We start from the raw sequence: 72,089 nt of genomic DNA, 5'->3' as shown, positions 1-72,089 counted from the left end.
AACAATCCCATGAAAGAGAAATACATTTTTATATTGTTTCTACCACTGGTATTTCAGGTCTTTGTTACAGTAATTATACCCCTATCCCAACTATAGTCTAACTATGTCTTAGTTGCCATACAACATTGCACAAAGAAGGATCTGAATCTTTTCTCCAAAGTCCATTCTCTTCTTCATAAGGTATCTTCCTGGTGTGTTTCCGCCAAAATCATGAATAATTGCATTCTTCCAGCTAGATTCTTACATGTATGGTTAACGTCAACCACATGAACTTTCCTTTTAGACTCTGCCTCTACTGTCATTTTCTACCAGGTAGGCCTGAACCTTGCCGACAAAATGGCGGGATTCCATTCAAGCTTGATCTAAACAACGACGACAAAATCAACATGTGTCTCAAATAATTGGACCCAAAAAAACCATCCTATAATCCTGGATGTTTCCTGTGGTTAGCAGGCTTTTCTCACTTTTAAAACAATTTAAACACTTTTCTCTAAATATTTTTTTTCAGTATTTTGTTTAGTCTATTTATGAATGAATAAGACGAATGTATATACCTATACTGAACATACTCCTTAGTATACATGTGTTTCCAATTCCAAACACTGATCTTCATAGACAGTGTGGATATTTTAGTCTCTCAGAATGCCCTATGATTTAATTTAGTGAGACTAAATGGTACTTATTCATTTATACTTTCTTACCTAATGACCCCAATGACCACATCTTGACAACTTCAGACATCTATCTTAAAAAGTTTATTGATCCTAAAAGAGATAAAACCTATGTCCTTGGCTTCTCTGGATTGGAGCTGAGGAAAGGGGAAGGTATTGAGCTGCTTCTGCGAGTCTTACATTTTATCATATTCTTTGTATAAATTTTCCCATTTAAAAATCTAAACTACTTTGTGAAGTAAGTATAACAGGTAGGGAATTCAGACCACAAACTTGAGGGTGCAAAAAACATATTTTTTTTCTCTTTTTTCTTTTTAAAGATGTATTTATTGGGGTGTCTGGGTGGCTCAGTGTTAAGGTGACATAGTGCGGTAAGTGTTTTCCTTCAGCTCAGGTCATGATCCCAGAATCCTGGAATTGGCCCCGCACAGGGCTCCCTGCTCAGCAGGGAACCTGCTTCTCCTTTTCTTCCCCGATTATGCTCTCTGTCGCTATCTCTCTCTCTCAAATAAATAAATAAATAAAATATTTAAAACAATTTTTTAAAAAGATTTCTTTAATTTAAAGAGCAGCAGGAAGGGAAGAGGGAGAGGGAGAGAAAATCCTTAAGCAGACTCTGCTGAGTGCACAGCCCAACATGGGGCTTGATCTTATGAACCCAAGATCATGACCTGAGCCAAAATTAAGCTTAACCAACTGAGCCACTCAGGTACCCCAAGAAACAAAATTTCTAATTCATTCATAACTAATCTTAATTTGTAATTCAGGCTCTGTGAAATGAAAGCAACTTAATCTCACCCATATTAAGGATGCTAACCTTAATCTTTCCCTGGCATCAAAGTCTGGAAGACTTTATGAGTGTCAAGGTAAGGGACATAGTGGGGGGGCATCTGATTCTCGGTTTTCATCTTATAGCCACTCTGATATTATCTGAGGCAGCCACTTTCTTCAGGAGTTTGATCTGTGTTATCCAGTATGGTAGCCAGTAGCCAAAAGTGGCTACTACCACTTGAAATGTATCTAGTCAGATTTAAAATGGTCTGGAAGTGTGAAACACAGAATTTCAAAAATACAGTACCAAAAGAGTCTATCACTTATAATGTTTAATTGGCATGTTGATGACATTTTGAATATACCTGGCTAAAGAAAATACATTATTAATATTAATTTCACCTATTTGTTTTTACTTACTATCTCTTTAAGAATCTTATTTTAATTATTTTAAACAAATACCCAGAAGTGAGATTGCTGGATCATGTGGTATTTCTGTTTGTTTGTTTTGTTTTTTTAAAGATTTTATTTATTTGATAGAGATCACAAGTAGGCAGAGAAGCAGGCAGAGAGAGAGGAGGAAGCAGGCTTCCTGCTGAGCAGAGAGTCCGATGTGGGGCTCGATCCCAGGACCCTGAGATCATGACCTGAGCCAAAGGAAGAGGCTTTAACCCACTGAGCTACCTAGGTGCTCCATGTGATATTTCTGTTTTAAATTTTTCTAAGGCTCACAAAAATCAATTCAAAATGGACCTAAGACTAAAATTTAGGGCCTAAAATGGAAAGCTCCTTGGGATGCCTGGGTGGCTCAGTGGATTAAGCGTCTGCCTTCTGCTCAAGTCATAATTCCAGTGTCCTGGGACTGAGCCCCACAGAAATCTCCTTGCTAAGTGGGGAGCCTGCTTCTCCCTCTCCCTCTGCCTGCCATTCCCCTGCTTGTGCTTTCTCTCTGACAAATAAATAAATAAAATCTTAAAAAAAAAATTGAAAGCACCTGTTAGAAAGCAGAGGGGAAAGGCTTTATGACATCAGTCTCGGCAAGGTGTTCTCAATATGACACCAGGAGCACAGATAACATAAGCAAAAATAGACAAGTGAGACCACATCAGACTAAAAAATTTCTGGACAGCAAAAGAAAATAGTTTACAAAATGAAAAGACAGCCTTCATAAAATGGGAGAAAATAATCACAAACCATGTATCTGATAAAAGGTTAATATTGAAAATGCGTAAGGAATATAGAAGTCCTCCAATTCAATAGTGAAAAAAACAAACAAACCCCAAAACCCAAACAGAACATGACAAAAAAAAACCCCTACAATTCCAGATTAAAAAATGGGCAAAGGACCCAAAATAGACATTTCTCCAAAGAAGACATACAAATGGCCAGCAAGTCCATTGAAAGATGAACAAAATCACTCTTGGGGAGGGCAAAACATTCCCAGGGAACAGGAAGCAAAGACGAGAAACTAGACCCAAGGGAATAATTAAGTTGCTGTCTTTTTATGGAGGAAAACCTTGGAGGTTTCAAAAAGATTTTGGGAACATCTTCGTTTCTATGCTCTAAGTCAGAACTTGGAAATCGGAGAAGCAAGATGGAAGCTGTCGAGGAAGCAATTATGAAACGTTTCTCTCCGAGTCTTGTGAAGGCTTGAAGGCCCAGCGGAAGTTGCCCCGGAAGCTGCCGAGTACAGGCTTCCGGCTCACAGCCAATGGGCTACCGGAAGCAAAGGCAAGGTTCTTAGTAGAGCAAGTCACAGCCAGCCAGTAGGGAAAATGTGACTGATTGTGACGAATTCGGACGACAGTTATAGGCCCTAGCTGTCAGGAAGACAATCTCTTAAGTTTGCGAAGTGTTTCTGTAGTAAGAGGTAATCAAGAACCAAAGGTCCAATCCCATCCCCCCATCCTCCAGACAGACACAGGCGCAGAAGGGACATGGTCCGGATTGGCAGTGTTGGGCTGAGAGCAGTCATCAGAGAGAGGGCCGGAGGGCTGGTAATAAAACACATCCAAGAGAAAACAGCTGCCAAGATAAAAATAAGAGGAACCAAACCGGTTGTCCGATTCTGTGGGATAATCACAGGTGGCACATAGGAGAGAAGCCAAAATGCCCATGAGCCAATGAGATCTAAGGACAAAATCAGAAGCAAGGGATAGTGGGCACAAGGTAATTTCCAGCTGACAAATATAAAGCAAAATATAAAATACAAATACATAAAATATATTTAATATGTAAATATAAATATATAAACAGTATATAGTATATATAATAAATATATAAACAAAGATATAGAAATTTCTAAAAAATTATTTTAAAATTTTATATTGTATTTTTTATTAAAAATTCATTTAAAAATGCAAATATAAATAAGGAGCAACTCATGGTGCTTGCCTTCAAGAAACTTGGGGTCTAGTCAGGAAGAGTGATGTGTCTCCAGGGCATGTACAAGTATGGCGCCTCACTCAGTTTTGGGAGTCAGAGAAGATTTCCAGAGTGTATGACATCAAGGTTTATATCTAAATGATGAGTTCAGTTAAGCAGACAAGATGGATCCTCAGGGAGGAGGGAGGAAAGGCAATGGAGGAAGCAGTGGGAGACTAGAGTTCCAGGCCATATACAGAGGCTTAGGATCAAGAAACAATACAAAGACCTACCAAGAAGCTGGAAGCCTGCAAGTGAGAGCTGAAGGTCGAGAGGATAAAAATGACACCACATAGAGGAGTTTCCATTTTATCCCAGTGGCAAAAGTAAGCATCCCAAATATTTGGTTTCAGGCAATACAGAAATGCAGACAGTAGACTTCTGGGAGGTGAGACTGGAGGCCGAGGTAAGAAGAGTAGGGAGCTCCATCAGGGACACAGGCAAGAGGTGACAGTGACCAGAACTAGGGTGGTGGAAGTGGGTATGGGAAAAGTGGATGGGTTCTGAAATACAAAGGAAGAAATAGGAGGATGTGTTCAAGGATTATATGCAAGATTCAGGGAGCTCCTAGGATTTGGAGTTGGGTAAGGGACTGAGGTTCTAGAACTTTTTCTGTCAGTAGGGTCAGACTCATCTTAGCGCCATCTTCCAGGGACCTGTGCCGGCCAGCCTCTTGCATAAAGACAAGGTCTCTGAGGACTCCTGGTTCTTTGAACAAAGCTGCTCTGAGAGTGAGGGAACATCAAAGGAAAGTGAGGGCTTATCAGTTCTGACCTGTGACAATAACTAACCTCTGAGAGATGAGTGACAGAGAAGCAATCACAAATATAATCCTCTCAAAGGCAGACAAGATCCTGGCCCAGTTGCAGGGGAAGAAACATCAAAAGCTTGCCATTTAAAAGGAACTCTGTGGAACATGATTTTGTAAAATAAAGACTATTTTTGTATTTCAAGGACCATATATCAGATTAAGCTTCTAAAACCTAATAATGGCAAAGAGTATAGAACCTGAAGTAGAAGAGTCTAAGAGGAAAAGACTTCTTGTCAACTCCACTATCGATGTCTTCATAGGCCCCAGTATATTTTATGAATAGCAAACGTGAAGCAATCATCTTGGAAATTGCCAGTTTACTAGAAGCACACTTACTGTCAGCAATATCCAGTCAAGATATCCAATCTGAGGTTATGTTTTTCCATTATTTTGATGAAATAAAAATTTAAAGAGTTTTTCCTCATTATACCTGTAAATTGAATATTGTAGGCTGTGAAATATCTATAAAATATCTAAAATATCTAAATCTAGTATCCCCCATAATAAAATATTACATTCGATCTGCTATTCGATATCACATTTATATATGTTGACTTTATACTTTCCATATAAACATATCGTTAAGAATCTTGGAGTGGAATAACCTCATATATTTTGGAAAGCACAATTTAAGTGGAAAAGAAAAACTTGGTTTTAGGAGCCATTTGTAACAAGCCAAATAAAAATTCAGAAGCTAATGTTAATAGTGTTTTTTTAATTTGAAAATTACATTTTGATATTTGATACATTTGTAACAACTAAATTGATTCTCTCTGAGTACTTTTGGCTGCAATGCAATTTATCCTTCATGCAACCTAGCCTTCCGTGAAATATTGTTTTTCTTCCTTCCCGAATCTTACCTTTCTAAAATAGATGTTCACTTTCTACTCATTAAGATAAATACACAAAATTCATATTCAAGTAGTTTAATACATGTATTAAAATCCTAATTATTTTCTATATTTCTATTTCTATTTTCTATACTAAGTATCCATGGAACTGTTTATAGGATAGCATCTATAGGATGCATATACAAATTTACTATAAATTTTGGTGAAACTCTCCAACTTACCCATGTATGGATGTGGTCTAGTAAGTTAACTGTGTTTACCTATTTTCATAGATGAGGTCATTATTTTATAAATTATAATTTTTACAGCATCTTTAGGTCAAGTATAACCAATCGAAAGTGTAAAGAAAGACTCCATAAATTCTCTGTGAACAACAACAAAAAAAGCCTTGAAATGATGCTTAGAAACAACAGCACCTTCAGGAAAAGCCTGAGCACCCAGTAAGGGGCAAAAGGGGCTGATCATGAGTGGTATGGAGGAAGAGGAGCCCCTCCCCTGTATTCCTGAAGGCTAGAAATGGGAAGTGGGAAGGTTGCTGCTCTATGCTAAATGAGTTGTGTTTTTTTTTTAAGATTTTATTTATTTATTTGACAGAGAGATCACAAGCAGGCAGAGAAGCAGGCAGAGAGAGAGGGGGAAGAGAAGGGGAAGATGCGGGGCTTGATGGGGGATCATGACCGGAGCTGAAGGCAGAGGCTTTAACTCACTGAGCCACCCAGGTGCCATGTTAAATGAGTTTTAACAGCAATCACTGAGCCATCAGGATTAGTCCGGTAGAGAACCTTACAAGGCCAAACACTAAATTTTGGCTTTTCATGTTTAGAAGAAGCTATTTAACAAAAGAAACTATACCGATAAGGCAACATGAATTTATTTATTTATTTTTTTAATGATTTTTTTTTTTAAAGATTTTATTTATTTATTTGTCAGAGAGAGAGAGGGAGAGAGAGCGAGTACAGGCGGACAGAATGGTAGGCAGAGGGAGAAGTAGGCTCCCTGCCGAGCAAGGAGCCCGATGCGGGACTCGATCCCAGGACGCTGGGATCATGACCTGAGCCGAAGGCAGCTGCTTAACCAACTGAGCCACCCAGGCGTCCCGGCAACATGAATTTAAAGGTAATAAAAATTCCATTGCTTTTGAGAGAAGCGATATTTACTATGATGCAAAAACACTGAAAGAAATGCTGAGCCAACAAATTCAACAGGACCGAAGACCACCAGGAGGGTTGGTTGTCTAAACTAATCCTTCCTTTATCTAGCTGAGTTACAAAGTTCCACCACTAAGAAAAATTTGGGAAAAAAGACAGGCCCAGGTGTCAGAAGTAAAGGGCCATTGGGAGAAAGCCGGAAACGCGCTGGAAGCATTATCAGAGGAAACTGACTCAGCAGTAGGTTTGTTCTGATGGGAGCAGCCAGATAGTTGAGTGTCCAAATGGTTTAGCAAGGCCAGAGGGGAGGCAAGCAAATGCTAGGATCAAGAAATACAAATTTAATGTAAGCAGTGGGGATCCACACAGCAACAATTCCAGAAGAAAATTAGGCAGGGGATAATCAGATCACAGTAGGTTCTGAACTGGGATTGGCTGTTGAGGAGCAGAGACGCAACCTTCCAGCAGAGGTGACTGAGAAGGACTCCAGCTGGGGTATCAAGAACCAGGCAAGCAGACCAGGGTTTTGGAAAGAACTTTCATAGCAGGTACTATTAGGACAGAAAATAAAAAATAAGAGCCAGGAACATTGGGGTACAGTCTCAGTTCTGTAAAATCGAAAATAGGAAAATTCTGATATGCATAAAAATGCATGCCTTAACTAGCCATGCCACAGGCAACACAGGTGATGGAAGACAACACTAATCCAGAGTCTCACCTCATTCTCCCAGCTATCCCGAATCCCTTCCTCTCCATCAGACCTCCATGATCTTGCCATTATCTATAGATTCTTCCTCTGCAGTGTCTCTCAGTAAATCTCCTCCTTTCCATGCCTTGCTACTGCTCTCTTTTAGTTGTCTCTCACACTTTTTTATTTGCCTTAGATTTTCCCCCATTCAATCCATTTTCTACCCTGATCCTAAAGTTCCTTTTCTAAACCATGTATCTACATGTCCCACCCCCTTGATCAAAAACCTTCAACAATTCCCCATTGGTAATTTTCAACATTATTTTCCAGCCAACTGACACGATAGATAGAGTTGAAATGTGTGACATGATTCCATGGATATAACATGACTTTGAAAAAATCCAAAAATATTTTTTAGAGAAGTGAAACCAGTTTTATAGCATATCTGTGTTTGGATAGGTTTCGGGACTCTTAAGCATTCACAGGAACATTTTGCAAGCATTTGAGTAATAAATGTGGCCATCAGTCATCCATCCATGTATTCATCCAACAAATGTTTTTAAATGCCTACAGTGCCACGTACTACTCAGGCGGTACCATGGTGACCCAAGCAGACGAACCTCACACTTAGGGAGCTCAGAGTCGAGTGGAGGAAGTACATGCTGATACCTGGAACAAATAATTATATTTAATATAATTTACATTATAGTTGTTAAAGTTGCTGCTTAAGGAGAAGCATGGTATGTTAGGACATGACCTAAAAAGGAAACCTCCGCCTCTCTATCCCAGGAGGGAGGTTGGAAGAAAGTCACCTGATGAAGTGAGAGTTTAACTGTGATTTGAAGCATGTGTAGGAGTCAGTCCCAGAAGATGAAAGAAACTGGGTAAGAGTTTCCAGGAAGTCTGGCATTTAGACAAGCCTGGTTGCAGCCTTGTGAGCGGGAGAGAAAATGTGTTAAGATGTGAGCTGCAGAAGCAGGAAGGTTTCTGGAGTGAGCAATGGGTAAATTATAGTGTCTTAACGATTGACATAAGTAACTAGAGAAAAATCAGTACTGGAGCTCAGTTCAGGAGATGTTCTGTTTCAGGGAACACTGAGATATTCAACTAAAAAATGTCAAGCAGAGATGAAACTCAGAAGAGATAAAATTCAGTTTAGAGATAGATATTTAGGTTTCATTTGAATCAAGATGGTGTTAAAGTTATCTTAGGTTGATTTACATAGGAAATGCATACAAAAGAAGAAGAGAGTCAATAACGGAGCCATTAGGAATTCTAACATTAAAACTTGAGGAGAGAGAGGACTAAAAATCTAAAGAGCCAGAAACTATGATGTCACAGAAGCCAAAGGAAATGAATGACTCAAAGCGTTGAGAGCAGTTTATTGGGTTGGAAGTGATGAGTAGCCAATGGGGTGAGGACTATCATATGTCCACTGAATTGATCTCTTTCTTCTATAACCCTAATACTCAGAACAGTGCTGTCAAGGTAAAGGTGAACCAGAAGGAAATTCAACTGATCTCTGGCTCTCAGGGGACAAGGAAATACTTTAGGTCTGTGAAAGAGGGATAAGATGGTAATTCATGGGAGATCGCAGTACTAAGCTGCACACTATCTACCCCCACCATCCCCCTGAAATTTCTTCATATAGCTGGTTATAAAAGTTATTTATGTGATTCTGTGATACCTAATATAAAGGTGAATTCCTCTAGAAAAAGTTTGTATTTGCTTTAGACTAGGGCCTTGAACATTACAGTTTTAAAGCAAAAGTATGACTTGAGGTTTTTGGTTTCAGATTTTTGTGGGTTTTTTTTTTTTTTTGGATCAGCTAGGACTAAAAGTAGCTTGAAGGGATAGATAAAATAAATAAGATGACACTGTAAATCTAAAAAGAACAAAAGAGTTTTTAGGAATGGGAAACATAATACTTGGAGTCTTTTTTTTAAATGTTGGAAGAGATTAACAGTAGATGAGATACAGCTGAAGAAGGGTTTGGCAAGCTGGAAGGAGGTTCAGCATGCCACAGAGAAAGACAAAGAAATGACGAAAAAAAATTTAAAAATTAAAAATACGGAGCCATGTAGCGTAAATACAATGATAATTCTGGAAGGAGAGGACGGTGATAATTAAAAACTTGCAATATTTGAAGAGATCATGCCTGATTATTTCCCAAAATGGATAAAAGACGACAGCTCCCACATTTAAGTTTCTCAAGCAAAATAAGTAAAACAAAAGCCACATCTAGAGATGACGTAATGGACATTTAGAATATTAAAGCCAGACAGAGGATTTTAGAAGCCACCAGATTACTTTTAAAAGATAAACATGGCCAGAAATTTTCTACTGCAACAGTAGAAGCCCGAGGATCATGTAACAACATCATCAGTACACTGAGAGAACACAATTGCTAAAATAAATGTTTGTGCTCAGAGACTAAAATAAAATCAAGAAACTTCTAGAGACAGCTTGCCACTACAGGACCATTTTACTAGAGGAAATTCTAAAGCAAGAATTTCAGGAAGAAAGTGACCCCAGACAGAAAGCTGGGGTGCAAGAAGAAATGAAAAACACATAAAACTGTAAATTTATGAGTAAACCTAAATGAACAGCAATCATTTATAAGACAACACTCTTTTAAGGTTAAATCAAAAATTAAATGACACAAAAACAGTTATATATAACAATGTAGGGTAAGTTGAACTGTTCAAAGACTTTTAAAAATATTATTATCCCAGAGAAAGGTAAAGTTATTGATCAGACTTAGACTTCAGTTTTCTTCAGTTTCAAAGATAATCTCTAAATAAAAGAAAAGATATATAACTTCTAAACTAATTGAGGGGAGAATGTACTGGGGAAAAGTCTTAATTGTAAAGAAGGCAAACAATGAGAGAGGAAAAAAAAAAAGGAAAAGAAAAACTATGGGCAAATAGAATCTATGACAAGATAGTAGATGTAAAGCCAGATACAGCGCTAAACAACTGGACATAGAGTCAGTGCAATCGTTTCAATGATAGAGTTTAAAAAGACTGTTGGGTAGAAAGAGGACATCTCAACATATGGATGTAGAAAAGTTGAAAGTAAAGAAATAGTGAAATATACCAGGCAACCTTTTTTTTCAGAGTTGTTATTTATCAAAGAAAAGATAAAAGCAAAAAGCATCACAAGATACAAACAACTGCTTCATAATAACAAGTGATACAATTCAATAGGGAGAGAAGCTCTTTTTGTATTTGCATGCCATAGACTCATAATACATGATAAAAAATTGACAGAACAAAACAAAAGAATTGACAAAACATTAAAAAAATTAAATATGTGATTTTAAAACATTTAAAAATTTTAAAAAAAAATTTTAAATGTGATAAAAATCACATTTTTAAATTAAAAATATAAAACACGTGACAGTACATCAAAAATTAATGATGTACTGTATAATTACTAACATAACATAATTTAAAAAAAAGTGACAGTGGCATTTTCCAAAGATGAATGTGACAATTGAATTCTCCCACATCAAGAGGTAGAACCCATTTCTTCATGTGCTTAAGTCTAGGCAGGCCCTGTCACTGCTTTGATAAATAGAATATGTGGAAGTTGGGGCATTGCCCTTAACTGGCTGAACAGTTCTACATCTTTCTTCTGAGTACACACACACACACACACACACGTGTGTGTGCGTGTATACACATATGTATATATATATATATACATGGGAAAAAAATGGAGACAGAGTGAGAAGAAAGAGTGTACATAAGCAATCTTTCTAAAAGTCTGGCTATCATGGTGACAAAAGACAGAGCCATAGTCAGAGGGAGATGTGGAAATGCAGAGGAAGTTGAGATTTTTTCAGTTGAAGATGGCTGCTTTTGGACTTGCTTGAAATGTTTGAATACTGTCAGGAAAGATCCAGAAGTAACATAGAAGCTGAAGAGATAGGTATAGGCTTTACCTAAGAATTGACACTACTCAGTGATGCCAGAGGAGTTGGGAGTTAGCACTCAAGGAGAGAGAATTCTTCCCCTCTGACAAGAGGGCCTTAGAGTTCTCCCTAGCTTGAGCAAACGTTAGAGAAGTATGTTCCGAAATGTAAGCGCATGGCCTCCCTTTTCTGAGTATATTTAATTTAAAAAACTTGCAGCTGTAAATCATTCCTGTAACTCCTTGAAATGTCCATTTTCTACAACCCAGGCATGCCCAGGAGGCATCTTTCTGAAAAGTAATTATCAAGGAAGATAGGGCCCCTATCTCCCAGTCTCTGTGGGACGGTGGAGCCTTCAATAAGTTAGACAATCCGCAGACACAGATGGTCTAATTGTATTGACCATCCTCTTTCCTAATGACTCCCAGGACCTTTCCACCAGCTCAGCTCCATGCTTAAAAACTCTCCTACTTTTGTTTCAGGGGAGTTGAGTTCAATCTCTCCCCCATATTTCAATAACCTTGAATAAAGTCTTCCTTGCTGTTTTTAACAAGCGCAATTTCTCTTTGACACCTACAGTAAGAGAGGAAGAAGGATTGGTACAGAGGCTCTTGGATTTGCAGATATTGTGTCAGGAATTTGAAGGAGTTCCCTATGATGGCCTTGACTTGTGACATAAATACGAAGCAAGGTTACCCAAAGGAAAGGAAAAGAGAAGGAAGGAGTACAAAGGTGGTCAGTGGCTTGAGGAAATGGGAGATAGTCTGAAATTGTCAGGGAGTAAAATGTAGAAATGCAGTGAGAATGCTGGGAAATACTGAAGGCCCAGTTGAGGCCAGTAGTAGTGAATGTATGGTGATAGGTACCTTTATATCTGTCTTTTCGTAAGGGAAAAAAAAAGAAATGCAGCTGTTAACTTTGAATATTTAGACTTTATCACTAAATCTTATTCATAATTTTTTCCCTCATGCTTTGCCTCCTCATGCAATATTAGTGTAATTTAGGGAAGTAAAAATAAACCACATTTACCACAACACATGTTTTGAATCCCCTCTTGCTTTTTTAACAGGAAGTTCAATATCCTCAGGATCTCCCTTTTTGAGTATTCCACCAAATTCCTAAAGATGCTACATGTAACTTCCTTGTGAGTCAACTTTCCTGATAATTCTAGGGGATGAGACTTGGGTTTTCTTGTCACTGCCATCTTTCTGTTCAATTGACTGCAGTGGGTCTTCTTTCCATGAGTTACCATGCCAGCTGCTGACAACTTCCTCTAGACAAAAACACATGTCCTTCTTCCTCCCTTCCTAGAAGTAGGAAGGTTGTCACTTCACATGACTAATTTTTTCACAGAGGTTTGCCCCCAGCAGAGCCTGAGCCCCCGGGACTCGTTAATTTTCTTACCACGCCTCTTCTTCGTAGAACACAGGGAAACTCCAGGTATGAGGGGAGTAGCATGAAGGAGAATGTATCATGTGCCTCACAGTATACTCTGAAGCCCTGGGGCTCAGTCAGGTCTTCTATGACAGACTTCTTCTCTTGTGATTATTGTCTCTTAAAGACCTCAGAGTCTCTCTTCCTCTAGTCCAGCTTCTTTAAGAGATCTTTACCCTAACCCTTGAGACAAATGTATATATATATGAACTCAAAAGTGGGCTCAAACATTTGATTAATGGGCTCATGGACTCCATGCATAAGAGGGAATATAACTGAATTTCTCTTTTCATGTCATTGAACAATCTAAGATAGTAAGAAGCTTCTAGAATATCACTTGACGGAAGTCTGGTTGACTCAGAACATATGGATGACCTCTCAGGGACAGGTTTGCTTTGTTTCACAGCCTCCATTCTATCCCATCAGGCATAGTTTACTGATACTTGATCTATAGATGCTATGAAGTTTATATACCACCAACATTCTTATGTTAAAGTCTTAATCCCCACTGTGACTATATTTGGAAATAGGGCTCTTCAGGAGGTGAAAAGCTTAAGTAAGGCTCTAGGGTGGGACTCTAATCTGATAAGGCTGTTGCATTTATGAGAAGAGGAAGAGATATTAGAGCTCTTTCTCCCTACTAAGTGACGAAACAGAGAAAGCAGCCATCTCCAACCAAAGGAAATTGTTCTCACCAGACACCAACCCTGCTGATACCTTAATCTTGGACTTCCAGTCTCCAGAACTGTGAGAGAATACATTTCTATTGTTTGAGTCACCCTGTCTATGGCATCTTGTCATGGCAGTCTGAGCTGACTAAGACAATAGGATAAAATAAAAACTCTTTCATGTGATATTCAAGTCTGCCCCCAGCCAACTCCTCCCCAACTTTGATGTCTTTGTTATGCAAAATGTACTCTCCTGCTTGTTCCTCTACATGCCCGCCCATACTCCAACTTTTCTTCATCTTTTAAGACTTCACTCTCTGAGAGATAGATGACTACCATGACTGAATTGTGTTTCACCAGAGGATATGTTCAAGTCCTAATTCCCTGGGACCTGTAAACACCATCTTATCTTGGAAATAGGGCCTTTGTAGATATAATCAAATTAATATAAGATTATACTGGTTTAGGGTTAGCCATAATCAAATGACTGATGCCCTTGTAAGAAGAGGAAAATTTGGACAGAGACATACAGGAAGAATGCCAGGCAATGATGGAGGTACAAATTGGAATTATGTACCTACAAGCCAAGGAACAGTGAGTATTGCCAGCAAATACCAGAAGCTGGGAGAGAGGCATGAACAGATTTTTCCTCTCAGTTCCTAAGAAGAACCAATCTTACAGGCACCTTGATTTCAGACTCCCAGCTTCCAGGACGGTGAGAGAGTAAATTCCTTTCTTCCTTCCCTCCGTCCCCTTCTTTTTCTTTCTTTCTTTCTTTCTTTCTTTCTTTCTTTCTTTCTTTCTTTCTTTCTTTCAAGCAGGCTACATGTCCAACATGGGGCTTGAACTTATGACTCTGAGATCAAAAGTCTCATGCTCTACTGACTGAGCCAGCCTGGTACCCCAAGGGAATAAATTTCTATTGTTTTAAGCCACCCAGTTTATGGTACTTTATTTATGGCAGCCCTAGGAAACTAACACAATAACAGACCATCTTTCCCTTTTCTCTGCTCTTGACAGATTTCATTGCTCCCTGTATTTGTCCCATGACTCTCTCATTCTAAGAACAGTCTTAGAGGGACTCTTCAACCTACAAAGCACCCTGCTAGATACTGTGAGTACAAGAGACCAAGACAAAGATGCTGATTTCATGAAATTGAATGGAAAAGACAGACAAGAAATTCCAGGAAACTGACAAAAATAAGTGCACATGACAATAAAAATTAAAAGCAAGACAGATGAAGTTTAAAGTGGAGAATTTAAGGCAACCACTGTCCTTTGAAGGAGGTGACATTTAAGCTAGAGGAGAGGTTCTCTGTAGAGCAAAGAGTACACAACAGCGTTCTGAGTGAGGAAAGCATTTAGCTCCTCGTGGAGACTGATAGAGCCCACACTGGGAGGGCCAGTGTTATGAGAGGAGACAATGACCTACAGGGCTTTACGACTGTTTTCTAATTGCTCTGGTGGCTCTGAACTGGTTGGGGATGGTGGGGCCAGGATGGAAGTGCGGGGAGTAGGTTGGGGGTTGTGGCAGTAATCTAGTGTCTTAGACCCGGACAGTGGCATGGGAGAGATGTGGATAGATTCTAGATATACACTGGAGTAGAAGCAGCAGGCATGCTTGATGGAACAGGGCATACCATTACCCTAACCCGTAAAACCTTACATTTAGTTTGTCACTTATGTTTCTCTCTCCCCTCTGAGACTTTATGGTTTTGATGACAGATATTTTCAGAGTAATCTTTGAAATTCTAACACTGAGTGCAAAACTTAGTAGTCATTTTCTGACATAAAAAATATACAAATCCCTTACTTTGCCTCCTGTAGACAGGATTTATGCCTAAAAGATCCAGGTAAGCCGGAGGTATGGCCATAACATTCAGACGGTCCAGTTCACCGTGGGTTGATAGTGGTTGTACTCTGAAATAATGGTGTCCAGGTTCTAAAGGGATGGCTCTGGTACATGCTACAGAAACTCACTTGAAATGAGACTACTTTATTTGGGGGGAAGAGACCAATGTGGGTCTGAAATCACCGTGAACTTCATTTCTATTTATTTAGAAATCATTGTTAATTTTAGTCATCTCATAAGTACTTTGCATTTCCCACAAGCCGTGGTTTGTATTATGGAGACTTTAATTCGGTTGCTCTGTGGGTGGTCTCTTCTGGGAGTTCCTCCTGGTTGTTCATCAGCTGGTAGCGCCTCCTCCTTAAAGCAGGGTACAAGTTGCAAGGTCAATGTTAATAGCATCTGCAGTGAGTTCATGGCTAGAGAGCATAAAACCACGTTAATTGATCAAACTCTCTTTCAAACTCTTTCTCTCTCTTCTTGCCCACGGTGCGATGATCTCTAATCATCAAGAGTGGTCAAGAGCTCAAGACCATGGTGATCAATTACATACATTTGGCATGTAGCATTAGAATAGTCTCTAGGTGAACTGTTACGATGTCTCTTCCCGGTTTTGCTTCATTTAGTGCAGAAATTACACCAGACGGTTCCTAGGCCAGATCCATGCTGCCACTATATTGTTCCCATTTTCCAGAAAACTTTACTCATGACAATAAGATATTTTAAAAGTACAAAACTGCATCCAAAGGATATCCTATTTTTGTGTTTCTTGAGAAAAGACAAAATGGAACCTCTAACCCTGTGGGAGCTCCTTGTGGCCCGGTTGAGAGCTCAGGAGAAATGTGTCCTTTTCCTTGTTTACCAGCTGTGCCCCCCGGTACACTGTTGCCTGCTGGTCCACCTCCCTCATTTACATCTTTCACTTGGGACCTCTGCGCTTTTGTGCTCTGACCTTTTGGCCTAGGGACACTGAGTCACGTGGAGATTGAAAGCCTTGGTATGCAGCGTTGGGCAGAGAGGACACTGCAAATAGCCTGAGCCAGAACATGGGACACTGAGGTCCTCAGCTTCCCAAAGGTTAGGCTTTTCATTATTCCTGCTTGTTTTAAGGTGGGAAGCTGGGAATTATCTCTCCAGAGAGGCCACTGAAGGAGCTGAGGCCAGCCCAGCTGTCATACTGTGACTCTTCAAAATCACCTACCAACTTCTTGCTGACAGCGTGCTCAGAAAGGCAAAAAGATGGCCTCACCACCGTCCGCAGTATGATTCAGAGGACAAACATTCAGAAACACGAGAACAGATATATTTAATCACTTTCTACAGACACTGGTGTTTGATTTATTCATTTGTTTTCTGAATAGGTAAAATAGTCACATGAGTGAGCGTATCTGAAATAAGAATTCTAATGAGGAAATTTCCCATGGGAACCCTTCTAAAATGAAACTTTCAGAACCTTCTCTGACATGATAGCTCAATAAATTGAGCACAGGTGATTTAGGAAAATGTATTCTAGGGTCAATAGACAAGCAGATTTCATTTTAATATCGAGGATTAGCACCCTGCAATTCAACTGAAATCTCCCAAGGAACTCAAAGTGCTTTTACGGATTACATCACATTTTCACAGCATACAAACCAATCTCTAGTTGAAGTGGCCCACAAAGTGAAATTTAAGAATTGTCATCACTGGGGCACCTGGGTGGATCAGTGGGTTAAAGCCTCTGCCTTCAGCTCAGGTCATGGTCTCAGAGTCCTGGGATCGAGCCCCTCATCCGGCTCTCTGCGCAGCAGGGGACCTGCTTCCTCCTCTCTCTCTGCCTGACTCTCTGTCTACTTGTGATCTCTGTCTGTCAAATAGATAAATAAAATCTTAAAAAAAAAAAAAAAGAGTTGTCATCACTGCTATATGAAGACTTTACTTTTATAAGGGTGCAGATGGTATAAAAAATAATTTTAGTAATATTTCTAAATCTCACTAAAGGATAGCAAATGTCCATTTTTTTTTCTTTTCCCATCCTTTTAAATTAATCAATTAACTAGAGAACCAGAGGGGAGAGGCAGAGGATAAAGAGAAGAAGATCTCCACAGAGCAGGGAGCCTGACAGGGGATTCGATACCAGGACCCCGGGACCATGACCAGAGCTGAAGGGCTGAAGGCAGATGCTCAACCAACTGAGCCAAACAGGCGCCCCTCCCATCTTTGCTGAGTATGGGAAAAAAGCAGACAGATAAACTAACAGATACGCAGTCAGTCAAAGAAAGAATGACAATGAGGAATAGATGATTAGCTAGATAGAGAGAGATGGGGTGAAGAATGTAATGGAGGACAGGTAGGGGAGGGAGTGAGAGAGCTGTCGTCAGAAGAACCAGGAAAACTAATGTTCTCTGGACAGTCCAAAATCCACGACCAAAAGAAACAAGTGCAAGCCAAGAAACACCCATCCTTCTATGTTAGGGTTATCACAATAGGTTCTAAATATTAGTTCTCTAGGTTGCCAAGTCTTAATGCAACTCTACCGTTAGTAGAGTTAGGCAGAGTGATTACACGGATAAATTTAGAACATTAAACACCTCTCATCCTCCTCATGCATTCCATAGCAAGAACTATTAATGAGGAACAAAATTAACTAATTTTAGTTTTACTCCTACTCTGTCCTGATTTAGTCTTAACCTGGGCCAATTAGGTCAGTTATTTCAAAGCAGATGTGAAGGCATTCTAGCGGGAGATTTGTTCCTCAGAGAACAGATCTATCAGACCTGGCTTTCATGGAAAATTCCAACTTACCCAGGTAATCATTCTTCAGCGGCACAGGAGAACCATTCTTTGGTCAAGCATAAATACGTAAATGGATTCTCTTTCTAGGTCTCCAGGTGGTTAATACCTGAAACTAGCAAAGCCCAAATGTTTCTATTCTGCTACAGCTCCATGGAGGAACCTGAGCACAATCCATGTACTGATCATTCATTGGGTGTGATCATAGACATGACTTGACATCTCTGATGTCATAGTGACCCAGCTGACGCGTTGAGTGCTCCTGTAGGCTACATGTGGCTCTACGCTTTTCCATGCTAACCAAGCGCAGAGAGCACCTCCCATAGAACCAAGTCCCAGTGAGGGCTGTTGGCTGCTGGTGAGGCAGCGATTCATATCACAGATTGGGCAATTTAAGAGGAACAGAAAGGGTAGCATTCACCCTTCACCAGCGAAGTTGTTTCAAGTGGCGCATCAGAAAGGAGACGATGACTGACAAACAGGAAAAGAAACAGGAAGCATCCGAATAATTCACAGACTGTTTACAGGCTCACAGGCCCTTGTCCCAAACCTTGGCCTTAAAATGTTTTAGAACTCAGAATTGTGTATATTTTAGAAAGGTATTAAAGTTCATAAATTGTATATTACATGACCTCCCACCAGGGTAAGGAGCAAGACTCTAATCAAAAACACCAGCATTTCTGCAGCAAAATATGTGACTATTTATACCAAGTGGGATAAATAAACAACATAAATAGCCTCTGTCAGATTAGGTCTGGATTTACTGTCAAATGAATTAAGGAAAAGCCTTTTGGTTTGGGGCTTCATGGATTTGGGAAATGGACGTAAAAGATTGCGGGCATGTTTAAGGATAAGGATGCAGCAGATTCTCTACCCTTGGCACTTTTATTACTTGCTTCATTTCCACAATTTGCTTCCACACTACCTCTGCCACCCTAGGAGAGCCCCTGGGTGCGCTGTGTATTAATGCACTGGATTTAAGAATTCATTCATTCACTCGGTTAGCATGACTGACTTATTGAACACCTACTATGGGCTCGCAACGCATCATGCTAGAACGCACTAGTAACAGTGACTCAACTAGTCTGTTAACTGACTCTTTAGGACCTAACACCACGAATTCCTAAATTCTAGAATTCATAGTTTACAAAGGCTACTGAAGGTGGAAAAGGAAATATTTGTCTGTATTTCTTCTCCTTGATTTTGATGATGGCGTTGTCTTAAATTAGTATCTGTGAGTCATCTAAGAAAACAGCACTATTGAATGAGTTTATATGAAAATAATCTTGAGTAGCAAGTTAATATTTGACAAAAAGTGTGCTCTTGAATTATCCGGGTTTTTAAATTTGTTTAATTATTTTTATTGAGAGATTGAATCTCTCCTTATCACTCACTTTCTCTCCAGGAAAAATTGGTGTTATAGAACACCAACACATTAACCTAAATAACCCAAAAGTTATTCATTGTCCAAACAAATGAAAACTATAGCAAAATATTTATTATGCCACCCAAGTTAAAACTCAGTTTAATTAATTGAAAATGGAAAAATCACTACTTCATGAGGCACGGACTTAAATTGACACACTGGGACTAATGAATGCTATTTAAGAATCTGTTTGAATTATTTGGTTTTTATTCCCATGTGTTACTTCCAATATTCCACTCTTATAAAATGGCTGCATTTCACTTTCAAATATGAAAGTGGTCATCCAAAAGATTTTCAGCAGTCTTCCAGAGTTAGAATTCCTCTCGTTTGATAAAGACAAGCCAAAGAATAATTTGAATAGGAAATTTGAAAGATGGGACCATAACACAAGATTGTGTCAAGACAAAAATTATACTAGTGATATAATTTGGCATTAAGATAAAGGATATGAAAACCATGGCTCTGCACTTATGGAAAATACATCCAATATTTGTAGTTTTGTGCCAATACCATATCTGGGACAAAGCTTTCAGCCACGCCAGAGTATGATTTACACCTTCATAATTTTCTGTGTCGTATGCCAACAGCCTACAGGAAAATCTACCCCGTGAATTACAAGCAGACAATCTACCTCTTCCACTTAGCATAGCAAATTTAATATATAAAAGCACTGCTGATTTTTACCCTTTTTTTTTTTTTCAAAGATTTTATTCATTTGACAGAGACACAGCAAGAGAGGGAACAGAAGCAGGGGGAGTGGGAGAGGGAGAAGCAGCCTTCCTGCTGAACAGGGAACCCAATGTGGCAGGGGTGGCGGGGGGGGCTCTATCCCAGGACCCTGGGATCATGACCTGAGCAGAAGGCAGACGCTTAGCAACTGAGCCACCCAGGCGCACCCCACCCCACCGGTTTTTACCTTTTTTAAAAACATTGACCTAGTGAATAAATAATAGTGCAAAGTTTTAAACCAGTTGCTAAAGCATGTATATGATTATAACAATCTGACATGTTGTACATTGTGGAGAAATAGGCCCAAAATTATGCATGCTAGGACAGAATCTTATCACCATATGAAAACTGAAACCGAATGCAGTTAAATTCACCAGCGATTTACAACTGATTGCAAGAATCACACAATGTTAGTGGCACACATTTGTAGGGCAGCCCTTTAGCCACAAATCAAATGTTACATTTGTTGGATAGTTAGCTACACAGAGAAGTTAAGCTCCCAAAGGAAATAGATCATAATTAAAAAAACTCATAGTCCCTAGGAAAAAACTAAAAGCATTGGTCTGCTCTATCATTCACATCTGAATATAGAATATTAAATATTAAAATAGAACCTTACTTTAAGAGAGAATTCTGGTTGATTCAGACTATCCCCCATATCTTAAACCATATTTTGGCCATCTCTCCCAAAATGTTAGAAAATTTTTAAATTGTTCCCTCAAAAATTCTGTCTGTTTCAGATATGCCTATTTCTTTAAGTATTTTTAGTATTGCTAATCATATTAGCACAATGCTAGCCAGGTGATAAGTATAAGCTCACTTCTACGTTTTGTTAATGAATGTCTTGTTGAATATATTCATATGACACATTTAAGATATTTCATAAAATTTTCACTGGCATAATTCTTTCTAAAAGAATCTAATTAGTCTTGTAATCTTGTATCTCACCTGCAAGACATATACTCAAAATAGCATATGTTCTATTCTTCCTAAGTTTCAAAATAATTCAAAATTTTCTTATATAAAGAAAAGATTTATAAAAAATATAACACAATGATACAACATCTATATTGTATTGTATATTGTATATATTGTGTACCTGCTTCAGAATGAGATACTAAAAATAATATCTAGAATTCAATTCTTGAAGCATTTAAGCCTCCAAATGTATTTTTGAGACAGATTATTAGAAGGAAAAGCAATCTAAATCCAATTTTCTTGCTTCAGACCTTGAACAGACTAGAAAGCAAAACCTGCTCCCAAGTATGATCAAAGGTCACTGGACTCAATGGGTCCTGTTTTCTATTCCTTAGTGTTCTATATCCTCTGAACCCAAATGGCCCAGGACATTTTCTTAGCAAAGTCATCCCTTTCTATATGATCAGTGCTGAAATCTGTGCATGTTTAGGAAGTGAACAAAAGAAATCAAGTAAAGATTAAACCTCTAATTCGATTTCAGTAAAGTGCCTTGTGAGAATTAGGCTAATAATTAATTACAGCAGATATGTGGTTTTGGTTTTGCAGAAGTCAGCAACCAAAGAGCCAGAGTGGAAAACAGAATTTAGTTTTTCAAGTTTGAGGTTCAGTAGTGCTACAAATTCCAGCCCTGTGTTCCACCAGTCTGCCTGATGTTTATTACAGGACTGAAGGGGGGATATTCCTTTTTGTGGATTTCACTTTTTCTACCCTCTTTTAAAAAAACTATTCCACTGTAATTCTTCTTCAAAGCGTGGATTGTTTTTATGCACCCCAAATGCTGTCTGAACTGCTTTTCCTTGAGCAGTATTGACATCCAGTGGAGACTCAGAATAATTACAGGTGTGTCAAAAATCCCCAAGGACGATAGTCTGGAATGGATGTCTGTTTGGAGAAAGATATTGCACAATTGAATGACAAAAACAAGTTTTCCCATGCACACAATTGAAACAGAATGAAAGTAACAAGAGCTTTAAAAGTAGCAAATGCCTAGGAGAAAAGTTTTATGAGCTGGGGTTAGGAAAAGAGTTCTTTGAAATGACACCAAATTAAACACCAAAATTTTAAACTTTTTCTCTGCAAAAGAAAAAGCTAAGAGAATAAAGAGACAAACTATTGAGTGGGGAAAAAATATTTGCAAATCACATATTTGACAAAGGACTTGTGTCCAGAGTATATAAAGAATACCCCAAAATCATCAGTAGACATCTGCTTCCGTTTCCACCCAAGATGAACTAACGAGTTCTGGACTTACGTTCCTGGCTAAAACAACCCAGATGGAAAGAACAAAAGAAATGACACGTTAGTTTTGGAGATACTGGACATCAGGCATGAAAGGGCAGTGATCCTAAGAGAAAAGAGACAAGTAAGCGAGCCCACCCAGCTTACTGCCTTGGGAGAGTTTCCGGTTTGCAGTGCAGGGAGGAGAAACCCAGACGGAGCTCAGTGAACTCCGTGTGTGGAGGGGCTTATCCCTGTCTGGGGAGCCAAAGAGAGCTAGATGTCACAAATCAGGGTCAAGAATAGAGTCTGCCTTATTCTTATTTTTCGTTGACTTCCCAGCTGCCCACTTTGGATGGGTACATCGTAAGAACTCAAAAGATATTGGATGGATCACTGAATGAGGGCTAGGAAAGGAGTGCTAGCCTCCAAGGGACAGCAAGTTTTCAAGGTAAAATTTACAAATGAAATGAAGGAAGCCAAGACCAGTTAAACTGTATCTTAATGATGAAAGTCTTCATCTAATGTCTTACTGGCTTCACTTGTTTTTGGGTGTGTTCAGCAACTGCCCATCACATGTTGTGCACTCACAACGCTCATGTGTTTTTTTTCTCAAGGATTTATTTACTTATTTTAGAGAGAGAGAGGGAGAGAGAGAGGGCACAGATGGGAGAAGCAGAGGGAGAAGGAGAGGGAGAGAGAATCTCAAGCCAACTCCACGCTGAGTCGGGAGCTGGATGTGGGGCTCAATCTCACGACCCCCAGATTACAACCTGAACCGAAATCAAGAGTCAGAAGCTTAACTAACTACACCACCTAGGTGCCCCTCTGCCCATGTGTTTTGAAAATTCACCGTAAAATAGAACTTTAGTGGAACACTCTGGAAGGAAAACATGCACTGGCTTTAGAAGGTTTGTTTCTGTTGTGCAGGAGATGCTGTGGTTCAGGGTTCCTTTTGTGTGTCTCACAATTCCTGAGGTTGTCTCTGCTGATTCAGAGGAGGCTACAGAGCAATTTTTTTGGCCTAGTTAAGCACATTCTGTTGAAAGCTTCTTTGACTCTTATCTTAATACCACTATACAAGTGGTATCCCTGACAAGTTCTGCTTCATTTAAATGGCCAGTTTTCAAGTGGCATTGGTACTGGAAACCTAATATCAAAACTTTCCAGCCATCTCTCAAAAAGATGATCATGTTAAGGCCTTGGGAAGTCTAAAGTGACCTAATAATTTTATTCTACTTCCTCCTGGGCAGATTGCCATATCACATAAGCTTGGGCAACTAACACTTCTGTTTGCCATCTTATGCAAGCAGACTACATCCGTGAATGCTAGATATCTAAAATTAATTCTAGTCTGTTTTGGAAGTGGGTGTGGGGAAAGTGTATTTGTAGGATATTACACACAGCCATTGGAAGTTATTTTTTATATTCATATTTCTTCTGTGTCTTACAAAGATATACATCCTTGGATAAAATTTGGGAATTGACTGAAAATGGCAAAATGAATCAAAACTCCTGAGAACTCCTTCCTTCTTTTCACTAAAATACCTGTAGAATCAGCCAAGAGAGAAGCAACATTAGTAACTGCCAAAACAAATGGAAACGAGAACATTCCTCTCTGTGGTCCATGGGATCTCCGCGTCACTGGCAGCCAACCTGAGCTACAAATATTATCTCAGGAATGACTTGTGCCAGAAGCCACACCATCCCATTCCAGTCCTCTCCAGCATAAACTTCAACAACAGGTGTGAGACAAGATTTCTTACCTGCCATGACTTGGCTTTTGTCTAAAGTGCCATGTACACTTAGTAGCTCCCTATAGGGTCTCAGAGATTCAAGGCTCAACCCTCTTTCCTCCATTCTAAATCCACTTACCTTGCTTTCCACAAAAGTGTTTTATACCAGGTCTCTGACTTCCTTCTTCACACTGCTGCTCTGTTTGGATTTTGTCCTCGGATCTTGACTCAGGCTCTGTCACACAAGGCTGCCTTTCAGATTTTGCTTTTTTTCCCCTCAGTCTTTCACCCCCAGGTCAATCTTAACCCCCCTCCATGTTCTTCCCAGAACCTCTGCCCAAGGCCAGCATCCTAAATACATGAAATTATAAGTAATGCAAACATACTACAAAAATACCCCACGGTAAGAGTGTAGAAAGTGAACTCTCAAAGGAAATGCTTGAGTAAGAACTATTTAGATATTCTCAACAAGATGAAAAGAGCAATGCTAAGTGGAGACTAAATTCTAGAACTATTTAGGTTGAAAGCAGTGGCAGTAAAAAGTATAGGTATTCCTATGGAGATAGAAAACGATAGATTCCATGAACATACTCAGGACACATAACAAGAAACAATAATGTAAGAGAAGATGACAGATGTGGAAGGTGGTACAGCAATCTTACTAAAAATTGATACCATTTCTGAAGGAAAAGGTAGGATGAAACATCAAGACAGATATTCAAAGATATCATTGAAAAAACTTTTCAGAATTAAAAACACAAAACAAAACTGAAATTAGATATTGGAAAGGTTTACTATTTCCTCATCAAAGTCAATAATAGTAAAGTAACCAAAATCTGGTAAAATCTTTAAGTTTTAAGAAAAATGAAAAAAAATTTCAAGCTTCCAAGTATAACAGTAAGATTATTTTAGAAGTAGCCCCAGTCAGGAAATTTTCAGACTTCTCTGCTGTATCACACAATGCTAGAAGGTGATGGGGTGATTACTTCACAGTACTGACAGGGAAGGGTTTATGCAGGAATCCGTTATCAGTCAAACTGTCATTCAAATAGGAAGGTAAGTAGTTCAGTGCTCCTGTAAGCTCTGCCTTTGGGGATCACTGTGGGTATTATCCAGACCCCAGAGACCCTGAAAAAAAGAATTCTTGACTAAGAGACAAAATGATCATCAATAACATTAACTTTAGGGATAAGCAAATGAGAGAAATGGGACATGAATTCATTGAAGGGAGAAGGGTGACACTAATAATTCAACACAATCAAATCTTGTAACTGAATTAGGACGAACATGCACACGTGCAAATGAGTCAAACCCTCATATGGAGATTGACAAAGGGAGAAAGCAAAATGGTTATAATTCCTCTATAAGTTAAAGTAAGAAATTACTGTCTTTGATTAAGTATCTTTAAATTCATGATTTTAATGTTGATAGGATTTGTGAACTGTCAGCTCTATTAGGCGCAGGACTAACCAAAGTGGTTTTTGCCTCATATATCTTACCTAAATATTCATCTTTAATCCTTTCATTAATTTAGCAAGCATATATTGAATGTTGCCTGTGTCAAACCCTGCTGTAAATTTCAGGGCACACTGGAGCTGAGCTTTTACCTCTCCTCCTGACTCCAGACATGAGGAGGGGTACTAATTTGTTGGGTCGAGGTCAAGCACATCATTGCTTCCCAGAGTGAGTTAGGTGAAGCCTTTGGTGTAATGAGCGAAGATTTGGTGTAATCGGCCTTCTTGTATCTGTGTGATGTAGCTGTTTTTAAATTGAGCCTTTCTTTGAAATGTTTATTGAAATGAAATCCATTGGTAGGGAAGATGGGCCTGGGACAGACTATAATGGAGGAGGAAACTTCTGGCACAGGAAGGACCAGCAGGACCAGCGTGGAGTCAGGGAGCAGGAGAAGGAGGCTTTGGTGAGCCATTCTGAGCATGAAGGAGAAAGATTGCATTTGGGGTTTTGGATTCTTTAATTAGAAGTGTTTCCTTGCCATCAGAATGGTAAGTCTAGGGGATGATGAGTCTAGAGGAAAGAGGCCAAAGAGGTCACTTGCCTATTTGCTTGTAGGTCACCTAGGACTGAGTATTTATGTATTTATTTTTTTTAAACTGTATCAGATGGATCTTTCTTTATTCAAGTATAATTCACATGCAGTGTTATATTAGGTTCAGGTGTATAATATCATGATTCAGTAATTCTATACATTTCTCAGTGCTCATCATGGTAAGTGTACTCTCAATTTCCTTTATCTATTTCACCCATCCCCCCTGAGTACTTTTTAAAGAAGCATATTGTAGTTCCTCCGATCCAGTCCAGTTAAGAGGGCAAGGGATCTTTACATTAGGATTCAGGTCAAAATCCTCAGTGTGGCATTTCCATGAAAGTATTCTCAACAATTACAAAAGTGTGATGGTAAAAGTCATTTTTTTCAACTGACTTAAAAAAAAAATCTCAGTGTTTTATGAAATATGCTTGCTTATCAATGTATCTAGCAGAAAACTTTATCTTGGTTAGTTCCAAGCCAAAATTGAGCACAGAACCTCTTCATGTGGAATGCCCATCTACACTGGGAAAGAGTAGAATTGTTTACATAACACTGCTTTGGAATAATAGAGTGACTTTTATCTGGAGCTGTTCTCACATCTGCATCAGGTAACAGTAGTCGTTAGAGCTAACATACATAAATTGGTTACAATATATGTCAGGCACCATTCACATGCTTTATATGTATTAAGTCATTTTATCATTGTATCATCACCACATGGTAGGTTCTATTATTATTCCTATTTAACAAATGAGAAAACTCATTTAGTTTAAGAGGTTAAATAACTTACCCAAGAGAGGTTAATTAACTTACCCAAGAACACTTGGTTTGTAAGGAAGAGAACCAGGACCTAAACTCAAGCAGACTAACTCCAGAATCCAGGCTTTCAGCAGACTACTCTGGCCCAGGTATGAATGTCTTTCTATAGTACAGTTAATGGACAAATGACCAGTAATGTAGGTTCTAGCTCCTGGCCATCTCCCCACCTCTTTCCAGTTTGAAGACACTGAGAAAAAAATGACTAACACAACCTAGTTTTAATCCTGACGTAAGTGATGATCAGGAAAGAAAAACAGACAAATAAACCAATAAATGCAACTCATTATGATCCATACAGCAACAGAAGCATATGTTCGGGTCATTTGCATTATTTCACAACCAGATGGCAAAGCCACCAGCCAATCAGAATGGAAGCTAGCCACACAGTCTCTGCAAGTCCCAGAGGCTCCCTGCTGTACTGGCTTGCCCCCCTTTCCATGCTGAGTCCCAAGGCGAAGCCAACGTAAGCAGGCTGTTGGAACACTGTGGGCTCAGAGCAGTGGCTATTTTTTCCAGCTATCACAGAAGCATTTCGATGTTTAAATAATTGACATGGTGCATGGCAGCCTTATGAAGTCTATATATGTCATGGTGGTTCCTGTCTATTGCACTCATTGTAGCCCTCACTGAGGCTGACATTGGAAGGCAGCAGAGCTGCTCTCAAGCTGGCTAAACTCAAGACATGGAATGCAGAAGCAGATCTTCCTCTCTCCTCCTAACTGTTAGAATTCTAACAGTTGCGTATATAAAACTTGCAAATCAATCATGATTTTGTGGGCATTATTACTTAGAAAGAGGCTACATTTTTTTTTGAAGTTGTTGTTTTGTTTTGTTTTTTAAATGCCATAGATGTGGGGTGTCTGGGAGGCCCAGTAGGTAAAGCATCAGCCTTCGGCTCAGGTCATGATCCTAGGGTCCTGAGATTGAGCCCCACATCAGGCTCCCTGCTCAGCAGGGTGTCTGCTTCTTTTTTTCCCTCTGCTGCTGCTCCCTCTGCTTGTGCTCTCTCTGTCTGTCCATCAAATGAATAAATAAAATATATTTTTAAATACCATAGATGTACAAGAAAAAGGTAAAAATGATGAAGCTTTTAAATGATTAGGTCTGGGGAGTATTGTCCTATCTTTCCTGAGATGACTTTCTTCATTCATTGACATTTTTCTATACTATCTTTGCCTGACATGCATAAAAAACCTGTCTTTAAAACCTCATCCCAGATTTCTAGTTCTCTTTTCTCCCTTCTTCAGTCCAAGGCTTACTGTAATCCTTTATTTTCAGGAATGAACTATTTGATTTCTATATTCATAGCAGCTGACAGCTTTTGAAAACCAGTAATAAAAACTCAACTCAAACTATCTGAAGAAAATAAGAAAACTTATCAACCTAAGTATCCAAACCACAGAGATGTGGATCCAAATTCATTATGACTAGATGCAGTGACTAGGATGTTTTTAGAACTAACACTTTCTTTTGGAGTGTTTGCCTCTTTCTGTCCTACAGTGGACAGATTTTTTCATTTGACAGTCAACATGGCAACTTACAGCTTTAGGGTCACAACCTTACAAGGTTGAGACCCATTTAAACATGTCTAATATGTCCACTTAGAAAAATTTTAGAACCATATCATATATTCAGTACCAATACATGTTTAGCATGGGATAAAAAGCATTTCTCCAAAAGAAAGAAAACTTACCAGAAAAATGTGGGGTAAAATTTTAATATTTTCAACTATATGGAATAAAGAGTGTCCTATGTAATTTCATGCCAAAATTTGGGTGTTTGATAAACTTTTCTCATACTAAGGAACTTCATGTCCTTGAAGGGCAAGAAATCCTGTAAAGTCTCCATATAGGACTTATGGTTTCCTCATACAAATTGCTACCTTCTGACTGAGCAGTAATAACTTAGGCAGGAGGAAGAGTGTAGAAAATTCAAGGAGGGATAAAATAACAAAACCTGAGGGAAAACAATGTTTATCATTGGTTGGTTTGATATCAGCTTATCAGCTGGTTGGTTTATCCTTCTTTACCCTTCCAGACAGAACTTGTGGTGGCTAAGACAAAAACAGAACATTGTTACATTCATCAAGAGTAATAATAGAAAAAGGAACAAGAAGCAGTATTAGTCAGGATAGGCTAACTGCTGGAGAAAGCAACCAGAAATTCCAGGGCTTAATGCAACACAGAATTTGTTTTATAATACAGTCCAGTGAGGTGGGAAGGGGGACAGGAGAGGAGTCTCTGCTTCATGCAGTCACCCAGGGATCCAGGATTCTTTCAACCTGTCATCTGTTATAGTCTAGCACAGTTGTCCCCAAGTCTAGTGGGCATCAGAATCCCCTGGACTCTGGAGGGCTTCTTAAGCCCTCACACCTCGGCCCCACCTCCAGAGTTTCTGATTTAGTAAGTCTCGGGTGTGTCCCCACAAAGAACTTTGAACAAGTTCCCGAGTGATGTGCATGCTAGTGGTCCAAGGAGCCCATTTTGAGAAGCACTGTTGGAGAGCCTCCAGAGACTGCCTTCAACATTCAGCTAGTGGATGAGGAAGACGACACTTAGGGAAGGCACAACTGCTCTCAAATACCTCCACTCAGAGGTGGTAAACATCATTCTACTCACACTCTTTTGTTAAGAACTAGCCTCTTAGACCCATCTGGATACAGGAACTCTGAGAAATGTAGTCTAGCAATTCTGTCAGAGAAAGGAGGAAGACACCATTTTGTGAGCACTAAGAGTGTTGCAGAGCATAACTGAACTAAAACCTACAAATAGAACATGAACTGCCCTCCTAAGAGCAAAAAGTGGTGATTTGACCCCTGGACTATGACAGAGGGGGAAAAAAATAGTTTTGTAGAATCAGATTCAGAAAATATTTTGATATCGTTATTCAGTTCTTTTATTCTTTCATTAAGAAAGCCAAGATTTAGGGGGTACCCAGGTGGCTCAGTTGGTTAAGTGTCAACTCTTGATTCTTGACTTTGGCTCACATCATGATCTCAGGGTCTTGAGATCAAGCCCTGTGTCAGGCTCCACACTCAGCAAGGAGACAAGTGAGATTCTCTCTCCCTCTCCTTCTGCTCCTTCCTCTGCTCATGCTTGCTCTCTCTCTGTCTCAAATAAATAAATCTTTAAAAAAATTCTCTCCCTCTGCTCCCCCTATGAAGAATAACTACCTAAATGAAAAAACAAAGATTTAGGGTTCTTCTGGATACATTTTTACACGCACACACCAAACTTTAGTTTGCCTCACATTCTAATATGGTCTTTCTCTTTAGAGTGGAATTAGGTTGCTTCGAATCCTTTCTGGAAGTAGGCCGACTATAAGTTATGAACAAAATACACATACACTTAAATAAAATTTGTTTTCCATTGTGGGAGGGGTCAGCAAGTTTGTAAGCTTCATTTTAGTTTGGGGTTTACAATTCCGGTCACGTTTTTGCTAAAATCATCTTTGCCTTTCACTGGTATAATGATAATCTGAAGAGTGAAAATATCTTCTGCTGCTTATTACAGAAACGCACTGCTACGTATTATGTGTTCCAATATGCTCTTCATCTGGCTCCTTATTCACAATGGACTAGAACGCATGTGGCCGTGACCTCCCATGTTGCAAGTTGCCTTCACCTGTGGTTTAATCCTTCCAGCTGCCTGTTGCTTGCTGAATTTTCTTTCAAATACAAAAGAACAGTAATTATGTCCTATTTTTAATTATGCATCCACTCTCAAGGGAAGAAAGGAATCTGATTGTTTCCATACAGACCGAAATTCTTCATCCTCTCTCGGCACTTGCCCTCACTTGGGCTAACGTTGTGGTTGCATATGTGGTTTGTACTTGGCTCATTGGAACTTTGGATTTTTCTGGGATTGCAGTTTCTTAGAATAGCACAAATTACAAAGATTTGTGAGCAACAGGCTTCTCAGTGTCTCTAATTAATTCATTGTCCTTTGCAGAGAGACTTGGTCAGAAGTCACAATACAGGGCTTATAAAATTTTACAAACACGCAGTAAAATATCTTGGGAAGCTTTGGTTAAATTTCAGTCTCCTGAGATATAGTTAACCTCTATAACCAATATATCATATTAATCAGTATGAAATAATTACTAGGAAACGTATTTTTGAGGTGTAGTATTTACTCACAAACCAAACCCATACTGCGGTGTTCCAGAGGCCATTTCAGTAATGGATTCATAAAGTAGCAAAATCAAGGGATAGTGTAGAATCCACTACTCATGCACATACCCAATCCCACACTTCTGTTTCCTTTCCTATTCCAGTACACTGTACTCAGTAATTGCCTTTTGAGAGGCAGCCTCCCGACATGAAAAGAGCCCAGGGCACAGCCATTAAAAGACTCCAGGTTCAAGCACTGTCTTAGCAACTTACTCATGTGGTCCTGTGCTATGAATTTAATATTTCCAAATTTCAATTTCATCATCTGGAAAATGGAAATTAGGCAGTGGAAACGGAGTCATCCTCACCACACATGGAAGCACGTTGAAAAGGTATCTTTTACAGATGTAATTCTGGGTTGCTGTTTCCACAGACTCAACGCTGGGCTTAAGACAAACATTACAAAGTAGGTGAAGGGTGGTTACCTTTGACTGAGACCTGCTTCCTTTGGCCAACCATCTCCTAATGCCAGTGTCTGCCCAGACTTACTCATCTGTTCCCTTTATGTATTTCACTGGGTCAATGCTCAGATTAAAGTTTTGTCCCCAAAACTGCTATCTTCTGGAAACAGACTTCAAAGGTGGACACTTAGAGTCATGACCATCATCCACAGACTGCCTTTTGGACTGGCAGTGGCTTTCAAAACCTGGGATTTTGTGGACATGAAGACTTACTTTAGCTCCACCCGCAATAGGTGGAACCATCCTGGATAGTCAGTGTTTGTAAAGATTGTGCCATCTTAACCATGCAGCAGAGTGCAGAACAATCTTGGTATAAAGTAAACAAGCTTTCTTACTAGTTTCTTTTTCTTGATCTAAGGCAAGTCACCTCACTTTTCTTTCCAGTTTACTGATCTGTAAGTAAGAATTATTGAGAAGTTCTTGTGTGTTAGGAATTGTTCTAAGACTATTACATGTGGTCACTCAAGTCATGTTCACTATAACCTTATCGGGTAAGATGCTTAGCCCTCCCTGTAGATACAAACTGCTTCCTTTAGTTTTTGTGGATACAAAGGGGCTTAAGTAATTTGCCCCAAATTACATAATCAGTAAATTGCTGAAATTGAGACTTAACCCTAAACCACGTGGCTCCCGATTCCAAGAGCCTATCATACTTCTAAAGTGCCTGGTTAAATGAAGCTATAATCATCCACAACAGAGAATATCACAAATTCACTAATGGATGTCATGACTTAGGAAATACTAACTTCAGTAGAAGGAGCATAAAACTCAGAACAAAAGAATTTAGATTTGAGTCCTCGTTGCATCTTATCACTGCATGATCTTGGGAAGTCGCTTGCTCACTCCTGGGCTGTTTCCTGGTGTGGGCAGGAATACTCAACCCCTAATCACGGTATTGTTTGAGAAACAAATGAGATACTTTCTTAAAGAATGCCTGGTAGGTCATAGCTGAATAAATATGGGAGTTTTCTTTAGAAGAACATTATTTCTATTTCTCAGTCTCCTCTCACATTTCTTTATAGCAACTCTACCCTATATTCTTCCACAACAGGGCCCTAAAACACTCTTTGAGAAAAAATTCTTGCTATAAATACACCATTTCTACAGACATATTCTTTTAATCTTTTTTTGAAGTGTGTGAAGAGAGAGATTGGTTAATCTAAAAATAATGACTCTGGAATTTCAAGCACGGTTCCATTCACACAAGTGAGCTAGTTAAGGCCAAAGAACTTTTTCAGTGTTCTAGAAATCATAAATTATACCATGTAGATCACCCCCAAAGCACTGGGTACAAATTTGTCTAACTGGTATTGTTTGCCACTTGGTGATGTTTTTTTGGTTTTTGGTTTTTTGGTTTTTTAAGTGAATATAAATGACCAGAGGTAAAAGAGGGGCTCAAATGTGCTCCCATGAACTTAAATCATTTCAGTCTGGCCCCTTTCATAGCTTAATTTGCCACATCTATAGATTAGCGTTTTGCTAGAGCTTTGGGGAAAGTTCCAGTTGTTTGGATGAACCATAAAGAATTGAACGCCATCTGCTGTTTTGATTCATTCAATTCTATAGATAAAGAGAAAAGACCTTAGCATTGACTTTCAAGGGAAAAAAATAGCAAACCGTTCCAGATCTTAACATTCATTCAATTTTAGCACACCCCAAATCATTCCAAAGTGCTTAGACATGTTGTATAGCACTGATTTACAGGGTAACAGTATTTAAGCAGGCTATAACAAAAACACCTATACAACAGACCCACGCTCAAAGAGAACTATAGCAACTATAATCCAGATGACTTTTATCACCAGTAAAACCTGTCTTGGTGTTCAAATAGCCATGTAAAAAGAATCAAATGGATCCCCACAGTAATATTTGCTTGAGTAGCTACCTTGGAGTTGACAAGCATTAAGATGGAATTAATAGGCAGGAATTTGAGGATTGAAGCTAGGATGTGAACATTTACCATCCAGGTGAATCTCTGGAACACCAGAAAATTACTATTTTGAGAGACAGTGTGTCTAAGTAACCTCAGTGAAATTGACTCAGTGGGCATCAGCCATCACACATGTGAAAACTACTGTTGGTTGAAAACCATTAGCAGAGTATTTGACTCTAAGAAGCATAAAACACCAAAAAAGTGTTTTCAGCATAAATGAATTATACATATTATACATATTTGGTCTGAGTTTGCTGAAGGGAAGGAAAGAGCTTTAGTGCTCGGAAGGAAGTCAAGGTAAATGCTTTGGGGCAAAGATACTATCTAACTTTCTCTTGTGCATTTATGCAAATTTGGTCGCTGGGTTCCATTTACATTTGTAGATCCCAGAGCAAGAATCCAAAAGAAGATCCAGATCTCATGTTCAACTCTTGAACAACTAGGCACTAAACTAACAGTCCGTTAGTTAAAACATGTTCTTTTTTTGCTACCTGACAAATGAATCTTCAAAATGATTTGGAAGATAAGGTTTAAATTTTGAATTCTCAGATTCCCCAAAGTTCCATGCTAGAACCTGGTCTCCAGCCTGGAGTGGCTAACCCCATTCCTCTTACACCATGAGAGGTTATACCTACATGTCTTGGAGCCAAATCACAGTACTTGACTGATACTTTCACCTGTAGCCCAGGTTAATGCCATAATTCTTGGTTCATGCAGAGAACTCACAGAAGCCTGTGTGCTTTTAAGCCACTCCAGGGATTTTATCTGGTTCAAATCTGAACTACTTTGCAGAGAATCTAAGGCCTATGAACAATCCCAGGCTAGGTGACACTCCCAGGGACGTTCCAGGCAAGTAATGTCCCAATAGCTAGTTGTCCCAACCCAGCCCATCATCCTTTGTTCCACCTGGAGCCAACATTTGACTTGAATGTTGCAAGTTCTGGGTCAGAACCAACCTGGATTCTCAGGGTGTATGTTCTATGTCTTGCCAGAACCTCTCCTCTGCCTTTTTTAATTAAACCAGCCGAGATGCTAAATAGTTGTTGTATCAATTGTTTTAGTTTTCCATTTGTCATATACACTTTTCCAGAGCTAAGTAATGTTTATTATTTTCTTCCTCATAATTTTAAATGTACTGCCTTTCTTAAAATATGCTATCAGAAAGGGTTAGCTGAATTACTCTTAAAGCATGAATTAAAATACATTACATTTGTCTAGTCTTCTTTTAAAAGCATTTTTTAAATCTGTCAAGGAATTTGGAGGTTTTCGATCTCAACTTCTCACCTCATGTGGTGGAAACTGAGACACAGAGAGGTTAAGATACCTGTGTGTTAGGTCACACAGCACAACCTGTAGTAGAACTGAATCAATTCTAAAATCCCATACACTTTGATGACCCCAGTCAGTTATAACTTTTATGCATCACATGGCTTTACTTCAGAAGGAAAGGGAGAGAAAAATTAAGGAAATTGGTCAGGGGTGCTCTGGACAATTTGGGAGTAGTCCACAGATCTTGGGCTCTCACGGTTTACATTTTTTTGGTCTGTGACTCCTAAGATGGAGGTAAGGGGTGGGAAGGAAAGAGGAAACCATCAATAGTTTTGTTTAGACATTTGAAAAATCGAAGAAAATAGGATCATCAACAAATGGTTAAGAGATTAGTATAGACAATAATTCATTATGACCAAATGAGATTACTTACTGCTGAAATAAATAAATTTTCATATTTCCATGTTCTAACACAACAAAAGTTTATTTCTTGCTCATGTTCCAGTTCCATGAGAACGTTCCTTATTGTGGGTGATAGTTCGAAAACCAGCTTCTTCAATTATGTGGGGTGGTCATCTCTCAGCGTCCTTGAGAGCTCCTTAGGACTCTCTCCATGCTCCATTCCATTGGTGAGGATGTCCCAAAGCCACACCTGGAGGCTGGGAGATGTTGCCCAGGACAGGGCAGCTCTCTCCTGAGGTGACACCATGCAACGGAAAGGGAGCCTGTGTTTTTGGTAGACAAAGAGTCATCTCTGACCCAATTAACAAACGTCATCTCAAGAAAGCAAAAGATGGCAAGACTTCAAATAGAAAAACTTGTAATCAATGACTATGCTTTAGAGCTCTAAACTTTCTACTTATGGGCTCATCCAAAAAATCAATCAATTATTGTAGGACCTGCCATGTAGAAGGAGGTATCCTTGATCTTAGGCCCAATATTCTCCCACTGTAGAAGCTAAAGGGAGTGCTACTTTTGTTAAGGTTTTTTTTTTTTTTTTTTTTTAAAGCATAGATTCTAGAAAGCAATTAAGGCCAAAAAATAATAAAATAAAGATGAAGATAATTGCAGTGCCTTAAATGTTCTTCAGGACATTTAGAACAATGGGATTCGAGAATAATTAGCTTCGATTCTGGCAACGATTTATTTTTAGTTTTTTATCCCTGAGTTTTATAGATATAAAATGATAATATTAATCACCACTCAAAGAAAAGTTTTCTAATCTCTTAACCTTGTGATTTCAATATGACAGACCCTACATAGAAAGTTTCGAGAAGGCAATGGTCGTCGAAAGGATCAGATGATGCAGTAAATACAAACATGATACAGAGTGAGAAAAAAGCCATTGGCTTTCAATATTGAGGTACCACTGAATGCTTTGATAGATTAGTGTTTGTGGAGGAAAGAGATCGAGAAGGAGAATGCCATATGAAAATGAATTAATGTCTAGTCAGAAGGAAAATTTGAGTATCTACCTGCAGATCTCCAGCCCAGGTGCTCATCAAAGAGACCTAGAGGAGTGTCCCAAATACCATCTCCTGGTCCCACCCCCTTGGAAAACCCGATTAAACAGATCTGAGGAAAAAAACTAGGAATCTGCCTTTTTACCTAACACATCAGGCGATTCTATTGGCCTCTCTAAAAACGGCCTAGGGGGAACCCAAGACAAGGAAGAGCTATTTGCTGAGAATAGTGAGGTCAGTAGAATGTTTTCAATAGAGGGAAAGAAGCAGTGAGTAATGAGAAAAACAATAAAATTTGAAAGAAGCAGGCGGAAGATGACAGTCTAAGGCCAACTCTTGGAAGACATGCAAAAGGATGACATCTGAAGTACAGGTGTTAGAGTATGAAAGCCCATTTGGAAAGAAGGCCGCTGGATATCCCTCTAAAGGCACAAAATGAAGACCTTATGAGCAAAGTTTCAGCCACTGTTTTGAGGCAAAGAAGTAGTGTCTGGTAGATGGCATTGATCTTTGGAGGAGAGTCAGTGATCATCTACCAAGGGGAATAGTGGCTCCGTTGGCATCTGGAGCTTAACGACTGTGGAGAGATTGGGAACAGCCACTGGGAAAACTGCCCTAAGGACCAATTAAGCCAATATGAGTTGAATGAAAAACAGTATTTATAAGCTGTGAGTTTTATGGTAAGAAAATTCTTCTGTATTCAAAGGGCTTTAAATGTTGAACTTAGATTTAAAAGGAGTAAAACAGAAGAGAATCAAAGGTGACAGGTGACTTCGAGTCTAATAGTTGCCCTGACTTACTGTTGAGGAAGCCTTGATGAGCTTCCAACTGTAGGCTGTTTTGTTCTTCCACGCATTTTCCCACCAACATTTGCACTGAATGTTTCCTCTGCCCGAAACATTCTGCTCCCACCCCAGCCACCTGGGCTACATTTTCCTGTCCCCGACTTTAGCAAGGTTCTTGCTGACTGGTAACTTATCACAGAAACCTTTCCTAACAAGCCATTTAAATAGGGCCTAACTTCCTATCACCTAGTCTCTCTTAAGCAGCTTTTTGTTTACAGACGAGTAACTTCCTGATACATTGCACATGTATTTATTCTCTGTTCTTCCCCATTGCAACCAAAATATAAGCTGCATGAAAGTAAAACTTGATCTGTTTGGTTCTTCTGCAACTACTTCCAGTGCTTAGCCCAGACACTTTTCTACATTAGACGCTCAGGGAGATTTGATCAATGTACTAATCAGTGAATTAATAAGTCATTGTGGAAGTCAGCTTTTAAGAAGACTCCCAGTGTATTCACTTATCTAGTCCCCTCCCACAATAAATAGGGCTGACTAGAACAACCAGTAAGATATTGCAGAAATGGTGGTATGAGATTTTCAAGGTGGGCTCATAAAAGACATCATGGCTTCCGTCTTGACTTCTTGGATCATTTGCTGTGATGTCTGGGAGAAGTTGTTTGCCATATATTACAGACACTCAGACAGCCTTAGAGAAAGGTCCGAAGAGTGGAGACAAGGAACCTCCTCCCAGCAACCAGCACCAATATGCCTGCCATGTGAGTGAACCAACCTGGAAGTAGATCCACCAGCTTCAGTCAAATTTTCACATGACTGTAACCTGGCCAACATCTTGACTGGAGCATCAAGAGACATCCAGAGCCCAAACCACCCAGCTCCCAAAGTTCTGAATCACATAACATGTATAACATAATGTTATCATTGTTTTAGCCAGTGAGTGTTGGGATAATGTATTGCACAGCTACAGATAACTAATATAGTGTCTGAGAAACAATTTTCAAAATATTGTCCCTCTTTCCATTTATGCATAATGTCAGAGACAGTTCTAACACTTATGAAGTATACATTTTCCCCAAGAACCAAATACCCGGTGAATCAGCATGCTGATTTTCAGAACAATTATTTGAATAGATATGGAAATATATTTCATGCCCTTTTACCAAGACTTTTAGCCATGTGAAAACCTAGCATGTCTATTTAGAGGGAAGATTTCCCTATAGCGGGGTTTCACATGGGACATAAATGATTAGTCTCTGTCCCACTGCTTTACTCAGTCACGAGTTAGGGCTTGTCCCCAGAAAATCATGACCTCTACTACCATCAGGTTGCTCACTTCTTGGCTGGAGTTCCCCAAGAATAGCATGACCTCAGCTAGGAAAATGGAGGTAGATGCTGATAATCAAGATGACATCAGAAGATGGTCAGCTACCACATGCCTTGCAGATGGATATGAGTCTGTGTGACACATCTCTGTATCTGACAATAAATATTTTTTGTGAAATGGAATGAATGGTATGTTTGTTTAAAAATCATCATTATTACTTTATAGTCATATCTAAAGGAATCAGAGTAAGAAGAGAGGGATGGGTAAGCCTTTAATCTCAGTGTACAGTGACATAACAGCTAAGTTAACATAAATATAGTAAGCAAGAACATACCTGGCATTTTCAGAATAACTGAAATATAGCCAAGTAGAGCAGGAAAATAAGAAGCCTGGGGGAGAGTCGAAAAAACACCAAGGAAGTAGGCACTGTGAGGTTCTAAATAAGGCTATCACATGATCTGATTTACACTTTAAGAAAATCATTCCAGCTGCTTATGAAGAACAGGTAATAAAGTTGCGAGAGCCAAAGTAGGGAAACCACTTAGCAACCTAAGGTGACGGTATTGCCAAGAGATAATGGTGGCTGGGACTCTCTTGATATGGTGAAAATGGAGAGGGATGGACAGATTCAGGATATATTTTGGAAATAAAATCCCAAGACTTCTAATATGTTAGAGCTGGGAGATGAGGGAAAAGAGGACTCAAGGATGACATCTCGATGTTTGGCAGATGGTTGTGCCATTTCCAAGGAAGGGAAGAATAACTGAGGATCAAATTTGGGAAGGAAAATCTGCTTTGGATTTGTAATGTTTGAAATGCTTTACTATAGGTCCTAATGAGTATGTCAGACAGACAAATAGTTTTAGGACTCTACAGTTCACCAGAGTTATCAAGAGCTAGAGAGAAAACCAAGTGTAATCAGCAAATAGCCAGTAGTTAAAACATGGGAGTTTTCCAGAATTCATACATCTAAATGGGATGTATGGGACCACCTTCAGATGCTTTCTTTCCTTGAGAAGCTTCACAATATACTTTACTCTAGTGATTTGCCCATTTGCAAAATATTTCTGTACCTCAGATTCTTTATTAGTAAAAACAAAGAGGAAGAAAACAAGTCAGTGTCCTAAGAGTTGAATGAACTTAAAAACAAGTAAACAAAAAAGCAGACTGATTGAGTGTATCTTCCTGCCTTTCAGACAACTGAGCCTAATAAAAGCATTGAGTAAATTGAGAGACGATGCTGTATAATAAAAAGAGCCCAGATTTTGGTATCAGGAAAGCCTGGGTTCAAATCATGGCTCAGACACAAATGAGCTTCATGGATTTCATAAACTTTTAAATCTGAGTCTCACTTCCCTTTAGTAGAAAATGGAAATTATAGCATAAATCTTTTATGTTTTTAGTGCAGGTTCAACATGATATATCTAAGTATCTAGTAACAGTACAGGCTCAACACATTTTAAACTACTTAATGTATTAATAAATTGGAAAGAAACAAGCCATCATAAAGTCATCAGTATGGATGGGTGCTTGGCTACCAGACTGAAAATTGTCCACTCATTAGACTCATTAGAGAGATCACAGTGAGATTTACTCCTTCCACGGAAAGAAAAAGGGAATGAAATATGAAAAAGCCATGGGGTACTTCTGCCCACTGTGAGCCTCCCCTTAGCTCTGTAAAGTACGTAAATTATAGAGGAGGCACTGGATAAATAATTCTCTAGGGCTCTAGGTAGTTAATAAGGAAAATCGTTTTTGTCAAGTCTCCTTGTGCGTGGGTTTTTCTCCCCATTTCCAAAGGTCACTGAAACAATTCTTTTGTTCTCTATTCTATAATCCCAATAATTCATGGAAAAAATAAAAACACATATGCTCCATTGAGGAAATGTTCTAGTTTGACACTGATAGAAGTTCAATCTCCCAATCCTTTAAACTAAGAAACAACGTTCAATTTTGTCCTTGCTTTCTGTAATATAATTGACCAGTAATGGAATAAAAATAAAATAGATACATGGCATTTTAGAAATGCAGTTTCAGCTGGTCTTAGGTTAACCTGAAGACCTGCCGTGATTTTTTAATTTTGCTGAGAGACTAACATGAATCCCATGAGTTGTAAGACTGTGTGCTGTAACTGGGGAGTCTGACACAGCCAAGTTCTTGAAACTTCTATGATTGCTCGCACCTATTAATAGAACGTTTTGAGCTTGCTCTGTCCTGTCTCTCTCTCTCTCCCCATTCCTCCTTCTCTCTCCCTCTTTGGAGAACACTGGTCAAGAAAACTGCCTAGCATAGCCTTCAATAGGGCTTGATTATGCTGTACTCAGGAGTTTACAAATTGGCAGCTTCTGGAGTTAATCAGCCTGCTGACATATTTTGTTTGGTCTACACGGCATTTAAAAATCTAGCCAAGGATTAAAAACTGAGAGAAGTTATGTATTTTTTAAAAAGAAAGTAAAAGAAAAAATTATTTATAATTCCTCTTCTAAAAATGCCTGTGGGGCAAGAATTAGCCGGACATACAGTCTTCCATTCACAGGACTCCTTAGCACTCAATATTATTTCCCAGGTGAGACCAAGGTAAGGTGACTTTTCTGATCACACTTGAATCATTATGTTTCTTATCATACAAGAATAGTCATCTGAATCCACAAGGTTTTTTAAAACGTTTCTCTTTTTCTTTTTCATTTATGTCAACTACCTGGGTTTTACAAGCATTTAAATCTGTCTCTCCTGTACTACTAGTTATGATTTAGTTAGCCTTTCTTGAGAAGTAATGGTTTGTTTCTCGGTGGAAGGGGGTCTTGAAAAGAAAGCAAACTGCTAGAGCTGGTTTAAAAAAAAAAAAGGTGAATGATTCCTTGCCAAAAATTATATAGAAGTTTAGAATGGAATTGTTTAATTAAGTTCTGAAGAGATCACATTATAGTTTGCAATTATACTTTATTGCATATCTGAAAAATGAAGGAATCTAGTAATTTTTGCAAATTTGAATGTTTTTAAGTTCTGAGAACATGTCCCTAAATTTGCCTAAATCCTTTTCGCTTTCCTTATACCTGGATGTTTAAGTTCAGTGTTTGGTCACATTCAAAACAAAGTTTATCAGTAGTCACTGGGGTTGTATGACCTGTCAAATTATACTGTGTCTGGGAAAGCATTCATCAATATAAAATCGTAACATTAAAGTTTTTCCTCTTATCTCCCCAAGCTCATTGTCCCACTGTGCTCTTGTTCTGCTTGCCTGATTAAAGCACTTGATCAATTCATCAAAGGGAGTGAAATGAGGCATAGAGCATACCCTGCAGCCTTGGAGTTTTCTTAGAACAAAAACACGGTGAATTTTTCCTACGGGAAATGACCTGTGGAAATTCTTCACAAAGTAAGGAAGCTGTAATTTTCATCACACCTCCCAATTCACGAAAAGGACATCATCAATCAACAGTTCTCCCTAGTAAACTCTTGTTGAAATATGCTGTGGGAAACTATTTATTCCATATCACTTTATCAGCAGAAAGATTATTGAGAAAAAGCAGTACATTAAGCTCCCAGAATTACAGGACTATTCAATTCCTTTGAATAAAGCCCAATTTTCTTGATACAGTCTATCAGTTTCTTCATGCTATCGTGTCCTCTTACCTTCCCAGGCAAGTCATGGCTTCTAACTACGCTGTTCCCTCATGGCCACCACCATCCCCACTGGCACCACCAGAGAAAGGCCAAAGAAAGGACAGCACACACACACACACACACTCACTCTCTCACACACACTCACACACACACACACACACACACACACCTCTTTCACCAAAACACACCAAAAACTCCCCCTTGACCTGTTCTCAGGCTTTAGGTTAAAGCAATCTTTTTAACATTTTGTTAGTAACCCCTCTTGCCTAAATGGGAACTTCTTTTGAAGGATCGAAGCCCCTCCACTGTCAGGAACTGACTTTGACTTTTCTAATTCCTAAAGGAAATCAGTTGCTGACAACACTCTTGACAACGTTGCATGTGTAAACTTCTCTCTGTATCTTCTATGTTCACTTGCAGCCTATATTGATATGTTCTTAGCCCACAATGAGAGTAAGAGGGATTTTAAAGCTAGAAGAAGGGAAAAAAAAAAAAGGAGAAGAGAGAGAAGAAGGAGGAGGACGAGGAGGAGGTGGAAGAAGGGAAAAGATTTTAAGGTTTGTTTGGTAGAAGGTGTATTTTTCACTACAGAATCCATGCATAAAAGAAATCATGTGTTTGTCCACCACTCTTTCCTGGGAAACATCCTGAGCACCTCTGGGGAAGCTTGGACAACTCTGTTTCGTCATTTCATGCCTGTATCCAGGCCTGGTTACATAATTCGCTGGGCCTAGTGCAAAAGAAAAATGAGAGACCCGTTGTTAAAAAAGCAGGATCAGGGCGCCTGGGTGACTCAGTGGGTTAAGCCGCTGCCTTCGGCTCAGGTCATGATCTCAGGGTCCTGGGATCGAGTCCCGCATCGGGCTCTCTGCTCAGCGGGGAGTCTGCTTCCTCCTCTCTCTCTCTCTCTGCCTGCCTCTCTGCCTACTTGTGATCTCTCTCTGTCAAATAAATAAATAAAAATCTTTATTTAAAAAAAAGGCAGGATCAAAGTACAATTAAAAGAATAAAAATATAAAGTTCTTCCTCAAAAAAAATCTTAATCCTTAGAAACCTAGTAAGGATAATAGTGATATATGAGTCCCAGCATGAACTTAAAAATTGCAAAAAAATCATTTTGGTATCATAATTTTATATAATAAAATAAAAAATATTATTTTTACATCCTGATCAATCTTAGAAGTTTTCTGGCTTAGATGCAGCTGAAAATTCATTAGGTCATTAAAACTTCATTTTAATAATTTTATTTTCATTCATACAATTAAAAATGATGTCCATTATTCTTGGCAAATGGAATATCACAAATAATTAGGTAATTTTTAATTTTGAGAAAGGTCTTTCGGCTGATGCCATGGCTACTAGAGCTGTTAAGAATAATTCATTCACTGTGCAAAAGCTTTTGATCTTGATGGAATCCCAATAGTTCATTTTTGCCCTTGCTTCCCTTGCCTTTTGCGTTGTTCCTAGGAAGATGTTGCTGCGGCAGAGGTCGAAGAGGTTGCTGCCCGTGTTCTCCTCAAGGATTTTGATGGATTCCTTTCGCACATTGAGGTCCTTCATCCATTTTGAGTCTATTTTTGTGTGTGGTGTAAGGAAATGGTCCAATTTCATTTTTCTGCATGTGGCTGTCCAATTTTCCCAGCACCATTTATTGAAGAGGCTGTCTTTTTTCCATTGGACATTCTTTCCTGCTTTGTCGAAGATTAGTTGACCATAGATTTGAGGGTCTATTTCTGGGCTCTCTATTCTGTTCCATTGATCTATGTGTCTGTTTTTGTGCCAGTACCATGCTGTCTTGATGATGACAGCTTTGTAATAGAGCTTGAAGTCCGGAATTGTGATGCCACCAACGTTGGCTTTCTTTTTCAATATTCCTTTGGCTATTCGAGGTCTTTTCTGGTTCCATATAAATTTTAGCATTATTTGTTCCATTTCTTTGAAAAAGATGGATGGTACTTTGATAGGAATTGCATTAAATGTGTAGATTGCTTTAGGTAGCATAGACATTTTCACAATATTTATTCTTCCAATCCAGGAGCATGGAACATTTTTCCATTTCTTTGTGTCTTCCTCAATTTCTTTCATGAGTACTTTATAGTTTTCTGAGTATAGATTCTGTGTCTCTTTGGTTAGGTTTATTCCTAGGTATCTTATGGTTTTGGATGCAATTGTAAATGAGATGGACTCCTTAATATCTCTTTCTTCTGTCTTGCTGTTGGTGTAGAGAAATGCAACTGATTTCTGTGCATTGATTTTATATCCTGACACTTTACTGAATTCCTGTATAAGTTCTAGCAGTTTTGGAGTGGAGTCTTTTGGGTTTTCCACATATAGTATCATATCATCTGTGAAGAGTGATCATTTGACTTCTTCTTTGCCGATTTGGATGCCTTTAATTTCCTTTTGTTGTCTGATTGCTGAGGCTAGGACCTCTAGTACTATGTTGAATAGCAGTGGTGATAATGGACATCCCTGACGTGAAAGGAAACAGTTAACAAAATCAAAAGACAACTGACAGAATGGGAGAAGATATTTGCAAACAACATATCAGATAAAGGACTAGTGTCCAGAATCTATAAAGAACTTAGCAAACTCAACACCCAAAGAACACATATTCCAATCAAGAAATGGGCAGAACATGAACAGACATTTCTGCAAAGAAGACATCCAGATGGCCAATAGACACATGAAAAAGTGCTCCATATCACTCAGCATCAGGGAAATACAAATCAAAACCACAATGAGATATCACCTCACACCAGTCAGAATGGCTAAAATCAACAAGTCAGGAAATGACAGATGCTGGCGAGGATGCGGAGAAAGGGGAGCCCTCCTACACTGTTGGTGGGAATGCAAGCTGGTGCAGCCACTCTGGAAAACAGCATGGAGGTTCCTCAAAATGTTGAAAATAGAACTGCCCTATGACCCAGCAATTGCACTATTGGGTATTTACCCTAAAGATACAAATGTAGTGATCCAAAGGGGCACATGCACCCGAATGTTTATAGCAGCAATGTCCACAATAGCCAAACTATGGAAAGAACCTAGATGTCCATCAACAGATGAATGGATCAAGAAGATGTGGTATATATACACAATGGAATACTATGCAGCCATCAAAAGAAATGAAATCTTGCCATTTGCGACAACATGGATGGAACTGGAGCATATCATACTTAGCGAAATAAGTCAAGCAGAAAAAGACAACTATCATATGATCTCCCTGATATGAGGAAGTGGTGATGCAACATGGAGGCTTAAGTGGGTAGGAGAAGAATAAATGAAACAAGATGGGATTGGGAGGGAGACAAACCATAAGTGACTCTTAATCTCACAAAACAAACTGAGGGTTGCTGGGGGGAGGGGGTTTGGGAGAAGGGGGTGGGATTATGGACATTGGGGAGGGTATGTGCTTTGGTGAGTGCTGTGAAGTGTGTAAACCTGGTGATTCACAGACCTGTACCCCTGGGGATAAAAATATATGTTTATAAAAAATAAAAAATTAAAAAAAAAAAAAAGAATAATTCATTCACTATGACAACTTGGGGATGCATTTCGAAGACATTATTCCAAACTGAATTTTATTACATCTAGAGCTAATGATTCTGGTGGAGTGCTTTTCCAAAAAGATAGAATTTGTCTCACAAATCAGTTTCGTTTAAGTCTGAATTTAACTGTAGATGTAAATTTATACAATGGCATGTTAATGGTTCATGTGACGTTTCTCATAACTGGAGGGAGGGGTTGTATAAGAAACCAAAAGTGGCATCATGACTTTTACATAGTTCAAAATGCCTCTTTATGTGTTCTATCAACGCATGTTCAATTACGAAGATTCTTTTTTATGTCTTCCTCTTAATAACTGGTTCCTCTGAAGTTTTACCTGAGAAGTGTTGTTTCCCAACAACTATGATAATCTTTAATTTCTACTTCTAAGTCTGTGGCCACGTTATTTGCTTTGCAACACTGCAGAAATTTTCAAAACCAGAGAATCTAAAATCTGACCCTCTGTTGGTCAACTCGTGTGAATGATTTCTGGGGTATTAGGGAAGAGTTCATTTCTATGAGCATCAGCAAGGCCTATCTCAGCCTTCAGGGCTGCAAATTAGTATCTATCCACACACCCCAGGAAGGACACTGGTCAAGAGAATGACAGGCACGCCAGCTTTCCACCTGGGTCTGTTCCCAGGCACAGCCCTGCTCTCTCCTGGGAGCTGTGGCCACTGCTGCTAATGCATTGAAGGAAGCTATCAATGTGAACCCAAGTCCCAGCCCTCGATTTCCCTGTGGAACCCTCGCTGCCCGGGACGACCCCGGTGAGCGTGGCCGCCAGGGAGCGCCATCTAGTGGTCAGTGCGCAAACTGCTGCTCAGTGTACCAACGCTGGGCGCGTGTCGCACACTCTCCAATGTCTCTGGCTCTCACCTACAAAATCCAAGTCTGAAGACAGAAAGCACTTATATAAAATTTCAAGACGGTACCAGCAGAGCATTTAACCAGCCTCAAGGCTCCGTTTGAGAGCTGAGCCCTGCAAAGACGCACAGGTCGCATACCCATGAAGCTGGCCCTGCTCTATAAGTTATACCAACATCTCTCATGCCTCAGTCCATCCGCGATTCCCAAACCACGTTCAGCAGGAAAGAGGGGAATGGGAAAGGTGTTCCGTGGAAAGGGGGAATGGGAAATGCTGTATTCTGTGTCCTGGCCCAGGGGATTCAGTGCACATTAGCAGATACAGGCTCTGGAAATCTTGAATTAAAGACACATAATTTCAGGGGCGCCTGGGTGGCTCCATTGGTTAAGTCTCTGCCTTCACCTCAGGTCATGATCCTAGGGTCCTGGAACTGAGCTGCATAGGGCTCCCTGCTCAGCCAGAAGCCTGCTACTCCCTCTCTCACTGATGATCCCCCTGCTTGTGTGCTCTTTCTCTCTCTGTCAAATAAATAAATAAAATTTTTAAAAAACAAAAAAGGACACATGATATCATTTAGTCCATCCTTTCTGAAACTTAACAGGCACCTGAATTCCATTTACATAAAACACCTTTGAATGTTTTAGGAAACACTAGTAGTCCATAGAAGAAAATTTTAAAATGCTATGTGAGGCTGCAATCCAGACTCCATTCAAAAACCCCTAATAGCTTTGTGTTTAAGCTCTAACTCAGAATAGGCATTCTACTTCAGTTACCAGCTGTTATAAGGGCAAAAGGAAACTCAGTCTATCGAGGCTTAACATAACATATTCAAGAATAAAAAATATAATTTCTTTGGTAATAATGAAATTTTAATTATTTTTAGGTAATGTTTTATTCTAAAAGGCATAGAGCCTTTTAGAAAATAAATATAATAAATAAGTAAATAAATAAAATAATTTATTTTAGAAAATAAATATAAATAAAATAAATAAATAAAGTATGTTTGATAAACACACTTTACAAAACAACTAAAAAGGCATTCACATGTAGCAGGTCCATTGAACCTATTCCCGAGGTCAAGAAAACATTCAAGCTCACAGTTTCATTAGGAAACTTTTAAAATGTAGGTCAGCTAGTATCACCGTCTACTTAAAATCTTCAATGGCTTCTTAGTTCTTCTAGGAAAAAGTCCAAACTTCCTAAGACAGCCTACGAGGCTCTGGGAGCTTCGGCCTCTGCTGCTGATGCATTGAAGGATGCTATCAATGTGAATCCAAGTCCCTACATATTTAAAAAACCCCTCTTTCCCCATGTCATTTTGTACCAGTGCTCTCTTCACTTACGTGTGTACCAGCCATGCTTATTCTCATTGATCCTTCCTACAGGTAGAAAAATAAGTGAAAGAGAGCAGGACCATCCTCTCAATAAAACAAAGGAATATGGATCTAGGATACCAGGTCAAGTACAAGTAAGCGCTACAAAGACAAGTAGCACAGGCAAAGGGTGAGAGCGGCAGAGGGACAGTTTTAGTTGCAGTGCTCAAGCCTGGCCTCTGAGAGAAGGACGCTTTAGAACAAATACCTAAGTGAAGAGGAGAAAAGCAAGCTGTGCATGGACCCAGGGAACAGCCTGCAGAGAAGAGCTTGCCGTGTGCACTACACCTTGAGAGGAACAAGATGGCAGCTGGGGCCAGGTGAGGAAAGGGGAGGGTGGCAGGGGCCAGATAATGGAGGACGGTGTGAGGCGGCTGGAATTCAAACGTCATAGGAAGCCCCTGTCGGGTTCTGAACAGGGGAGTCCCGGGATCGGACAGAGTCTGGGAAGCTACCCTTGGGCGCCTGCTAGCAGAGGCGATGGAAGCAGTGCAGGGTGGAGGCTGAGAGAGAAGTTGTAATGTAGGTGCCATCACCCGAGTGAGAGACGGGGGTAACTCAGACTGCGGCAGCCATGAAAGACCTATGGAGGATCAGCACCATTCAGGGCTATTCAGGAATGAATGTGGATTGAAGAACGATAGAAGAGCCAATCACCCAGGGTCTTGGGGTCTGTGCAAGCAAGAAAATGGCAATGCTGGGATGCCTGCATGGCTCAGTCCGTTAAACGTGGGACTCTTGTGGGCTCAGGTTGTGGTCTCAGGGTCCCAAGATCAAGCCCCACCTGGGGCTCCTGACTCCATAGGGCGTCTGCTTTAGGCTCTCTCTCTCCCCCTTCACCACTTCCCCTACCTCTCTCAATAAAATAAATAAATCTTTAAAAAGAAAAGAAAATGGCAATGCTAACATGGCCAAACTGGGGGAAGAGCAGGATTTAGGAGAAAAGTAGAGAGCTCTGTTTCTCCTGGGTGATGTTGAGTTGGGTGAGGTGAGTCAGATACCTACACGAAGACCAGAAATCGACTAGAGGAGGGGAGAATAGATGTCATGGGAAATCTTAAATCTAGAATCCTAGATCTGAGAGTTATCTGCTCAGAAAGATTAGGCTCCTCTGTTAGGTGATCTACCATGTTGAGAATTCTCATCATATTGTGGATCGCAATTATTGCCAAATCAGTATTTGTGAGATTAATAATGGTTTTGCTCGAGTCTCAGTTCAGTTCAGTGGAGAGATCTATCTTACTCCGTTTAAAAATGCCAGCACCTAGGGAAGTGTTTGTTATGAGCAAGCACCAACAAATGTTTGTGGAATTGATTGATTGATTCCAGATACACTTAATCTCATTACTATTTAATTGTCCCTCTACCTTCTCTTGGTTCTCCAACATAGGAAGACATACGTGCCGACTGCCAACCACACATGAAGATTACCCTCAAATATTAAAAAATAATAATAAAATAAACTCTTAGGAAGATGTAACTCATTGGGAGAAGGGAAGCCAGATGTGCAGAACTGCGTTTAGGTCCAGAACTGGATTTAGGGCCAAATTTTTTTAAATGACTGATAGGATTGTTTTTGAGAAAACAAAAGTCTCTGCTGATGCCAAGAAATAATCAGGGAGACAGATTATCATGGTGTGTCTTTTGTACCATAAAAGTAAATTATGAAATTGGACCAATAACCTACAAAAGCTTTCTGACCAATGAAGTACAGATTTGTACTTTTCTGCTTCATCACAGTAAATTACAGCTAGAAAGTTCAAAGACCTATCAAGTAATGTATAATTTACTACCTTGCCTTAGCTCATGTTGGAGGAGAAATATTCAACTGGAAAATTAAAGCATTTTGAAGTCAAATTGGCTCTTTAAAATCTGCTTTAAAAATCTACCTTTTCCTAGCATCAAATTAGGAATGGATCCAGAAAAAACTAACCTTTTCCACCCAACTCAAATATAAGCCTATTTCGGGTGAGAGTGTTTGAGTAAATTCCCCTGTCATTCCACTTCACTTTCTCCATCCTTTCCCTGAATAAGCCTTTTATTTTCTTGAAATTTCAAATAAAACTCTGGGGAAATTTGTATCTCACAAAGTCACGGACCATGAAAAAGTTTAAGTTGATATCTCTCCCACAGTGTTTGTTTCATTATAATAAATAGTTGAAACACCCCAAAGGGGGATGACAGAAGACATTTGTCTCTTGAGGAGAACATCTCCATAAGGACTTAAACTTGGAAATCCCAAGCCTCTTGTTTCCCTTTTTCTAATATAGGGTCAGAACGGGATTAGTCACCCAACATGACTGAAAGGAGAGTAATTGAAGGGAAGGTAATTGTTGCTATATGGGATCTTGCAACCATCTCAAGTAGAAATAGCTTTACATATCCCATTGCTTCAGAAAGATTGAAACAACAGCAGCAAGTCTAGTTTACCCAGGAAACTAGAATTGTATGGCTTAAGATTGAACTTCTCACAATCATGAACCTGAAAACACAGATAGTACACGTACTGTTTACATTGCCTTCAATAGTTGACATACACTTTTGAATGACTTAGACCTAGGCTGAAACCAGGATCCCACAAATGCCATGCTTATTGCTATGTAATTTGAGGCCTAGTACAGTGCCAGGTATTCAGTATGAGCTCAGTAAATAGCAATTTTTCACACAAAGAAAAGCTGGAGAAAATATGAGCAATGGTTGGGGCGATTATAAAACCTCATACATTCTTTTTAACCAAGTAACTTGGATTCTGACCCCAGTATTTGTTTGTTTTGAATAAAATTTAAGAAAGTTGCTTTCCTTCTCTCAGTTCCTACAAATGACCAAGTTCTCTTATGGATCTAAAATACTATTAGATGCTACTTAATGCAAATATCTTTATTGTATGGGGCTAAACTACTACAAAGATAATGCAAGTTGATTGCATCAAGTTAAAGGATATTGTTGCATAGAGAAAAAATTGACCATCTTTCTCTTTTCTCCTTCCTGTCCTAACCTTTTTTAGTATATGTGCTGCCGAAGCGAGCACCTGTCCTAACCTTTGATGTGACAGTGTTAACTCATGGGTGTAAATCTTTCCACAACTGCCTGTATTTACATACAGAAATATCTCTGAATCACTGCCTCACCAGCCCAAAGCTGAAACACAAGACAACTTACCACCCATCTCCTGGTTTAATTCCTACTCTTCCTCCAGATATCCCTGAATCATCACCTCCCCTGTGCATCCCTTTGAAACTTATGTAACTAAATTTCTCCTTGTACAGGGAGCTGACAGCTGTTGTAAAATCTATTCCTTCCTCCTAGGGTGGTATTACAATGGCATAGCTAGGAAAAGGCCTGCTCAGTCATGCCCATGTGACTCAACCTTTTCATATACAAATGGAAGTATTGTTGAGAAGATGTTCACTCCACCTCCAGTCTTCATCTCCACCCTTCATACCTACCCAGCTTTGGGGGTCACAATTGTTCCTTCATAGATTGCCACCAACACTTTAGAGCACCATTGCTTTTATGTACCCAGCATTCCTTCTGTCTTCTTCTGATAACCATGGTATTCATCTGGAAAAATGTCGCTCTCTAACCGAGAGTTCTGGAATTTGGAAGGACCTGAATCCTCCTTTTGGGCTCCAAGAAAGCAGTACATGACATAAACCTCACCAATACATCTATTCCATCTGTCTGGCAACAATACCATGGATACCATGAACATGGATAGGCAATTTACCAATGATCCTCAAATAAGTTGAAGCCCCAGGAGTTTTGCTGGAATTTCTGGGGAGATGTATTCTTTTGCTGCTACTGTTATTCAGGTGGCTTAGCCTAAAAATGGAGCTACCAACAGTTGTCTTTGCTACAACATGGAGAGAGCCTCTTATGATTATCCCAACTCACATATGATAGTGTCAAACATAGGAGAAAGATAGACTCTTGGTAGGTCATTTGAGTATTTTCTCAGCCTAGATCTAGTAATATCTTTTACTTTGCAATTGATGGAGCCAATAAATTCCTGCTTGTGTTTTAGGCCAGTTTGAGTGGGACGTCTCTCACTTGGTACTGGGAACCCTGAATCATATATATATTCCCCCTACCAATCAGCCCCATGTCTCTTTAATTTTAGCTTATTGAAGTCAGATATCACATTCTATCTTGTTTTACCCTCTTCCCCAAAATTTTAGCCTTCATTAGGGCAAGGAAGCCTGATTTTTCTTTGGTATCTCCCAATGCCTTTGCACAATACTTAGTACTTAATAAATTTTGAAAGACTGGATGGACAAAACAGATTCTATGGCACCCAGAGGACAGGCTGAGGAAGGTGAAGACATAGTTCCTTTCCTTAAGGAGTTTATAAATTACTACTAATTATTCCCAGATGGAGGTGTGTTCATCCTAATTCATCAGCTCCAGCTATGAATTTGAGAAGCTATTAATTATGTGTTTCTATTGGATGTTTCTTCTATACATGATACTAACTCCATTCGCCTTTAGAGTTTTCCATCACTTTATCTTTTAGGGGCTGGCTTGCCAGCCTAGCTGAATTCTCTCCAAGTATCCTTCCAGTCACCTGATATTAATCTGTCAGTATCAGAGAAGGGCTTCAGGGGAAGGGAGGGGAGAGGGGAGGGAGGAGAGAAGACAGGGGAAAGTGAAACCACATGAAATGGGCACGGTACCAAACACATTTTTGAAGTCTCTGGTGAAACTTTTTCTGGCATCACCATGTAACGATAGCACATCATTTTCATTAACTTGAACAAACAAAACCAAACAGAGATTAAAAACCAGTACAGATGTCATATAGCTTTCCAGTCTTGCCTGGTCTAGGCAGCCGAATGGAGCCGCTTCCCTTAATAAGGCAGACATGTCCTTTCAGCCTGACCCGGGACAAACAGCCCATGGCACCAGGAAACAGCCACAAATACCCAACTCCGACCACGTTATTGCTCTTGCTCTGCTCCTCTGCACTCTATCCCTTTCTGAGGACTGATCACTGATGTGATCCTGGTTTTCTCTCTACTTCCCACCTTTTTATTCCTTTCGCTGCTGACCTTCATGATGCTTTTATACCTGGAAATAGGTCTTGCTGCTTTAGTGCCAAGCAACTTTTCCCCCTTCCTCTCCTATCAAACACTTCCTTGAGCTGCGCCTTCCAAGGCTGATCTCATTGCAAACCGTGTTTGCACACCCTGAGTAGCTGTATTGTTATCTCATCAATCATGACCATCTGAATTCCATTTCCATTTCCTCGGGGGAAGGCCCTGTCTGGTGTGTGTTCCACACAGCCCCGCATCAAGGGATGGCACTCAATAAATAATATATTGTGATGATAACAATACCATGAGCATACACTTCAGAAGTAATTCGCAAAGAACGAATGACTGGCGGACCCAGCCTTCGGTCCTGGGACTGAACTCACCGGGTCCCCCCCGGGCTGAGGTCTGACAGCACCTCTCAGCCTGCCCCACTGTGGCTTCCCAGTTGTCAAAAGTAGCACTTGGGTCTTTGGGATCCCAGGAACTCACAGGTGAATACAGTACCAAACAGCTGCAAGGAACCTTAGAGATATGACTTTCCTGGTGAGGACAGGGAGATCCAAAGAGGCTGTGTTGCTCTTAAATGCCAGAAGGTCCCATGGACGCTCTACCCCAATATATGGGTTTCAGTCCTGGTTCTGACGTTCGCCAGGCAGGACCAGTGGACTTGGGGAGTGCTGTTGACTCTTTAAAACCTGTTTTATTCCTGTGAAATGTGAATAACCTGTTCTTCCTTGTGTAGAGGGTTGGGTGAGAATCAAGTAAGATCACAGACACGGAAAAGCCTCAACGGAGGCTGGATAATCCCAGTTCATTGCAGAGCCCACATGGGCCATGTGTTCTTGGTGAAAGGCTTATGAACTATCTAACTGAATCTTCTTTTTTTTTTTTTAAGACTTTTTAAAAAAAGGCTTATTTATTTATCTCATTGAGAAAGAGTGAGGGTGAGAGAGCACAAGTAGGGGAGCTGCAGAGGGAGAAGGAGAGGCAGACTCCCCGCTGAGCAGGGAGCCCCATGTGAGCCTTAATCCCAGAACTCTGGGATCATGACCTGAGCTGAAGGCAGACGCTTAACCCACTGAGCCACCCAGGTGCCCCTAACTTAAGCTTTATAACAACCTGAGAGAGACATTAGTGTTTTATTCCCACTTGAGAGATGATTTTAAAAAAACACAAAACCTGAAGCACAGAAAAGACAATGTTTCCAGTGTTTCACAGCCGGGAGATGGTAGACTGGTTACCGAGGTTGGGTGTCTTGAATGGCTTCCAGATTCAAGACATATTACCTAATCTAAGAACATGGGACAGGAAAGCAATAGAGCGATATAAGCATAATTTTTAAGGAGCTGGGAAATATGAAGGATTATTATTAGAAATAATGGGTGGTATTATAAAGATAAAGAATTAATAATAGCAGAAATAAGAATCAATTCTTTCTTCATCTTGTAAAAGAACCTCCTACCAGGATGTATCCAAAGTAAGGTGAGCCATGATCTGCCACCGTGCCCTTAGGACATTCTCTACTTTCACCACCTGCAAGAGAAGGACAAGGAAAAGGAAAAAACATCCTTGCATTCATAGAGCACACACCCTTGTAATGGGACACTGGGATCCATGGCTTCTCCATCGGCCTCCATGCCTGCCTTCTACCCACTCCTGATGAGAGCATCTCACCACGCTGTGTGAGATCAAGATTTAGAGATTTATTATTTTCCTTTATTTTAAAGGTTTTATTATTTATGAGAAAGAGAGAGAGACCGAGCAGGGAGGAGGGGCCGAAGTGGGGGGAGAGAGAGAGAAAGACAGAAGCAGATTCCCTGCTGAACAGGGATCCTGATGTGGGGCTCGATCTCAAGACCTGGAGATCATGACCTGAGTGAAGGCAGACGTTTAACTGACTGAGCCATCCAGGCACCCCGAGATTCATCATTTTCATATGCATGGCCCTTAAATATATGCCAATTCTTTTATCTGGTACCCATCAAAAGAAACCATGACCTGCTCCTACTCTAACGGACGTTGGTAATTGCTTAAATTCCTGAGGGATGTTGTTACTCTGCAATGTGGCACCTGCCTAGGGAATTGTCAGGGCATTCGGGTTATGCCCAATGATCACATTGCCAGGCATCAAACAGCATTCCCTGTTGTGTGCATGCACTGTCCCAAGTAAGAACAGTAGTTAACATGGCAGACAAGGCGCCTACCTTCATTTGAGGAGTTAAATTCCACAGGAGGGGCCCCTGCGTGGCTCAGTCATTAAGTGTCTGCCTTCAGCTCAGGTCATGATCCCAGGGTCCTGGGATCGAGCCTGGCATCAGGCTCCCTGCTCAGCGGGAAGTCTGTTTCTCCCTTTTCCACTTTCCCTGCTTGTGTTCCCTCTCTCACAGTGTCACTCTCTGTCAAATAAATAAATTAATTAATTTTAAAAAAATTCTATAGGAAAGAGACAGAAATGAGATGCAAGAAGTAAATAAGATCAAAATAAAATACTGTATTCTACAAATTTTGAAATGCAGTTTCTTCCTCCCTCCCTCTCTTTCTCTCTCTTTCTTTCTTTCTTTCTTTGTATTTCACCATTTCTAAGATCTTGAAACACCGTTCAATCCGCTACTATGTCAGACTTTAAATTGGCAGCATTTCTCTTTTCTCTCTCTGTGGTACATGGAATAATGACGTGTCCTACAACTAACGACAATTTAAGAGTCACTGCAAATGACAGGAACCACGGCAGCCATGAACACCTTTGCACAATCCATAGCTTGACTGTTTCCAACACTAAACAGCTAAGGTGTTTCAAATGACCTTGACAGTGAAGAAGCATCGAATGAGTAGAATAAAAGGGAAACATTTCAAATTTTTACAGAAATTTTCACCTCTTTTTTGCCTAACTTCTTTCAGCTGCTGATGTGCTTCTTTCTAGCCTGTGCTAAATTTCCCTTAATTTAATTTTTCCTTGAAATGTCTACATTTATCTCTTCCACATATGTCAAAACAGCTGCTCCAGCCAGAAGATTGTCTCTCCTTAAGTTGCTGCTTTTCATCCTTAAAGGGTTCCCCTTTCATCTTCTGGTTTGCTTTTTTAAACCTAATCTCTGCCCCACTATCCTCTTTTCCCTCACTTCTGGGGGTGGTGGTCGTTCTGTCTAAACTTTCCTGAGTCCCTGGCTTGTGTACAGATCTCCCCTGTCTGTCTTCTCAGTCTGCATTTAATTCTTCCCCGCTCTCTGCTCTCCCTCCCTGCTACCTGTGTGCTCGGAGGCCTGACACCGACCGGGCACCGCGGAGGGCCTCTGTGTACTCCCTGACAGCGTCAGGTTTCTCTTGATGCCTTATGGTAAGACGTGTCAGCACATGCCGGGCCTTCCCACCGCCCCTCAATGTTTCAGTCACATTTTATTTTTGGCAGCTGAAGTTACGATGAGGGAAAATCTTTTTGCTCTCTCCTGATGTGTCCATGTGGAGAGTTCTCCTCCCAGGCGTGAATGGGGAAGTACTGGGTCGGCGGTCCTCCCGTCTCCTCGCCCCCTCCCTTCTTACCAAGAGAGAAGAAATGATTTATTCCACAGACGAGTCTAGGACAGAGAACTGAGCATCTCAGCTCTGCCCTCATGTCTTCTCTCTGGATCTCTCTGCAGAGGGGCTACCGCTGGTCTGTTTCTTGGGCAGCCTCTGCCCTCCCCAACCTGTGTGGGGAAAGGGTTCCTGCTACACACATGACCCAGGTAGGTAGGCCCAAAGGAACACGGGTGCTAGCCACGTCGGTGCTCTCTCAAGTCATTTTTGCCAATCCAGCTTCACCAGTGTAGCTGATGTTTTGATGCCTATGTAATACGTGTACTTCATTTTTCAACTGGGTGAGAAGTAGCATGGATAAGAGAGGGTTTTTTTGTTTTTCGTTTGTTTGTTTGTTTGTTTTTTATCACCAAATACTCCTTCCCAGGAGATATTTAGAATGCAAATGATATAATCAGGAGAAGGGATTAGAAAAAACTCAGAGGTGTTCCAACCAGTACCTCAGAGTGTAGTGGGTCCTCATTTCTGGAGACGTCCAACCATAGGGAAGGGAAGGATGAGATAGCATTTGTTACGCTGATGTTATATATAAACAACTTTTATATGAATTTTTTTTTTCCATTTAATCCTTAAGCTTCCCTTGGAATTGAAAGTCATTAAACTATTTTCACAGTTGACAAAACTGTGGCTCAAAGACCTTGAGTCTTTGGACCTCACAATGGTGAAAGAAACCAAGATTGTACTAGTTAGCTTGGGTTGTCATAACAAAATCACCAAAGACTGAGTGGCTTAAATAATGGGAATTTATTTTCTTACAGTGTGGAGACTAGAAGTCCAAGATGAAGGTTCTAGCCAATAGGCTTTCTGGTGAGAGCTCTCTTCCTGGCTTCAGATGGCTGCCTTCTTGCTGTGCCCTCACATGGCCTTTTCTCACACAGGATTTTGGGTATCTCCTCTTATACGGACATGAATCCTATTGAATCAGGCCCCATTCTTAGGACCTAGTTTAACCTTAATTTCTTCCTTGAAAGTTCTCATCTCCAAATATAGCCACACTGGGGATTGGATTAGAACTTTAACATATGAATTTGGAGCAGGGGCGACACAGCATTCAATCCATAAAGATCAATCTATCAGATTCTGAAACTGAAGGAGAGGAGATGATTTGAGGAAAAAGCTCAGTAGGAATTCTAGAAATTGAAAAAAAACAAAACACACTGGATGAGAATTTTAAGGTGGGAAAAGAAAGAGAAGTGGAATGGGTCTGATCAGCTTGAAGGTTCTGTTTTATAATAAGGAAATCCAATGTCCACTATGTCTCACTAGGTGAATTCACACATTTCCTTGTTCTAGGAGCCCAAGGTGTTTGTGTCAAATGAACTGATCTTGCGTAATATGACTGTTAGTTGACATGACGTCCCACCCACATTTAATTCAATCTTGTCTCATTCTCTTGACTAGCTCCTTTCTCTCTTCAGGCAAACCCTTAGAATTTGAAAACTGATCATGTCTCTGTGTGTGCAGTGGTCCTTTTCCAGAAAAGCTCTGTTCCCCCCTGCAAGAGAGAGTGCAAAGCTTTCCCTGGTGAGAATATTTTCCAACATTCATTTACCATCCAGGATAACTGGTGTCAGACTCCAAGGAGTTGAGCTCAGGTGCTTTCTGTTTGTGGCTCCTTTCAGTTCCCTTTCCCCATTTTTGAAGCTGTATTTGCTGCTAAGCTCTTGAGTCCTGTCTTTCTTATACCCCATGAATGAAAGGTCTCACTCCAGGGATTTTACTTGTAAATTTCCTCATCCCAGCGGTTTTGTATTTGCATTTTCACAATGAAGCACCAGTAAAGTAAAGCTATTAAGGAAGCACACTGAAAAGAACCAGTTGAAAGAAATTTAAAAAGACTTTGGGAAAGGTCTTCTCCTCTGAGATGGGGAGTAAGCCAGCAGATGATACAGATAACAGCGCAGAACCGTACATTCATTAACAAAAAGCTGTTGTGGGAGTAAATACAATGAGTTAGAAACTTGGGACAAAGGAGTTTCCCACAGCCTAAACCCATTGCTGACTAAGTCTCAGTGCCCGCACCCCTTCCTGAACAGATACATATGTTCTTGTTAATTGTTAGTCGTTGCTTGCTGGTATTGGACCTCTTGAGAGGGTCTACAATACTTCCCCCTCCTCTCTTGTACTTTCAGTAGTCTAGGCAAATCTGGAAGCATTTGAGGAGAGTCTGAATTCTACCTATCTCTCCCCTAGACCAGATACTTGCCCAAATCTGTAAATCTATACAAACGCACGAACAATGAAATATACTCAGGTGGAGAGGTAGGAGAAATAGGTCCAGAGGTAAAAATGCAAAAGGGAGATGTGCCCTCGAAAATCTGGAAGACCAATGTTTTCTATAGTATTTATTAATATACTAACCTTCTGCGAAAATTTTATTTAAAAAGTCCTCATTTGGGGACACCTGGGTGACTCAGTTGGTTAAGTGTCTGCCTTCCACTTAAGTCATGAACCCAGGTTTCTCCTGAGCAGAGAGTCTGCTTCTACCTCTCCCTCTGCCTCTCCACCCTGCTTGTGCTCTCTCGCTCTCTCCTCTGTCAAATAAATTTTTTTTTTAAGTCCCCATTTGTTGTATCTGGCAAAAAATAAGGCATTCGCTTATTGTCTTCAAGTCCAAATGTCTGGAGCTTCTCTGGCTGGAGTTAAATGGATGGGAAGGGTATCATTCACGATTTCAATCATTCAACACATTTGTGTTTCCGGGAGGGACAGCATGCAAAAGCACAGATTTCTTCAAAACCACCCAACTAGACCCTGACCTCCTATCGCATGGGTAGTACCATCTCCAACTTCCATAGGACTTGGGTTTTAGCTGTAGTAATAGCATTATCTCACAATAATCCCTTTAGTTTTCTTTTATGATTATTTACTTTTATGAATGAGAAGAAAAAGGGCTCAAAAGAAACCACCAGGGATGGTTTCATGGAGGAGGTTAGAACAGAGTTTAGTCTTGACTGATGAAAAACAGAAAAAACATGCCAAGAGTGTTGTTATGAGCCACCACCCAAATAGAAAATCCAAAAAAGCATGTTGGAGACATCAAATCGTGTTTGTTGGTGCAGAGAGCTCATGTCGAATATGGGATCTCAGCATCTAATGTGTATATGCGTTAACAAAGGGCTTGAGTTTTAATTTTAATAAACATTTGGTTTTATTTTGGTATAGATGATCCAAGGACCATACTTTACGAAGAACAACAACAAAAAGTAATAATGGGAAATAAGAATGGAGGCACAGATTACGGAGGCTCTTAAATGTCAGTCAGGCTAAGGAGTTTGGGCTTAATTGTGAAGAGAAAGAGAAATCAAGTAAGTATTTTTGGGTAGGAGAATGATATGAACCAGGCATTCATTTTCACACGGGATGACTCTAGTGTGGCACCGCTCTGCTTCAGAGATAATACTGCCAAAAGCCTTCTGAGCACAAAGAGAAGATCTGAAGTTATTATTTTCCCCCATTTATGGTCAAATCTAGCTTCTCTAATTCCGTGGTTACCTTAAAGCTTACATATATAAAGTGCTAAAACCTGATTAAAAATTGAATAGATCCCATGCTGTGAGCACAGCAGACAGGAGACATGATTAAAACAGTAAGTTCCAAGTAAACTATTCCCTCATTATTTTGCTTTTTTTTTTTTTTTAACTTTTATTTTCTTTGGAAGAGTTTTGAAGAGTTCTTTTTCAAGTAGAGTCAATAATGGTCTTTTGATCCTTCTTGTTCATATAGCTGTTATGTACAGACATTGAAATTCATGCCCAAGAAAAACATGAGGCATGATGAGAAGTCATGATATTGTTTCCATAAGCCACTTAGGAACACCAGTCTCGTGACTTAAAGTATTGTCTTATAAAGTGTAATGAAAAAATATATCTGGAAAATATGTTTACTGGCACTCACAAAAAAAGAAGATGTAATACTGTAATATTTCACTTCGTTGTTTATAGAACTTAAAGATGATGGTACTTCAGTTCTGACACAGAGCCTAAAATAAAGGACATCTGATTTACTCGTATCACTTAGAAGTCATCTTAGTCCTAGTTGAATCACATAAAAGCCCCACTGATCTCTTCTATATGATACTGTTTGTTAATTTGGACCTCACTCCTCATTTCTTGATTTATTTGCTTTCTATAATAAGTCCCAGAACAGTGATGCTGGGTCATGAGCCTTGATCTTAAATTGATGAACATCATAGGTCAAAAGTCCACAGAAGAAAGAAGGCAACGTTTGCTGATGAAATCACATGGGCTGATATAATCCATAAAGAGCAGCTGTTCTATTCAAGTTCACCAACATTTCTTTGAGAGTTGCCCCCAATTTTTTATCCTATAGGATGGATAGTGGCCCAAGTTTTGTGCTTTGGTGTATGTCTAAGAAGTTTCCTGTGTGAAGTTAGGCAAGATTTCAGAGAAATGAACTTAATAAGGTATTGATTACCTGGGTGGAATCTGTGATTTCTTCAGGAAATTCTTGATGGAGAGGAAAACCTTTGTTCCTTCATTGCTTGTTTACATTGTGCTCTTATTTGCCCTTTATTATCAAAGTAAGATTTCTTTCTTTCTTTTTTATTTTTATTTTATTTTATTTTTTTTACCTTTCTAGAAACCAGTAAAAACTTCTCTGCTGTACAAGAAAGAAAAGGGGATGGAGAGTAAAGCCAGATGCACAAAGACTGAACACATACTCATGAAGCTCTCTTTGGCCTTTTCTCCACAGAACAGACTTTTCTAAATGTCTCCGAGACACAGAGTCTTACCATCTCACACATAAGTTGTGCTCAATATTTCAGGATGATGTTCCTTCGTGGCTAAGAAAGTAATGGACGGAACCTTCAATAGTAGGTTGTTCAGTCCCAAATTGATGAAAGTTGTACAATTTGTAAAGATTTTTGGAAGGATGCCCAAGTGGACTAGGGAGATTTCACTCCACTTAACTCTCAACTTCAACTTTTTTTTTTTATCCACAGAATTTAAAGTAGTGTCAGCAAAAATGGCATAGAATTATTTATTAACTTCTTCAAGAAAGGGGAATATTATGACCCTTGAAACTCACCTAATTTTAAAAATAGAAAATCATTCAGCCTACGGTGTCTAGAAGAGACCATATGATGCCTTCTTTTTTCTTAAAAATGATTTAAGTGTGGGGATATTTGCACCTGGGAATGCTTTTCCAGCTAATCAGCCAGAAAAGACCATGAAGTTGGTGTTACCCATTTACTAGCCGACTCTGAACTGAAGTGGCATTTCACACATAATGTAACAGTCTTCCTAGATTCCAAACCTCCAAGCAGGGCTTGGACCCAAGCCAGCACATCTGCTATATATCCCTGGATATATCATCACCATCCAAATAGAGATACATTTTGAAACTAGAACATTTTTAGAATAATTTTTTCTTCATTTCTTCTTTAGAGAATTTAAAATTGTTTCCTTGTCATTTTATGTTCCTATTGCCAGAATGGAGAATTTGCACAATTTGATTTTTTAAAAAGTGTTTCAAAAAAAAAATGTCAGGATAAACATCACTGGTTTTGCACCCTGGTTCACGCACTCTGAAACGTGAGAAATTTTATAGAAAGCACGATTTTTAAAATTTTGTATTAGAATTAAAATATGCTCTCACATCTAAAATAAATCCTTTTGGTTCTCTTCACACAACAGATACTGTTCATGCATATGTGAGTTCCAATGACTATCTCTTCTTCTCCCTAGTGCTCAACCGAGTAAGTGTTTGTGCCTATCCCTAAAGTTTTAAAGAGGATCTTTAAACAAAATGTTTAGTTTCCTTCTACAAATCAAGAGGATAAAGACAACTTGTTAAAAAATGGGCAAAGGACTACTGGGTATTTACCCCAAAGATAAGATGCAGTGAAAAGGAGGGCCATATGCACCCCAGTGTTCATAGCAGCACTGGCCACAATAGCCAAATTGTAGAAAGAGCCTAGATGCCCTTCAACAGACCAGTGGATAAAGAAGATGTGGTCCATATATACTGTGGAGTATTATGCCTCCATCAGAAAGGATGAATACCCAACTTTTGTATCAGCATGGACGGGACTGGAGGAGATTATGCTGAGTGACATAAGCAGAGAAAGTCAATTGTCATATGGTTTCACTTACTTATGGAGTATAAGGAATAACATGGAGGACATCAGGAGAAGGAAAGGAAAAGTGAGTTGGGGGAAATCAGAGGGGGAGATGAACCATGAGAGTCTGCGACTCCGAGAAACAAACTGAGGGTTTTGGAGGAGAGGGGATGGGAGGTTAGGCGAGCCAGGTGGTGGGTATGGAGGAGGGCACGTATTGCACGGAGCACTGGATGTGGTGCATAAACAATGGATCTTGGAACACTGATAAAATTACATTTAAAAAAAAATGGGCAAAGGACCTGAATAGATAGGTTCACAAAAGAGGACTTCTGAATGGCCAGTAACTTGTAAACATATGGAAAAGTTCTTATGTTAACCATCAGAAAAACAATGTGAATTAAAACTACAAGGAAGTATGGCTCAGACTGACAATACAAGTATCTCAATGATGTGGAGCACGCAGAACTCTCACACTGTGAGGGGGGAAGGTAAATAAATAAAACTACTTAAAAGATTAGGCAGTTTTCTGAAGCTGAATAATGCATTTCCTACACCCAACCACTTCCCACCTACGCCTGTGCCTAACAGAAATTCCTGCTTCTGGGGACCGAAAGACTGGCCCTAAAATGCTCCTAGCAGTGCTATTTGTAGAGGTCAGAATCCAGAAACCATCCAAATGTTTTCCAATAAATAGAACGGATAAATTGGGGCATCGTTCTGAGATGGATGGAATTCGATCACTAATAGAAGAAACAGTCCTCAACTACATGTCATGATATGAGTAAACCTCAGAAATGAGGAACACTCTACGATCTCATTTATACAAAGTACAAAAGTTGGCAGAAGAGCCTAAGCTACTAGAAGTCCAGGTAGGGGTCTCCCTGGGAGGGTCATGACCAAAGAGAAGCACAAGGGCAAGTTGTGGGTTTCCAGCAATACACAGTTTTTCTAGGTACTGCTTTGACAAGCTGTACATTTATGATTTGGGTGCTTTTAGGGAGTATGTTATAGTCCAAGAAGAACTTTTTTCAGTGCTCAGACTGTTTCCCATCAAGTCTCATTCTAGGAATTTAACCTAAGAAACAACAGATTACAATAAAATTCACATCTATATCCTTCAAGAATAGTCATTAGGACATTAATTTAAATTGATAATTTGAAAACACCCAAATGTCAAGTAGTAGGAAATTTGTTTCCAAGGGTGATATGTTAAAAAAATAAAATACTGCAAGCTGTTTGAAAATATATTTGAGATAATTACTTATTATACACAAATTATTTTGACATTAATCAGTGACAAGGGTTAGGCTCCATGACTTTGTGGGATGCGTCCCAATGACAGGCGTCAGGGTCACAGCCTCACACGCTCCGGGAGCTCTGCTGACATCCGTGTCCCCCGTGAAAGGCGTCCCCGCAGCCCTGAAAGTCATAACCAGCCCAATTGTGTATGGCCTTCCTTCCAGCCATCTACCAAAATGTTCCCATTCATGTCTCTGAAGAGATTATAGGCCTTCTTAATTTCCTCGTTGTAAATTTTCTGTGCTTCCCAAACTCTCTGTAGTGAAAATGTGTTGCTCCTTTTTTTTTTCATTTATTTATTTTCAGCATAACAGTATCATTATTTTTTCACCACACCCAGTGCTCCATGCAATCCATGCCCTTTTTTAAATACAAAGAAGTTAAGACAGCACAAATTCCAAAGCCCTCTTTTCAATTGTTATACAAGACAGCTAGGAGCTACAATTCCATTATTTATTATCTTCATCAATTCTCTTCATTGGTGTTTATCAAAAAGAGTGAAAGAAAATGTATATTTTTTTTAAATCTCTTGAAACCTAGGATCAAAATCAACCTACAATAATGCAATGGACAGATGAATGGATTTAAAGTAGAAGCATATTGGAGCGCCTGGTTGTCTCAGTCCTGAAGGAGCTGCCTTTGGCTCAGGTCATGATTCCAGGGTCCTGGGATGGAGCTCTGCATTGGGCTCCTTGCTCAGTGGGAAGCCTGCTTCTCCCTCTGCCACTCCCCCTGCTTGTGTTCCTTCTCTTGCTGTGTCTCTCTGTCAAATAAATAAATAAAATCTTAAAAAAAAAATAAATAAAGTAGAAGCATACGGGAAAAGGCACGTTCACACAGAAGCCGGGCCTAACAAATCCACTTTTACAAACATCTCTCCTCTTGGTGGAACCCTCCACGTGCCTCAATGCCTGGTTTCAGTTCCAAACTCTTTCATAAAGAACTTCTGGATCCTGCCGACCCAAGTGAGCTGCCTTCCCTTCTCCGACCTGTTCAGTTCTTAGCAAATTCTAGTAAGCTGGCTTCCCAGTTAGACGGTAAACTTTGTGAGAGCAGGAAGGGCCGAGGTACACTTACGCTTTGGAGTCACTTCTTCCCTTCCCCACTGTACCTGTTGTAATTCTCTGTATTACAAATAAAATATTTGTTAGCGTTCAGTGAATACATAGTTCATTGGTGAATCACAGTGAAGCCCCCCATTAAGCCTAAGTGGTTAAGGAAAACGGCGTGAACGCCATAGGAAGGAACGGATGTAAGGAGATAATCAGGATCAGTTCTCACAACTTCTAAAATGAATGCTTGAACAGAGAGGGACCAAGAACACAGGTCACCCCCTTAATGAAACCATTTCAGAATGAATTCATTTCTTCCCGGGGCAACGAGGGCTAAATATTGCAGCAAGGTCTTGAAAGACTTCTAGGACTGTGCGGGCAGCCCCATGCTCCACCACCCAGCCAGCAGGTGCAAGGGAGTGGCTTCGGATGGAGAGAGTCCATCCATGACCGCTAGCTCTTTGCTGTTCTTTCTGAGCCATTCCAGACAGCTGAACCGTCCAGGGATTGTCCTAAAGAGGATCAAGGTTAGGGGCGACTGGGTGTCTCAGTGGGTTAAGCCTTTGCCTTTGGCTCAGGTAATGGTCTCAGGGTCCTGGGATCAAGCCCCACATCGGGCTCTCTGCTCAGCAGGAAGCCTGCTTCCCCCCGCCCCCTCCTGCCTGCCTCTCTGCCTGCTTGTGATCTCTCTCTGTCAAATAAATAAATAAATAAAATCTTAAAAAAAAAAAAAAAAGATGAGGATCAAGGCTAAATTCTCAAGTACAACCTGTATGCAGGAATTAAAATCTGTGTGAAGCTACTGGTATTAAAAATTCTGAACATTATGATTAACAGAGAAGGGAAAAAAGATCCAAACCACTATGAAAACCTTTTGGACAAGTGGATTTCAGGGAAGGAGTTTTAAGAAAAGAAACCAGATCAGGTGCTCACTGGTCAGGAAAATCACGTCCGTAGTGGAGACATCATAGCAGGTTCTAATGCTGAAACTGGGCTCTAGGAGAAGGGGGTATGGCTCGGAGGTAGAGAAGGAGTCGGGAGTTTGGAAAGGGGGACCACATGACACCAGGCCTTCAGATCAGAAAGTTTCTGAACCTTAAATACAAGGCTCTTCCAGTATCTTTTCTTTCTGAGTCAGCCTTCAGCTCACCTGCTCTGTTTCTTTCAAGTTCCCTCCATTGCTTTACGATTAAGACAATCAGTTTGCATGTGTCAGATGACCCTGACCAGTGTGGGAAATCTAAGAGATAGAAAGAAAAGATTTTCTAATTTCCATGGGTCAAAGTCCCCCCTCCTTATAGTTTCCTATGTTAGAAAATAGAATTTCAACATGATTTTGCTTATATCTCCTCACTGAAACAGCTAGTTAACAAAAGAACCTCTTCTGTTTCTTTTTCTTTTATGGTTGTTTCATTGATCAAAGTTTAGTTTCTATTCCACTAAAAACAAAGCCAGCTGTCCTTAAAATCTTTATCATTTGCAGTTCTGCAAGTGACCCCCAGTGAACCAGTTAGTGAGTACAGATGGAGAACTGGAAGAGAAGGGGTGTGGGTTTATAAAAGTGTCTCCTGGGTTTTAACTAGCCTCAGGCTACAATAAAATGTTAATGAAAATATATTAGAAGAAACAGTCAGGGACAACAATAATTAACCACATGAAACACCACTGAATTATTTAAAACAATGCCTCTCCACCCTCCATCAGTCCACCTGCAAGGGAGAACAGGTCAGATGGAAGAGATCTCACAGCATGGCCTGAAGGTCAAGGTTCTAGGGCAAACCACAGAAAGCAAAAATAATTCCAGAGGACAGGATGCAACATCTGCCTGAGGTCTGATTTGGGGAGGTTATAGTAAACATATTCCACAGGTCTTCAGGTCCATGCTCAAATGCTTCCTGAACAAGAAGTGTTTTGAGAATGGTTGGGGCAATGCCGTCTAGGCTGAAGCTGTGGTGTAGACAATTGACTCATTCGTAAACTTAACCAAAATAAGAGGAGCCGGTTCACAGTTATTCCGTTTTTTCCACCAATACGCATTTCTGTGTTTAATGCCGTCATACTGAAGTCAACCTAATGTGACATATTTTGAGAAACTGAATTTTGAGGGAGTCTCCTTTGAATGAATGGACTGAGATGCTTTTGTAGTGCAGATGAGAAGAGGGCCATGCTCTTTCAAAGGCTCTCCTGCCCTGGTCTGTCACAATCACAGACCTTAAATTCCACCAAACTCTTCATACAACAGAGCAACATTTGTTTTCCTAACCACAGGAGAAGAAATTCTAACGATGAGAAACTGTCCCCAAGGACACGAAGTACTGGTAAAGCAACATAGCAACAGGCATAAGGCAAAAAAAAACAAAAAAAAAAAACAAAAAAAAAACCAGGTTAAATTTAGTGATGGATGAACATCAAACGATTTCTAGCTCTGGTTCAATTTAGATACTTATTCCAAGCATGTCGAAATGATATAAACCTCGTGAGCCTTCATAATCGAGCTTCAAATTTTTTCTTGAGCCGTTCGTCCTCACAACATCTGCCCCGGCTCCCACCTCTCCAGCCCTCCGCCCCTCCTCTCCCTGCCCTTCTTTGCATTAGACTCTGGAAAATAAAAGCCAAGGACTACACAAACATGAAAACAAACCTTGCAAAGTTTATAAATATGGTTCTGTCTGGGAGGCAAAAGTGGGAGGCCATTTCTGTTCGCTTACTTTTCCTGCACCATCTAAACCTGTTTCTCCTCATGCCACAGAAGATGGGGAACCAACAAGTGAAAAAAATCCCCATGGCCTTCAAAGCATACTTGGTGGAGAATGAAAAAATAGGTCACCATCTTGGATGTAACGGTACTTTTCTTTCAAGTGTTTTAATGGTTAATTATTTTATTTTTCTATTACTTCAACAATCTATGTAAGAATACGTATTTTTGTTCCTGTTAAGAGTAATGCAAAAGACAGAAAATTTGATATTAGTAGGCCTCCCCTGAAATCCCAGATTTGCCACTTGATCTTTTTATAGGAAAGCATTGCAGTCTCTTCGATACTTTGGAAGAATAGTAACCATCTGATGCCCTTGAAGTTAAAATAAGAAATTAGAAAGAGTCACACCTGAAAGTTCTAAAAAAGTTGTCATGCCAATTTTAAATATAAAGAATGAGGGAAAACAGAGGAGCTTCAGGATTTGTTCCAGAGTCATACGTGCTAGAGGACCTAGACAAAGACCCAAAACTTTGGATTCATGTCCTGTGCTCTCATTCCATTCCTGATCCAGTGTTTCAAAATGCACCAGGAGAAATCTTTACTCAATAACACTTTGATGGCCAAAAATTCTACATATCAAGAACAGGATCAGAACCAGAAGGAAGAGCGGAGAATGAAAGATAAAAAACACTGTGTCGGACACCTGAAATTAATGTAATATTGTATGTCAACTTTACTTCTATTAAAAATAAAGAAAAAATAATAAAATAATAAAATGAAGTTTAAAAACAAACAAACAAACAAAAAATCCCAAGTCTCTGAATAATCTAAAGCAAGGACTCTAACCGCATATACTTTTCTTAAAAGAGAATCCTTAAACCTTTAAACACTCTATTGATATTAGTATGATCAACCTGCGCTCATTAGAAAAGGAGAAAGGGCACATTAGATATAGAGAGTAGAAGAGACATTTACTGTTCAATGTATATCATCGATGCCAGGGACAAAATCAAGGTTCAGACATACTTTGTATGAATTTAGGTGACATTACCACCAGTATCTAGCAGAATCCCAAGATTTTCATTGTGCAAAAATATGTCATGGGAAGAAGAAGGGCTCCAGCTAATTCAATACTGGAATATGCAAACAACCACATTAGATAGAGTGAGAGAGGGATGGCCACATCTTCAAGTTACATGGTGCCCTTGAATAAAAAATTTCCACTGTCTTAAAAGAAGGTTCAGAAACAGAACCAGGTGTGTAGAAAAACAGCATGTCCTAGAACATGAGGACTGGACTTAAGTCCTTCCACCCCATCACTGAAAGGTTATAAATTTGGGAGTCCTACCAACTCTGCTATCAGGAACACCAAGAGATGGATCCTAGCCAAAGAGAAAAAGTTAAGAGCTTGAGACCCCTCCGGTAGAATATTCCAGGAAAGAAGGGGTTTTGTCTATTTTATTTACTGATATAGCCCAAGATCATAGAAGAGCCTGGGAAATAGTTGGTGTTTAATAAATACTGATGGTTTTGATGGGTGAATCAATCAAGAGACCTGTGGAAAAAATGCAGGCAATGAGTAGATCCCCAGCAATCAGCAGGAGAGAAAGGACAAGAAGCTGGGGCAGAGGAATGACAGGAAGTCAGCTCAGAAGGGTGTGAATGAGAAATAAAACCACCTTTCTGTTGAGGGAAAGAGCTGAGATCCTGTCACTTGACAAGTGGGGGCTGTTGATTCAACAGAGTTGGACACAAATGGCTAGGAAGATCTCCTCACTCATGGGAATCAGGGGGAGCTCAAGCTGTAAGTGCAAAGCAGCTCTATGTCCTTAAAGTCATTACTTTATAAAAATGAATTTTTAATGAAAATGTTCCTGATGCTACCTTAAGATACCAACAAAAGATCGACTCCATCCATTTCGCTGTGGGAAATCCATGATATATTTTAGAACTAATTTCATCAGAAGTCCCTAAAACGGAAAGATAGTGAGCCTAGGTATCAGTTACCTGGGAAACTACTCTCTGTGAAATGTCTTAACATTGAGCCAAGCAGAAACACAGGATTAGTGCTCTGCCTCAATTGTACAGGGGGTGACGCTTCCTGATTGGAGATGAACAGGAGTCTGGCATTGCAACAGTCAAGATCAAAGCAGTCAATTCATTTTTTCCAACTTTGAGTGGTTCATAGAAAAGTAACTTACAAATTCAGCTCAAATGAATCTGTTCCATATCAGTCCAGAATTATTGCCCAAGCTCAAGTCAAACCCAGTTCCACTGACCAGTTATTTTATCTATGTGATATTTACATAAACTTTATCAAAATCATCTCTCAGTGCTGCCAAAAGAATAATAATAATTTTTAAAAAGTAAAAACTTCACCTTAAATCCCATCTTAAGCAGCCCTAAAAAGAACCTTTAGTATGTTACCAGAAGTTGACTTCTATTTTCTGAATTAATAACCAGTTGACAGGGGTGCCTGGGTGGCTCAGTGGATTAAGCCTCTGCCTTCCGCTAAGGTCATGATCTCAGGGTCCTCATGCTCTCTGCTCAGTGGGGAGCCTGCGTCCTCCCTCTCTCTCTGCCTGCCTCTCTGCCTACTTGTGATCTCTCTCTCTCTGTCTAATAAATACATAAAATCTTAAAAAAAAAAAAAAAAAAAGAACCAGTTTACATGTGAGTCTTCCTTCTCTCTCTCTTCCCACTATCTCAGAGGTGGGTTTCCCTGAGAACAGACATAGCTAACCACCACATTTGGGCAACATAAAAACAAAAGTACTCAGTATGGCATCACTGATGCACCAACCCTAATGAGTGTTTTAATTCTTGCAAATTCACAAGATTGAGTAGGTATATTCTAACCTGAGCCAGATGTAGTTTGAGGTTCAGATTTTTCAAGTTTTGAAAAGGTAATCAGGCTCTTATACTGAGTACCATGTAGCATCCTTGGGAAAGTCTGAGGAAACATCCAAACATAGGATTATGTCAGTGAAACATGTGAATAAAGATTCTTAAGAGCCCCACATCAATTTAGGACAAGTTTTGCATTCAAATAAATCAAGAAAAAAAAAAGTTCACTTTCAAGAACCCCTCCCATTTAGGAGTGGAGGCCAATGGGGGATAGACCCGTAGTGGATCTAGTATTTGAGTGTGAGAGGGGACAAGGCAAGAAAATTCTTGTGATTTCAATGCTCTGCTATCTAGAAAAGAAACTATTTATTTGAAGTTCCAATCGTTGAAAGAAACTTTTGAGGGTTGCTCCTTTCTAATTGAGACCTCACTGTCTTACCTTCAAAAGGATCATTTTAAGTGGATAGCACGTGTATGTGCTCCTGGGGTAGACTCTATAGTGATTTACTGCTTCCAAGCTCCACCCAGTTCCTCTTATAATGTTCACAGTTTCAGAATTCAGATCTGCTTAAGTCTGAAATCGCAGCCCACCTGGCTCCATTTATCCCCCTTTCATATTAAGGACCACGTAACCCAAAACCTTTATCTTCAACCTTTAAGCATTTCACACAGACCATTTGGGAAATTTATGGTCATCTTAAAAAGACTTGTCTTTTCCATTCAGTGTACCCCACTACAAAAACCAGCTCGGTACCTGTCGGCCATCTGGTCTCTTTGTATCTACCAGGCCAAAATTTCCAGATTTCCTCTTTGGAATTTGCTCTGTGGAAGACGAATCCGATTAGGAGAAAAATAATGCTGGAAGAGTTACAAGCCATTATTCTGAGCACAAATGACATTTTCTTTAACAAGTGTTCCCAGTCTAAATAAGCTTTGAACTTCATATCTGCCTGGCTGCTGGGGTTTGTTTGCAACAGTCATGTAGCCAACACGATGACACCTCTGGCGGAGACCCAGATATTTTTAATCAGCAAAACTGTAATGTGTGAAACAGCTTGAGATGGTCCTTCCTTTTCCATGTCAGAAATTTCCAGAAACCTAACTTAGTGATTCTAACACAAAGAAACTTGAGCCAAGCTTTATTGCGTCATAACAGCCAATATGTACCAGTAATTTGATATCGAACAGGATCTTGTAGCAAGAAATAGGAAAAGATTTACTTTTTTGGGAATGCATTGGATTGGATGGCCATGACAGTGTGCCACGGAGAGAGGGCAGGGGTCAGAGCAAGGCATTTTCATCATTTATTAATGATGGCCCTTTCCTTCCAGGTCATGGCTTCTCAGCTCTACCTACACATTAGAACCAACTGCTCTTTTTTATTTTTTTTTAAACATACCAATGTTCTACTCCATAGCAGACATGAAACCATAAGGTCTAGGAATGCATTTCAGACATCTTTAATTTTAGTGGCTCTCTAGATGATTCAAATGTGAGCCAAATTTGATAACAGCTGCTCTGAGGCATTCATCCATTCATTCATTCTTTTGATCAGTCACTCAGCAAATACATACTGAGTAGCAGCTATGTCCTGGGACTATTCTAAGCACTGGAGATTCAGAAGGAAGATACCCAGAGTAGCTGGAAGATAGTCACCAAGGGTCACAGCTGATGGAGGACAGCACACAGGAGGTAGGTCATGCCTAA

The 72,089-nt window shown here is 39.8% G+C and overlaps 1 long non-coding RNA gene across 1 annotated transcript; it reads left to right on the top strand.

The window, feature by feature from the left end:
- The first annotated feature begins 40,715 nt into the window (after positions 1 to 40,715).
- Positions 40,716 to 62,057, top strand: LOC309870525. The gene is made up of 3 exons (XR_014314644.1): positions 40,716 to 40,960; positions 59,566 to 59,708; positions 61,003 to 62,057. It is a non-coding gene; the product is annotated as an uncharacterized lncRNA (long non-coding RNA).
- The last annotated feature ends 10,032 nt before the right edge of the window (positions 62,058 to 72,089 follow it).

This window comes from Mustela nivalis (assembly GCF_964662115.1).
Source record: "Mustela nivalis genome assembly, chromosome: 7".
Taxonomy (NCBI): Eukaryota; Metazoa; Chordata; class Mammalia; order Carnivora; family Mustelidae; genus Mustela; species Mustela nivalis.
This window is presented reverse-complemented; position numbering and strand designations above follow the sequence as displayed.